This window comes from Arachis hypogaea, chromosome 15 (assembly GCF_003086295.3).
Source record: "Arachis hypogaea cultivar Tifrunner chromosome 15, arahy.Tifrunner.gnm2.J5K5, whole genome shotgun sequence".
In the NCBI taxonomy this organism is placed as follows: Eukaryota; Viridiplantae; Streptophyta; class Magnoliopsida; order Fabales; family Fabaceae; genus Arachis; species Arachis hypogaea.
Genome location: NC_092050.1, coordinates 134,338,034 through 134,401,069, shown reverse-complemented (window position 1 = coordinate 134,401,069; position 63,036 = coordinate 134,338,034). Strand labels below are relative to the sequence as shown.

At 41.2% G+C, this 63,036-nt stretch overlaps 1 long non-coding RNA gene and 1 other non-coding gene across 2 annotated transcripts in view; one reads left to right on the top strand and one right to left on the bottom strand.

Moving 5' to 3' along the window:
- Positions 1 to 22,870: 22,870 nt before the first annotated feature.
- On the top strand, positions 22,871 to 22,978 carry LOC112752343 (small nucleolar RNA R71). The gene has a single exon (XR_003176783.1). It is a non-coding gene; the product is annotated as a small nucleolar RNA R71 (small nucleolar RNA).
- A 32,757-nt stretch (positions 22,979 to 55,735) lies between these two features.
- Positions 55,736 to 63,036, bottom strand: part of LOC140178980 (uncharacterized) — a 13,930-nt gene continuing 6,629 nt past the window's right edge. The window contains exon 2 of the long non-coding RNA XR_011872297.1: positions 55,736 to 56,945. This is a non-coding gene — a long non-coding RNA (uncharacterized lncRNA). The remainder of the gene's footprint in view (positions 56,946 to 63,036) is intronic.

The following is a 63,036-nucleotide window of genomic DNA, read 5'->3' as shown; positions in this document are numbered from 1 at the left end:
TTTGCTTTGGACCACGACTTTAACTGCTCAATCTCAAAATTTTCACTTGACACCTTCACGCCACAAGCACATGGTTAGGGATAGCTTGATTTAGCCGCTTAGGCCAGGATTTTATTCCTGTGGGCCCTCCTATCCATTAATGCTCAAAGCCTTGGATCCTTTTTACCCTTGCCTTTTGGTTTAAAGGGCTATTGGCTTTTTCTACTTGCTTTTTCTTTTTTTTTTTCGCCATTTTTTTTGCAAGCTTTGTTTTTCACTGCTTTTTCTTGCTTCAAGAATCAATTTTTATGATTTTTCAGATTATCAATAATATTTCTCCTTTTTCATTATTCTTTCAAGAGCCAACAATTTTAACATTCATAAACAACAATATAAAAAATATGCACTGTTCAAGCATTCATTCAGAAGACAAAAGGTATTGCCACCACATCAAAATAATTAAACTAATTTCAAGATAGAATTCGAAACTATGTACTTCTTGTTCTTTTGCAAATAAAAACATTTTTATTTAAGAAAGGTGAAGGATTCATAGGACATTCATAACTTTAAAGCATAGGCATTAGACACTAATGATCATGTAATAAAGACACAAACATAGATAAACATAAAGCATAAAAAATCGAAAAACAGAAAAATAAGAACAAGGAAATTAAAGAACGGGTCCACCTTAGTGATGGCGGCTAGTTCTTCCTTTTGAAGATCTTATGGAATGCTTGAGCTCCTCTATGTCTCTTCCTTGCCTTTGTTGCTCCTCTCTCATGGCCTTTTGGTCCTCTCTTATTTCATGGAGGATGATGGAGTACTCTTGGTGCTCCACTCTTAGTTGCTCCATGTTAGAACTCAAATCTCCTAAAGAGGTGTTGAGTTGCTCCCAATAGTTATGTGGAGGAAAGTGCATCCCTTGAGGCATCTCAGGGATTTCATGATGAGGAATTTCCTCATGCTCTTGTTGAGGTCCATGAGTGGGCTCTCTTGTTTGCTCCATCCTTTTCTTAGTGATGGGCTTGTCCTCTTCAATGAGGATGTCTCCCTCTATGACAATTCTAGCTGAATTGAGATGAGGGAAGGCTAACCTTGCCAAAGTAGAGGGCTTGTCCGCCACCTTATAGAGTTCTAGGGATATGATCTCATGAACTTCTACTTCCTCTCCATTCATGATACTATGGATCATGATAGCCCGGTCTATTGTAACTTCAGACCGGTTGCTAGTAGGAATTATAGAGCGTTGGATAAACTCCAACTATCCCATAGCCAGGGGTTTGAGGTCAAGCCTTCTTAGTTGAACTGGCTTGCCTCTTGAGTCTCTCTTCCATTGAGCTCCTTCCACACAAATGTCCCTAAGGACTTGGTCCAACCTTTGATCAAAGTTGACCCTTCTAGTGAAAGGGTGAGGATCTTCTTGCATCATTGGCAAGTTAAATGCTAACCTCACATTTTCCATACTAAAATCCAAGTAATTCTCCCGAACCATTGTGAGCCAATTCTTTGGGTTCGGGCTCACACTTTGATCATGGTTCTTAGTGATCCATGCATTGGCATAGAACTCTTGAACCATTAAGATCTCGACTTGTTGGATTGGGTTGGTGAGAGCTTCCCAACCTCTTCTTCGAATCTCACGTCGGATCTCTAGATATTCACTCTTTTTTAGCATAAAAGGGACCTCGAGGATCACCTTTTTCTTGGCCACAACTTCATAGAAGTGGTCTTGATGGACCTTTGAGATGAATCTCTCCATCTCTCATGACTCGGAGGTGGAAGCAATTTCCTTCCCTTTCCTCTTTCTAGAGGTTTCTCCGGCCTTGGCTGCCATTAGTGGTTATGAAAAAATAAAAAGCAGAGCTTTTTCCATACCAAAATTAAAATATTTGCTCGTCCTCGAGCAAAAGAAGAAAGAAATTAGTAGAAGAAGAAGAAATGGAGGAGATAGAGGGTAGTGAAGGTTTCGGCCAAGGGGGATAGTAGTGTGTATGATGTGTGAAATTGAAGGTAGTGATGAGGGGTATTTATAGGGTAGGAGAGAGGGGGAATTCGGTCATGAAGGGGAGGGTTTAGGAGGGAAATGGTTTGAATTTGAATGGTAAGGTAGGTGGGATTTTATGAAGGATGGATGTGAGTGATGAAGAGAGAGTATGGAGAAGAGGGTAGGATTTGATAGATGAAGGGTATTTGGGGAAGAGGTATTGATGGGTGTGAAGAGGAGAGAAGAAGAGGTGGGGTAGGTGGGGATCCTATGGGGTCCACAGATCCTGAGGTGTCAAGGAATTCTGCTCCCTGCACCATTCTGGCGTTTAAACGCCCATTCTGTGCCAATTTTGGCATTTAACGCCAGCTCTGCTACCTTTCCTGGAGTTAAACGCCAGCCCTGCTACCTTTCCTGGCGTTAAACGCCAGCCTTGCTACCTTTCCCGGCGTTAAACGCCACTCTGCTTCCCATTTCTGGCGTTAAACGCCAGCCAGATGCCCATTTCTGGCGTTTAACGCCAACTAGATGCCAGACAGCCCTTTCTGGCGTTAAACGCCCAGAGTGCTGCCCATTCTGGCATTTAACGCCCAGAATGCTGCCAGGCTGGGCGTTAAACGCCCATTCTGCTATCCTTACTGGCGTTTAAACGCCAGTAAGCTTGTCCTTCAGGGTGTGCTATTTTTGATGCTGTTTTTCATTCTATTTTTGATTTTTCAGTTGTTTTTGTGACTTCACATGATCATCAACCTAAGAAAATATAAAATAATAATGGAAAATAAATAAATATAATTAGATAACATTAGGTTGCCTCCCAACAAGCACTTCTTTAATGTCAATAACTTGACGGTGAGCTCTTAGAGAGCTTCACAGAGACTCAGAGCTTAATGTTGGCCTCCCAACACCAAACTTAGAAGTTGAGTGTGGGGGCTCTGTTTGACTCTGTATTGAGAGAAGCTTTTCATGCTTCCTCTCCATGGTTACAGAAGAAGATCCTTGAGCTTTAAACACAAGGTAGTCCTCATTCAGTTGAAGGACTAACTCTCCTCTGTCCACATCAATCACATCTCTTACTGTGGCTAGAAAGGGTCTTCCAAAGATGATGGATTCATCTTCATCCTTCCTAGTGTCTAGGATTATGAAATCAGCAGGGATGTACATGCCTTCAACCTTCACTAAAACATCCTCTACAAGTCCATAAGCCTGTTTTCGTGATTTGTCTGCTAATTCTAGTGAGAATCTTGCAGCTTATACCTCAAAGATCTCTAGTTTCTCCATTACAGAGAGTGTCATGAGGTTTATACTTGACCCCAGGTCACACAGAGCCTTTTCAAAGGTCATGGTGCCTATGGTACAAGGTATTAAGAACTTTCCAGGATCCTGTTTCTTCTGAGGTAGTTTCAGTTGAAGCAGATCATCCAGTTCATTGATGAGCAATGAAGGTTCATCCTCCCAAGTCTCATTACCAAATAGCTTGGCATTTAGCTTCATGATTGCTCCTAGATACTGAGCAACTTGCTCTTCAATAATATCTTCATCCTTTTCAGAGGAAGAATACTCATCAGAGCTCATGAATGACAACAGTAAGTTCAGTGGAATCTCAATGGTCTCTGTATGAACCTCAAATTCCTTAGGTTTCTCATTAGGGAACTCCTTAGTGGCTAGTGGATGTCCATTGAGGTCTTCCTCACTGGAAATCACTGCCTCTTCCTCCTCTCCAGGTTTGGCCGTGTGGGGTATATTGATGGCCTTGCACTCTCTTTTTGGATTCTCTTCTGTATTGCTTGGGAGAGTACGTGGAGGGAGTTCAGTAACTCTTTCACTCAGCTGACCCACTTGTGCCTCCAAATTTCTAATGGAGGACCTTGTTTCAGTCATGAAACTTTGAGTGGTCTTAGATAGATCAGAGATTATGGTTGCTAAGTCAGAGAGGCTCTGCTTAGAATTCTCTGTCTGTTGCTGAGAAGATTATGGAAAAGGTTTACTATTGCCAAACCTGTTTCTCCCACCATTATTATTATTGAAGCCTTGTTGAGGCTTCTGTTGATCCTTCCATGAGAGATTAGGATGATTTATCCATAAAGGATTGTAAGTGTTTCTATAGGATTCTCCCATGTAATTCACTTCTTCCATTCCAGGATTCTCAGGGTCATAGGCTTCTTCTTCAGAGGAAGCTTCTTTAGTACTGCCGGATGCATCTTGCATTCCAGTCAGACTCTGAGAAATCATATTGACTTGCTGAGTCAATATTTTGTTCTGAGCCAATATGGCATTTAGAGTATCAATCTCAAGAACTCCTTTCTTCTGAGTTGTTCTATTATTCACAGGATTTCTTTCAAAAGTGTACATGAACTGGTTATTTGCAACCATTTCAATGAGTTCCTGGGCTTCTTCAGGCGTCTTCTTCAGATGAAGAGATCCACCAGCAGAGTTGTCCAATGACATCTTGGACAATTCAGACAGACCATCATAGAATATGCATATGATGCTCCATTCTGAAAGCATGCCAGAAGGACACCTTCTGATCAATTGCTTGTATCTTTCCTAAGCTTCATAGAGGGATTCACCTTCCTTTTGTCTGAAGGTTTGTACTTCCACTCTAAGCTTACTCAATTTTTGAGGTGGAAAGAATTTAGCCAAGAAGGCATTGACTAACTTTTCCCAAGAGTTCAGGCTTTCTTTAGGTTGTGAGTCCAACCATGTCCTAGCTCTGTCTCTTACAGCAAAGGGAAAAAGCATAAGTCTGTAGACCTCAGGATTAACCCCATTGGTCTTAACAGTTTCACAGATTTGCAAGAATTCAACTAAGAACTGATGAGGATCTTCCAATGGAAGTCCATGAGACTTGCAATTCTGCTGCATTAGAGAAACTAATTGAGGCTTAAGCTCAAAGTTGTTTGCTCCAATTGCAGGAATTGAGATGCTTCTTCCACAGAAGCCAGAAGAGGGTGCAATAAAGTCACCAAGCATCTTTCTTGCATCTCTACCATTGTTATTGGGTTCGGCCATGTCTTCTTCTTTTTCGAAAATTTCTGTTAGGTCCTCTCCAGAGTGTTGTGCTTTAGCTTCTCTTAGCTTCCTCTTTAGAGTCCTTTCAGGTTCAGGATCAGCTTCAACAAGAATGTTCTTATCCTTGTTCATGCTCATATAAAAAAGAAGAGAACAGAGAAAGAAGAAGAATCCTCTATGTCACAGTATAGAGATTCTTTTATATGAGTAGAAAAAGAGAAGAATGAAAGAATGATGTAGAGAGAAGAGATGAAGAATTCGAACACAGAGAGGGGGAGAGGGTTCAAATTTTTAGAAGAAAAGTGTTAGTAAATAAATAAAATAAATAGAAATAGATGAGAGGGAGAAGAATTTCGAATATTAGTTTAAAAGAAAAGAAAAATATTTTTATTTTTATTTTAATTATTAGTTAGAATTCGAAATTATTAAAAGAGATAAATTAAAATTAGAATTTAAAACAATTAGCTAAATAAAAAGATTTTTGAAAAAGATGTTAGTGATTTTTGAATATTAAAGAGAGAAATAGTTAGGTAGTTTTGAAAAAGATAAGAAATTTAAAATCAAACAAAAAGTTAAATAGTTAATTGGAAAAGATTTGAAAATCAATTTTGAAAAGATAAGAAGTTAGAAAATATTTTGAAATCAAATTTTGAAAAGATATGATTGAAATTTATTTTGAAAAATATTTGAAAAAGAAATTAAAACAATTGATTTTTGAAATTAAAGTTGATTACTTGACTAACAAAAAACTAAAAGATATGATTCTTAGAATTTAAAGATTGAACCTTTCTTAATAGGCAAGTAACAACTTAAAAAATTTGAATAAAAACATTAAATGTTAGTAAGATTTTCGAAAATATGAAGTAAAAATTAGAAAAAGATTTTGAAAATCAATTTTTAAACTTTTCGAAAATATTAAAAGCAAAATGAAAAAGATTTTGAAAAAATTTAAGAAAGAATTCGAAAATATGAAAAGGAAATTGAATTTTTGAATTCGAAAGATAAGGAAAGATATATTTTTTATTTTTGAATTTTTAATGATGAGAGAGAAAAAGAAAAGATATCATTTAGTTGTTTTTCTCTTTTTTTTTTCCCATTAAACAGCAAAAATGAAACAAAACATAAAAATTTAGGATCAAAACTAACAATGCATGCAAGAACACTTTGAATGTCAAGATGAACACCAAGAACACTTTGAAGATCATGATGAACATTAAGAATATATTTCTGAAAAATTTTTAAGAAAAGAAAAACATGCAAGACACCAAACTTAAAATTTTTAAACTTTAGACACTAATAATTCTAAAATGCATATGGAAAACAAGAAAAGACACAAAACAAGAAAATGCAAAGATCAAATAAGGAAAATCATCAAGAACAACTTGAAGATCATGAAGAACTCAATGCATGAATTTTTTGAAAATTTAAAGAAAAATTAAAAAGATGCAAAAGACACCAAACTTGAAATTTGACACTAGACTCAAACAAGAAACACAAAAAATTTTTTTGGTTTTTATGGTTTCATTAATTTTTTTTTGGGTTTTTCGAAAATTATTTTGAAAAAGAAAATAGGGAAATTCAAAATTTTTAATAGGAATTCCAAGAATCATGTAATGTTAGTCTAGAGCTTCGGTCCAAAAATTTAAACATGGCTTAATAGCCAGCCAAGCTTTATGTGAAAGTTTCGGTCCAAAAGATTAGACATGGCCAATGGCCAGCGAAGCTTCAGCAGAGCATTACATACAACAGGCAAATTGATGGGAATCAAAAAGCTCTTGCAATGATAAGTGAAAGCCTCGGTCCAAAAAAAAATTTAGACATGGCTTAACAGCCAGCCAGGCTTCAACAGATCATGATGAAACTCTAGAATTCATTCTTAAAAATTTTGAAGAATAAAATAAAATATATTTTTTTGAATTTTTTGAAAATAAAAATAAAATAAAATTACCTAATCTAAGCAACAAGATGAACCGTCAGTTGTCCAAACTCGAACAATTCCCGGCAACGGCGCCAAAAACTTGGTGCACGAAATTGTGATTCACAATTTTCACAACTCTGATGCAACTAACCAACAAGTGTACTGGGTCGTCCAAGTAATACCTTACGTGAGTAAGGGTCGATCCCACGGAGATTGTCGGCTTGAAGCAAGCTATGGTCATCCTTGTAAATCTTAGTCAGGCGGATTCAAATGGTTATGAAGTTTTGATAATTAAAATATAAATAAAACATAAAATAAGTTAGAGTTACTTATGTAATTCAGTGGTGAGAATTTCAGATAAGCGTCTGGAGATGCTTTGTTGCTCCCGAACCTCTGCTTTTTTATTGCCTTCTTCCAACCATGCGTTACCTCCTTCCATGGCAAGCTGTAAGATCCTCTCAGTGAAAAATACCAGGTATGATCTCTGCACGACTAATCAAATGTCGAATTTCTCGTCTCGGATGAAAAATACCACATACAGCTACCGCACGGCTAATCATCTGTCGGTTCCCACTAGCGTCGGAATAAGATCCATTGATCCTTTTGCACACTATCACTGCGCCCAACTTTCGCAGGTTTGAAGCTCTTTATAGTCATCCCTTCCCAGATCCTACTCGGAATACCACAGACAAGGTTTAGACTTTTCGGATCCCAGGAATGCTGCCCATAATTCTAGCCTATACCACGAAGATACTAATCTCACGGACTCGGTCCATGTATTAGATATCCAAGAGAATATACTTCAGCTGTCGTCCAATGACTACGTTGAACATCATGTAGACCACTTGTGGTTGTCAGGCACGCGGATCTTCGCTAAGCGAGTAACGAAGATTGGATGATTGTCACGGGTCACCCCTTCATTCTGACTTAACTGAATTAAGTACAAGAGTATATCTTGGAGAAGAAGTAGGCGTGAATTGAAAGAAAAACAATAGTACTTGCATTAATTCATGAAGAACAGCAGAGTTCCACACCTTAATCTATGGGGTGTAGAAAATACATAAGTGGAAAAGGTCTAGGCATGGCCGTGAGGCCAGCCTCCAAACGTGTACAATTGTGAAAAGACTTAAATTTGATCCAAAGATGATAAAATAAATCTCTAAAAGTAGTTTTTATACTAAACTAGTAACCTAGGGTTACAGAAAATGAGTAACTAAGTGCAGATAGTGCAAAAATCCGCTTTCGGGACCCACTTGGTGTGTGCTTGGGCTGAGCATTGAAGTTTTTTCGTGCTTAGGCTGTTCTTGGAGTTAAACGCCAGCTTTGGTGCCAGTTTGGGCGTTTAACTCCAATTCTGGTGCCAGTTTGGGCGTTTTACGCCAGAATGTTTTAGGCTGACTTTGAACGCCAGTTTGGTCCATCAAATCTCGGGCAAAGTATGGACTATTATATATTGCTGGAAAGCCCAGGATGTCTACTTTCCAACGCAATTAAGAGCGTACCAATTGAACTTCTGTAGCTCCAGAAAATCTACTTCGAGTACAGGGAGGTCAGAATCCAACAGCATCTGCAGTCCTTCTTCAGCCTTTGAATCAGATTTTTGCTCAAGTCCCTCAATTTCAGCAAGAAAATACCTGAAATCACAGAAAAATACACAAACTCATAGTAAAGTCCAGAAATGTGATTTTTGAATAAAAACTAATAAAAATATAATAAAAAGTGACTAAAACATACTAAAAACTATGTAAAAATAATGCCAAAAAGGGTATAAATTATCCGCTCATCAGCATTGCATTGCTGTTTTTTTTTTTTTTTTTCTATTTTGCAGGTTTCCTCCTTGATGACAAAAGGGGAAGAAAAATTAAAAAAGTGGCTGAATTGAAAATAGAATTGGGACTGCCAATTCTTATGCTCTGTTTTTTAGCCCTTTTGATTATTATTTCATGCCATTTTTTGATACTCTATTTTGGTGGCTGAACACCATGCTTTATTGCTTGCTATGTGTTTTCTTGCTTGCTATGATTTGTTGCTTTGTTGGCAGGAATTTTTTGATGCTTTGAATATGTTACTTTGAGCAGTATGTTAGACCTTAAGTCTTGATCATTTGTTGATATGTACTCTGAATGTACTCTGTCCTGCTCTGTTTCATATTTTGCAAAGTGCAATTTTTTATGAGCAGCATGTTATTAGAAGTACAGAACTTGAGTTTTTATCATTTATTGATAAAAGAGTTTGCTCAAGTACAAGCCTTTTTATGGCTCGGTTTCTTAAGGTTCCATATTTTGAATATATAAAATTTGTTTTGGAATTGTTTAAGCATGTTACTGGTACTACTTCCATTGGATATATGAACACATTAAAGGGGAGCAATTTGATCAATTGAAAGGGGGAGGATTCGGCCAAATCTTCAAGGGAGTTTCTCTAATCCTAATCCTTTTCAATTCATTTTTAATAATGTTTGTCATCAAGGGGGAGATTGTTGAGTTTGGAAAACTTGGATTATTATGATGATCAAACATTATTAATATTAATTAGAAAATTGTTATTTCAATATTTGATTCCAATTGTTTGTATGATGATTTTGTTAATGTGCAGGTTTTGATTATTAGGCCAAAGTCACATAAGCCCAATGCGATGAGAATAATCAGCCCTTGTGCAAAAATGTTCCAAACTATGTGGCTGAATTATTTAAGTGGATAGCAAAAGATAATTGGGCCAAGATATCTGTGAACAGCCCAAAATAATTTTCTTCCTAGACCAACAAATCCTTTGGTCCAAAATTGAAGGAAGAGAGAAAGACTCCATACAAGCCACGGTTACCCACTTTCTTATGATAGTGGAATTCAAATGTTAATTAAATTGAATGCATGCATTGGTTATTGGAACTCAAATTGCAATTTAATTAAATGCTCACATAGGTAACCAAAACTCACATTTCAATTTAATTTAATTTTACATTGAATGTCTTGTCTCTTCTCTCTCCTCTCTCTCTTGCTTTCGATTGTCACTTCACTCAGGAAAGAAGAAGAGCAAGTTATCAGAGAAAAATAGTGAAACTATGAAGAAGAAAAAGGCTAGGTTGATGATGGCCTTTGCAAAAGGAAGATCTGAAGCATGGTGTGGCTAGATCTTTGCCATTGAAGGCAAGATTTTCAAGAGGAGCTTCAAGATCTTCCATACCAAAGATAGGAAAGATCCATCTCAGTCAGAGAAGAATATCTCAGTAGGTAAAGCTCATTTTCATTTTTGTTATTGCAAAAGAGAAGGTAGCTACCGGAGCTAGGAAGAGGAAGAAGCAAAAATGGAAAGGAAGGAGCTGTCAATGACCAGAGGTTCATCAAAGGTTAGAATTCTTTCTTGGAGCCAAAGTCAAGATCAAGGGCTCAGAGTGAAGGAACTTGATGAAAAGGATTGAGAGATGTACATGCATGTTGATTTGATTTCGGTTTTGCCTCTCTCTTTTCTCTATTCGAACTGCTGCTGTTTGTTGGAGAAGATGTTGCTGGCTTGGTTGAACCGGTTTCAACCTTGGAAGCTTCCTCTTCTATAATAAAGGTGAACGGCCAAGGGTTGAGATCAAGGAGAGAAAGCACAGAGTTCTCATAGCTACCCTATGCTAACAGAGTTCTTCTCCTTCAATGAGTTTCTTTTTTTTTTCTTTTCTTTAGTTTTGTCTGTCTGAGTCTCATGGTAAAAGCCAAATAGAGTGAGGTTTGTAAGAAAAAGCCAGTGAGAGGAAAAAGGCAGAGAGAGAAAAATTAAAGAAAAAAAAATTATAGATGTCTAAGAGTTCCTTTGTACATCTGTATGTTGTGTTTCATGATCCTATGGGGATTCCCTTGCAAGTTGGGTTAGCACTTTGCGGTTGAAAGCTTGGTAGGTGTCCAAGTCAAGTTCAGATTTGGGGATAGAATCTGGATTTGTCCCAGATAGGAATGGGTAGTTCATAGGAAAGAATTGGTGTATGTAATTTGATAATTATAGTGAAATTCTGTCACAGTTGTGATGGAGACTGGATGTAGACTGCATTGCACTTAGCAGCTGAACCAGGATACTTCTGGATGTGATTCTCTCTTTCTCTTCTACTCCTATTCTATTTTTGTTGCGTAGGAGACAAAAATGAAAAATATCTCCTAACCGGTTACGAGACAAAAAGAAAATGTCTCTTGACTAATTATGAGACAAAAACAGAAATATCTCCTAAAGTTTCTTGGAAAAAGCGGCAATTAATACTCAACAAAGAGGAACTAAGATTCAATCCCCATATTCTCTTAGCCACTGATTACCATCATATACATACATATATATATTTATACATAAAAATATTTAAATCATATACATTAACTATTTTTTTGTTAATTATTTTCTTTATATATATATATATATATATATATATATATATATATATATATTATTTTTGATTCTCCAATCGTGCAATAATTTTTCCTTTCATTTGTTAACTAATTAATCGTGTATCTAAACAATATTATTATTATACTTAATATTATTAGTAAGATTATTATTATTATTCTTATTATTATTATCCACTAATTAAAGCAGAAAAAAAAGAACTATATAATGTACGAACTATTATTAGAATGAATGAGAATTAGAGTATGAATTATTGTAGATACAACTATCTTCTATTAAAATTGTGGATACAACTAATTATTATGGATACAACTATCTACTAATAAAATTATTGCACATGAATGAGTATTAAAACTATATCAATTAATATAATTAGAATGAATAAAAATAATATTGATGATTTATAATTAGTTTAATAATGCATTGAATATTGATTTGATATAATTATAATGAAGATATTTTTTAAAATAATATAATCATGCATTATTTATGAGCTAATTGTAATATAATTAAAATAAATTCATTTGGGAAGAAAAAAGAGTTCACGTATAATCTTCATAAATTATGATAGTTTTTTTATTTATGTATACATTTTTATTAATTTTGTAAATAATTCTAAATATTTTTTTATTTATACATACATATATATTAATTATACAATAATTTTTTGTTTTATTTTCTTTCACATACCTTATCTTTTTCCTTTAAATTGTGATATTTTAAGTTTTCTTTTTCTTTTTTGTTTGAAGTACACTTTTATTAATAATTACGTTACTAAATTAAAATACAAATAGAGAAAAAAAGGTGATACATATATCCAAAGAAGAAAATAAACTTAAATATCAGAAAAAAATTTTTATATTAAAACATTTAAAAATAACATATACAAAAAAAATAGTCGTAATATATAAATTGAGACAACAATTTAAATTTCTCTAAAACTAATTTAATCAAATACTAACATTAAAATTAAATTACTTAAATAATATTTAATCTATTCTAGTCCTTAGACATGTATAGATTAGAGTCATTCTCATAACGACAACCAACTGAAACAACATCGTAAGTTTGAATGCTTAGAATTCGTGCAAATTCAGACCATCCCCTTGTTAAATAAGCTTCATCATCTGCTATCCATGCAATGCGGCAAGGTATAAAATTGCCACACCGAGAAACTAAACTGACCCTTATTCCCCTCAATGGCATTGCATTCATGCAAAAGAAGGCCGATAATTTCTGAAAAAATCAAAATATGTTATAAAATTATCTTAATAACAAAAAGCTTAAAATAAAAAAAATTTAAATATATTACAAATCGTTGAAATTGTATCTCCGAGTTTATCACGAATTTACCAAAACTGAACTTAAATTGAGGAAATTCAATCTCATTATGTGCTCTACTTCGAAAATTTTCGGGTAGATGTAAAAAGCATGGAGGGGATGGAACTTGAACTTGGCCTACAAAGCTCCGTGGAAACAACTCCTCAATAAAAAATCGAGCTCCTTCCAAGAAAACTAACATTACCTACATTCCATTAGGTTGGTCATAATATGTCAATAGATCCAACCATTCTTCGGTAAAATAGAGTTTACTGCCCTTTCTTTGGACGCTTACATCCATGTAGTTAGAACCTGAATATCAGTGAATACAACTCGATAAGGTATTTTATGGATGTGATGCATTGTAAACGATTGCGAAAAAAGACAATCACACTGGAACATTAGACGAAAAAATTAACTTGGAGTAAGAACAATTAATAAATTATCAAAAGAATAATATGATAGAATGAGTATATGAAAAATACTATAAAAAATAATAAATTGTACCTTAAAAGGATCAACTTCGTCGATGAAAAATGAAAAATACATTCTTATTCTATGAAGTAGTAAAAAAATAATAAATTTAAAATTATGAGTTGATTCTCAGATCTAGGTTTATGTTCCACAAAAAAATACTATATATAATCTTTAGTAAAACAAAAATAATATGTAAATTAGTTATTATTAAGGTAATTTTTTATTATTTACGTTAGTTACACATCATATATCGATTTTGTTAAAATTATATGATTTTATCATATCATGATTAGAATCATCGTTTTCTATCATGATCAGAATAAACCTGGCCAACTTCGTATCATTATTATTATTATCATTATCATTATCATTATCATTATATATGGGTCACTATTAAGATAACAACTTGCCGTAACACCCTACCACACAGAGCTTTACACCTAGGATGTAAAACAGAGGTGGCAAGGCGCTACGACCTCTAAAATAAAATATATACGTATAATAGCAGAAAGAATATAATAAACTAGGATCCTTGAAAAATGGGTAAAACAAAATCGCAAAATAAAAAGCGCAAAACAAAATCGCAAAATAAAAAGCGCAACACTCCAGAGACGAAATAACTTGCGTGTGAAGAAACCTCAAGATCATAAATACGAGTAAGCTAAAGAGTGAATAGAGAGCCAAGAAATACAGTATAACTAGCTCCTGACTCAGCCTGCGAAGCCAAGGCTAGCCAGAGAATATATATATATATATATATATATACAAATATCCCAGAATACTTAAAATACAGAATCATCAAGTCGCTAACTCTTCTGTAGCCTCTATGGGGAATAAAATAAACAAGTTTCTTGGAGAGCAAGCTAAGTACATGAGTCATATATATACAAACAGAGAACCCAAAATGTCTCAGGGACTACTCCGCTTCAGGAATCCAGACGCCTAGCGAGGAGCCTCTCGACCTGCATCTGAAAATAACAACACAGTATGAGGTGAGAACCGGAGGTTCTCAGCATGGTAAAGGTGCCACGCGTATAATAAATAAGGTCCTGTGAATGCCAGAGGCAATCCTAGAACTCCAATCATACAGTTACAAAACTTAAACTCTAAGCAGGAGCCATAAAAGGGATAGGTGTTCTACGGAATCCTCAACTTAACTGCTTAAGCTTAACCTTATCCCTATACCAATCACCTTTCCTCCGCTCCTCCATCGCCAATCAGTTTACATGGACAAATAATCAAACAAGGCAAGCACAAGTAACTTACAAGTAATACAGATAACAAGTACAACAAATAGCATGTTATAATCACGTAGTGTTCATACCATGCGTCGAGCTAGGCAAGCCGGGTTGAATGAAGATAAAAATGACCGACCTCTTATAAAGGTTGGTCGACACCGACCTCTTCCCAAAGAGCTTAGCCAAATTGCTACAAGGGCCCAAGTAGGCCCAAAACAGAAGATCACAGCTCACCTAAAGGCGGCTGGCCAAAGATAAAGGGACTCACCCACAAAAGATAAGATAAGATAACTAACTTATCTCAAAGGGAGGTCCCTCCACACTACTATAAATACACTGGAGAATCCAGGTATAACTCATACTATGATTCTACACAAAAAACCTACCTAAAGTACGTGCTAACTTAAGCATCGGAGTCTCTTGCAGGTACCACCACCCTCCGGTGATCAAGGATCAGCAGCACCACCAGATCCAACAAGTCGGACACGATAGCTTTGGCCACAATAACAGATCTCTTCCGAGATTGACCTTCAATTTCAGGTAACACTCAGAACATTGGCACCGTTGCCGGGGACCTGGAAGTCATCCCATCATCATGGAGGACAATCTCGACAACGATCACAACTATGGCTTGGAGGACAGAACGCCACATAAGAATGCGGATGCCACACCAAAAGATACACCTCAAAATAGGGAAGATAAATAAACCCCAAACACGGAAATCTTGGAAGCTATCCGAGAATAACAACATCGCCTTAAACAGCTGGAACAAGAAGCCAACCGGCAGCGGGAGGCCGAGCGAGACCTTCGTAGAGAAACAAGACGACGTCGAGAGCTAGAGAACAAGCTCCTAAAGCTTGAAACTGATCTCTAAACTAAGACCACTCGATCCAGCCACGGGGAAAGCCCCCACAAAGACCAAGACCCGTTCACAAAGGAGATCATGAAAGCTAAAGTCTCGAAAGACTTCAAAGCCCCCAACATGACTCTGTACGACGGTACGTCTGATCCAAGCCATCATCTCAGCAATTTCAGAAGTCGGATGTATCTTACGGATGCCTCAGATGCAATCCGTTATAAATCTTTCCCAACCACTTTGACCAAGACGGCAATAAAGTGGTTCGACAGCTTGCCGCTAAGGTCAATAGCAAGCTTCGATGACCTTGCCAAAAAGTTCCTAGCTAGATTCTCCATCTTGAAAGACAAAGCCAAACATGCCCCAAGCCTGTTAGGGATTAAGCAAGGAGATCGGAAGAGCCTCCGCAACTACATGGAAAGATTCAACAAGGCATGTTTGGACATACAAAGTCTTCGAACAGAAGCAGCCATCGTGGGTCTCATCAATGGCTTGCGAGAAGGACCCTTTAGCCACTCCATATCCAAAAAGCACCCAACATCTCTAAACGAGGTACAAGAACGGGCTGAAAAGTATATTAATATGGAGGAGAACTCTCGGCTAGGAGAAACCTCAAAATCTGGATTCTCCTACCCAGCTCGGGATAAAGAGTCCCGGAAAAAAGAAGACCAGCCTACTGAAAAACCTAGAAAATACAATAACTACACCCCCTCAGGGTGTCCCTTGTAGATGTCTACAGAGAAATATGCAACACTGAGAAGATCCCGCCCCCTCATCCGATTAAGCATAAAAGAGGAGAAAGTCTGACAGAGTATTGCGAATACCACCGAGTCTACAGACACCCTACCAACGAGTGTTACGACCTGAAGAACGTTATAGAAAAGCTAGCCCAGAAAGGAAGACTAGACAGGTTCCAGGCTAATAAAATAGATGAACCAAACAAAAGAAGGGATGAAGAGATCGGACGAGATGAATGTCCCCATCACACCCCTGAGAGACATATCCACATGATCAATGGAGGATTCATAGGAGGAGGGATCTCCAAGTCGTCGCGTAAAAGACACCTTAAGGAGGTGTACCATGTGGGAGGAGGGGACAGGTCGATCGACCTCCCAACTATTACCTTTACTCAAGAGGACGCCGCGGGCATCATCCCCGGGCATGATGACCCTGTGGTTATCACCATAATACTTGCCAATGCCAATCTCCACCGAACACTAGTTGACCAAGGAAGCTCTGTGGATATACTGTTCAAATTCGCCTTCGACAAGCTCGGCTTGTGGTGCACGAAATTGTGATCTTCAACAATGGCGCCAAAGGACTTGGAGCTCTCAAACGTGAATCACACTTTGTCACAATTCCGCACAACTAACCAGCAAGTGCACTGGGTCGTCCAAGTAATAAACCTTACGTGAGTAAGGGTCGATCCCACGGAGATTGTTGGCTTGAAGCAAGCTATGGTCATCTTGTAAATCTCAGTCAGGTGGATTCAAATGGTTATGGAGTTTAAGATGATGAAAATAAACATAAAATAAAGATAGAGATACTTATGTAATTCATTGGTGGATTTCAGATAAGCGTATGAAGATGCTTTATTCCCCTTGAACCTCTGCTTTCCTATTGCCTTCTTCCAATCATTCATACTCCTTTCCATGGCAAGCTTTATGTTGGGCATCACCGTTGTCAATGGCTACATCCCGTCCTCTCAGTGAAAATGGTCCTGATGCTTTGTCACAACATCGGCTAATCAGCTGTCGGTTCTCGATCATGTCGGAATAGGATTCATTGATCCTTTTGCGTCTGTCACACGCCCCACAATCGCGAGTTTGAAGCTCGTCACAGTCATTCCTTCCCAGATCCTACTCAGAATACCACAGACAAGGTTTAAACGTTGGATCTCAGGAATGACCGCCAATGATTCTAGCCTATACCACGAAGGTTCCAATCTTAGATTAGAAACCCAAGAGATACGCATTCAAACCATTGCTAGTAGAACAGAGGTGGTTGTCAGGCACATGTTCATAGGTGAGAATGATGATGAGTGTCACGGATCATCACATTCATCAAGTTGAAGAATGAATGAATATCTTGGAGAAGAAATAGACTTGAGTTGAATAGAAAAACAATAGTACTTTGTATTAATTCATGAAGAACAGCAGAGCTCCACACCTTAATCTATGGTGTGTAGAAACTCCACCGTTGAGAATACATAAGAACAAGGGTCAGGCATGGCCGTGAGGCCAGCCTCCCAAAATGTGATCAAGTGTATGAAAGTAAGATCAAGTGTTTCCAGTGTGTGTAATACAATAGCAAAAGGTCCTATTTATAGAGAACTAGTAGCCTAGGGTTACAGAAATAGGTAATTAATGCAAAAATCTTCTTCCGGGCCCACTTGGTGTGTGCTTGGGCTGAGCATTGAAGCATTTTCATGTAGAGACTTTTCTTGGAGTTAAACGCCAGCTTTTGTGCCAGTTTGTGCGTTTAACTCCAGCTTTTGTGCCAGTTTTGGAGTTAAACGCCAAAATTCTTGAGCTGACTTGGAATGCCTGTTTGGGCCATCAAATCTCGAGCAAAGTATGGATTATTATATATTGCTGGAAAGCCCAGGATGTTTACTTTCCAACGCAATTGAGTGCGTGCCAATTGGGCTTCTGTAGCTCCAGAAATTTCACTTTGAGTGCAGGGAGGTTAGAATCCAACAACATCTGCAGTCCTTTTTCAGCCTCTGAATAAGATTTTTGCTCAGGTCCCTCAATTTCAGCCAGAAAATACCTGAAATCATAGAAAAACACACAAACTCATAGTAAAGTCCAGAAGAGTGATTTTTATTTAAAAACTAATAAAAATATAATAAAAACTAATTAAAATATACTAAAAACATACTAAAAACAATGCCAAAAAGCGTATAAATTATCCGCTCATCACAACACCAAACTTAAATTGTTGCTTGTCCCCAAGCAACTGAAAATCAAATAGGATAAAAAATAAGAGAATATACAATGAATTCCAAAAACATCTATGAAGATCAGTATTAATTAGATGAGCGGGGCTTTTAGCTTTTTGCTTCTGAACAGTTTTGGCATCTTACTTTATCCCTTGAAGTTCAGAATGATTGGCATCTATAGGAACTCAGAATCCAGATAGTGTTACTGACTCTCCTAGTTAAGTATGTTGATTCTTGAACACAGCTACTTTATGAGTCTTGGCCGTGGCCCTAAGCACTTTGTTTTTCAGTATTACCACCGGATACATAAATGCCACAGACACATAACTGGGTGAACCTTTTCAGATTGTGACTCAGCTTTGCTAGAGTCCCCAATTAGAGGTATCCAGGGTTCTTAAGCACACTCTTCTTTTTGCTTTGGACCTCGACTTTAACCGCTCAGTCTCAAGTTTTCACTTGACACCTTCACGCCACAAGCACATGGTTAAGGACAGCTTGGTTTAGCCGCTTAGGCCAGGATTTTATTCCTGTGGGCCATCCTATCCACTAATGCTCAAAGCCTTGGATCCTTTTTATCACCCTTGCCTTTTGGTTTAAAGGGGTATTGGCTTTTTCTGCTTGCTTTTCTTTTTTCTTTCTTTTTCTTTTCTCTCTTTTTTTTCTGCAAGCTTTTCACTGCTTTTTCTTGCTTCAATAATCAATTTTATGATTTTTTAGATCATCAGATAACATTTCTCCTTTTCCTTTTATTCTTTCAAGAGCCAACAATTTTAACATTCATAAACAATCAAATTCAAAAATATGCACTGTTCAAGCATTCATTTAGAAAAACAATAGTATTGCCACCACATCAAGATAATTAAACTGTTTTAAAATTTGAAATTCATGTACTTCTTTTTCTTTTTCAATTAAAAACATTTTTCATTTAAGAAAGGTGATGGATTCATTTTCATAGCTTTAAGGCATAGACACTTAGACACTAATGATCATGTAATAAAGACACAAACATAAATAAACATAAAGCACAATTTTCGAAAAACAGAAAAATAAAGAACAAGGAAATTAAAGAACGGGTCCACCTTAGTGATGGCGGCTTGTTCTTCCTCTTGAAGATCTTATGGAGTGCTTGAGCTCCTCAATGTCTCTTCCTTGCCTTTGTTGCTCCTCTCTCATGGTTCTTTGATCTTCCCTAATTTCATGGAGGAGGATGGAATGCTCTTGGTGCTCCACCCTTAGTTGTCCCATGTTGGAACTTAATTCTCCTAGGGAGGTGTTGATTTGCTCCCAATAGTTTTGTGGAGGAATATGCATCCCTTGAGGTATTTCAGGGATTTCATGATGATGAGTTTCCTCATGCTCTTGGTGAGGTTCTCTCACTTGCTCCATCCTTCTCTTAGTGATGGGCTTGTCCTCATCAATGAGGATGTCTCCCTTTATGTCAATTCCAACCGAATTGCAAAGGTGACAAATGAGATGAGGGAAGGCTAACCTTGCCAAAGGAGAGGACTTGTCCGCCACCTTGTAGAGTTCTTGGGATATAACCTCATGAACTTCCACTTCCTCTCCAATCATGATGCTATGGATCATGATAGCCCGGTCTATAGTAGCTTCGGACCGGTTGCTAGTGGGAATGATTGAGCGTTGGATGAACTCCAACCATCCCCTAGCCACGGGCTTGAGGTCATGCCTTCTTAGTTGAACCGGCTTCCCTCTTGAATCTCTCTTCCATTGAGCGCCCTCTTCACATATGTCCATGAGGACTTGGTCCAACCTTTGATCAAAGTTGACCCTTCTAGTGTATGGGTGTGCATCTCCTTGCATCATGGGTAAGTTGAATGCCAACCTTACATTTTCCGGACTAAAATCTAAGTATTTCCCGCGGACCATTGTAAGCCAATTCTTAGGGTCCGGGTTCACACTTTGATCATGGTTCTTGGTGATCCATGCATTGGCATAGAATTCTTGAACCATTTAGATTCCGACTTGTTGAATGGGGTTGGTGAGAACTTCCCAACCTCTTCTTCGGATCTCATGTCGGATCTCCGGATATTCGCCCTTTTTGAGCTTAAAAGGGACCTCGGGGATCACCTTCTTCTTGGCCACAACTTCATAGAAGTGGTCTTGATGCACCCTTGAGAGGAATCTCTCCATCTCCCATGACTCGGAGGTGGAAGCTTTTGCCTTCCCTTTCTTCTTTCTAGAGGTTTCTCCGGCCTTTGGTGCCATAAATGGTTATGGAAAAACAAAAAGCTTTAGCTTTTACCACACCAAACTTAGAAGGTTGCTCGTCCTCGAGCAAAAGAAGAAAGAAGAGAGTAGAAGAAGAAGAAATAGAGGAGATGGAGTGTGCTTTGTGTTTCGGCCAAGGGGGAGAATTGGTGTTTAGGTTGTGTGAAAATGGAGTGAAGATGGGTTTATATAGGGGTGAGAGGGGGTGTATGGTTTGGCTATAGAGGGTAGGTTTGGGAGGGAAAGTGGTTTGAATTTGAACGGTGAGGTAGGTGGGGGTTTTGTGAAGGATGGATGTGAGTGGTGAAGATAATGGTGGGATTTGATAGGTGAGGGGTTTTTGAGGAAGAGGTATTGAGGTGATTAGTGAATTGGTGAAGAAGAGAGAGAGTGGTGGGGTAGGTGGGGATCCTGTGGGGTCCACAGATCCTGAGGTGTCAAGGATATCTCATCCTTGCACCAAGTGGCGTGCAAAACGCCCCTTGCTGCCAAACCTGGCGTTAAACGCCAGGCTGCTGCCCATTTCTGGCGTTTAACGCCAGCTTCTTGCCCATTCCTGGCGTTAAACGCCAGTCTGGTGCCCATTTCTGGCGTTAAACGCCCAGAATGGTGCCAGACTGGGCGTTTAACGCCCATTCTGCTACCTTTACTGGCGTTTAAACGCCAGTAACTGTCTCCTCCAGGGTGTTCTATTTTTCATTCTATTTTTCACTTTGTTTTTGCTTTTTCAATTATTTTTGTGACTTCACATGATCATCAACCTACAGAAAACATAAAATAACAATAGAAAATATAAAATTATCATAGAATAGTAACGATTTGGTTGCCTCCCAACAAGCGCTTCTTTAATGTCAATAGCTTGACAGTGGCTCTCATGGAGCCTCACAGATGTTCAGAGCAATGTTGGAACCTCCCAACACCAAACTTAGAGTTTGAATGTGAGGGTTCAACACCAAACTTAGAGTTTGACTGTGGGGGCTCTGTTTGACTCTGTATTGAGAGAAGCTCTTCATGCTTCCTCTCCATGGTGACAGAGGGATATCCTTGAGCTTTAAAACACAAGGGAGTCTTCATTCACTTGAATGATCAATTCTCCTATGTCAACATCAATCACAGCCTTTGCTGTGGCTAGGAAGGGTCTGCCAAGGATGATGGATTCATCCATACACTTCCCAGTCTCTAGGACTATGAAATCAGCAGGGATGTAATGGTTTTCAACCTTTACCAAGAAATCCTCTACAAGTCCATAAGCTTGTTTCTTTGAATTTTCTGCCATCTCTAGTGAGATTCTTACAACTTGTACCTCAATGATCCCTAGCTTCTCCATTACAGAGAGAGGCATAAGGTTTATGCTTGACCCTAGGTCACACAGAGCCTTCTCAAAGGTCATGGTGCCTATGGTACAAGGGATTGAGAACTTTCCAGGGTCCTGTCTCTTTTGAGGTAATCTCTGCCTAGTCAAGTCATCCAGTTCTTTGATGAGCAATGGAGGTTCATTCTCCCAAGTCTCATTACCAAATAACTTGGCATTTAGCTTCATGATTGCTCTAAGGTACTTAGCAACTTGCTCTTCAGTGACATCTTCATCCTCGTCAGAGGAAGAATACTCATCAGAGCTCATGAATGGCAAAGGTAAATTGAATGGAATCTCTATGGTCTCAGTCTGAGTCTCAGATTCCCATGGTTCCTCATTAGGGAACTCCATGGAGGTCAGTGGGCGTCCATTGAGGTCTTCCTTAGTGGGAAACACTGCCTCTTCCTCCTCTCCATGTTCGGCCATGTGAGATGTGGTTATGGCCTTGCACTCTCTTTTTGGATTCTCTTCTATATTGCTTGGGAGAGTGCTAGGAGGGAGTTCAGTAATTTTCTTACTCAGCTGTCCCAATTGTGCCTCCAAATTTCTAATGGAGGACCTTGTTTCAGTCATGAAACTTTGAGTGGTTTTGATTAGATCAGAGACAATGGTTGCTAAGTCAGAGTGGCTTTGCTTAGCATTCTATGTCTGTTGCTGAGAAGATGATGGAAAAGGCTTGCCATTGCTAAACCTGTTTCTTCCACCATTGTTGTTGTTGAAACCTTGTTGAGGTCTCTGTTGATCCTTCCATGAGAGATTTGGATGATTTCTTCATGAAGGATTATAGGTGTTTCCATAGGATTCTCCCATGTAATTCACCTCTTCCATTGCTAGGTTCTCAGGATCATAAGCTTCTTCTTCAGAGGAAGCTTCCTTAGTACTGCCTGTTGCTGCTTGTATTCCAGACAGACTCTGAGAAATCATATTAACTTGTTGGGTCAATATTTTATTCTGAGCTAGTATGGCATTCAGAGTATCAATCTCAAGAACTCCTTTCTTCTGAGTTGTCCCATTATTCACAGGATTCCTTTCAGAGGTGTACATGAATTGGTTATTTGCAACTATTTCAATGAGTTCTTGAGCTTCTGCAGGCGTCTTCTTCAGATGAAGAGATCCTCCGGCAGAGCTATCCAATGACATCTTGGATAGTTCAGACAGACCATCATAGAAGATTCCTATGATACTCCATTCTGAAAGCATGTCAAAAGGGCACCTTCTGATCAATTGCTTGTATCTTTCCCAAGCTTCATAGAGGGATTCACCTTCCTTCTGTCTGAAGGTTTGGACTTCCACTCTAAGCTTGCTCAATTTTTGAGGTGGAAAGAACTTTGCCAAGAAGGCATTGACTAGCTTTTCCCAAGAGTTCAGGCTTTCCTTAGGTTGTGAATCCAACCATGTTCTAGCTCTGTCTCTTACAGCAAAAGGAAAAAGCATAAGTCTGTAGACTTCAGGGTCAACCCCATTGGTCTTGACAGTGTCACAGATTTGCAAGAATTCAGCTAAGAACTGATGAGGATCTTCCAATAGAAGTCCATAAAACTTGTAATTCTGTTGCATTAGAGAAACTAATTGAGGCTTAAGCTCAAAGTTGTTTGCTCCAATGGCAGGGATAGAGATGCTTCTCCCATAGAAATCAAGAGTAGGTGCAGTGAAGTCACCAAGCACCTTCTTTGCATTGTTGGCATTGTTGTTATTTTCGGCTGCCATGGTTTCTTCTTCCTTGAAAAGCTCTGTTAGGCTCTCTAGAGAGAATTGTGCTTTAGCTTCTCTTAGCTTTCTCTTCAAGGTCCTTTCAGGTTCAGGATCAGCTTGAACAAGTATGCCTTTATCTTTGTTCCTGCTCATATGAAAGAGAAGAGAACAAGAAAGTATGAAATCCTCTATGTTACAGTATAGAGATTCCTTGAAGTGTCAGAAGAAAAGAAGAATAGAAGGAGGAGGTGGAGAAGAGGGAATTCGAACTTATCAAGAGGGACAGAGTTCAAATTGCACCTTGATGAGGAGTCTTAGTCCTTTAAATAGAAGGATGTGAAAAGAGGGGAAGAATTTTCGAAAATAAATTAAAAGATTTAAAAAAAAATTTGAAAATTTGATTGAGATTTTCGAAAACTAAGATTGGGAAAGAAATAAAGTGATTTTTGAAAAAGATTTTGAAATTAGAAAAGATATGATTGAAAAATTGATTTTGAAAAAGATGTGATTGAAAAGATATGTTTGAAAATCAATTTAGAAAAAGAAAATTTTTAAAATTAAAGTTGATTACTTGACTATCAAGAAATTAAAAGATATGATTTTAAAATTTAAAGTTTGATCCTTTCTTAATAGGCAAGTAACAACTTGAAAATTTTGAAGTAAATTTTTAATTAAAGCAAGGATTTTTGAAAATAGTAAAAAAATAAATATAAAATGGAAAGAAATTGATTTTGAAAGAGATATGATTGAAAAGGTATGATTTGAAAAAGATTTGATTTTGAAAAATTATGAAAACTTGAAAAAAATGTGAATTAAAAACAAAATCTTCCCTCTAGTGTCATCCTGGCGTTAAACGCCCAGAATGGTGCCCATTCTGGCATTTAACGCCCAAATCTCTACCATTTTGGGTGTTAAACGCCCAGTCAGGTACACTGGCTGGCGTTTAAACGCCAGTTTTCCTTCTTCACTGGGCGTTTTGAACGCCCAGCTTTTTCTATTTGATTCCTCTGCTGAATGTTCTGAATCTTCAATTCTCTGTATTATTGACTTGAAAGGACACAATTTTAAAAATATTTTTGAATTTTTAATGATGGGAATAAATAAAAATGCAACTAATCTTAGGAAACTCAAATCAAACAATGCATGCAGGATACCAAACTTAAAAATTTTCATATAAGAGACACTAATAAATTGAGAATGCATATAAGAAACAACAAAACACAAAAAACAAGAGAATTTAAAGATCAGAGCAATGAAATCATCAAGAACAACTTGAAGATCAATGAAGAACATGCATGAAGTCGAAAAATGCAAGAAGAACAGAAACATGCAATTGACACCAAACTTAAAAATTAATACTAGACTCAAACAAGAAACATAAAATATTTTTTATTTTTATAATTTAAAAATTTTTTTTGTGATTTTCGAAACTTATATGGAAAAGAAAATAAAGAGAATCAAAACTTTTAATGAGAATTCCAGGAATCATGCAATGTTAGTCTAAAGCTTCAGTCTAAAAAGATTAGACATGTTTGGCAAGCTTCAGCAGGACATTACATTCAATAGCTAAATTGATGGGAATCAATCAGCTTTTGTGATGGTAAGAACATCACCTTGAAACTCTAGAATTCATTCTTAAAAATTCTGAAGAAAAGATACCTAATCTAAGCAACAAGATGAACCGTCAGTTGTCCAAACTCGAACAATCCCCGGCAACAGCGCCAAAAACATGGTGCACGAAATTGTGATCATCAACAATGGCGCCAAAGGACTTGGATCTCTCAAACGTGAATCACACTTTGTCACAATTCCGTACAACTAACCAGAAAGTGCACTGGGTCGTCCAAGTAATAAACCTTACGTGAGTAAGGGTCGATCCCACGGAGATTGTCGGCTTGAAGCAAGCTATGGTCATCTTGTAAATCTCAGTCAGGCGGATTCAAATGGTTATGGAGTTTAAGATGATGAAAATAAACATAAAATAAAGATAGAGATACTTATGTAATTCATTGGTGGATTTCAGATAAGCGTATGAAGATGCTTTGTTCCCTTTGAACCTCTGCTTTCCTATTGCCTTCTTCCAATCATTCATACTCCTTTCCATGGCAAGCTTTATGTTGGGCATCACCGTTGTCAATGGCTACATCCCGTCCTCTCAGTGAAAATGGTCCTGATGCTCTGTCACAACATCGGCTAATCAGCTGTCGGTTCTCGATCATGTCGGAATAGGATCCATTGATCCTTTTGCGTCTGTCACACGCCCCACAATCGCGAGTTTGAAGCTCATCACAGTCATCCCTTCCCGGATCCTACTCAGAATACCACAGACAAGGTTTAGACGTTCCGGATCTCAGGAATGACCGCCAATGATTCTAGCCTATACCACAAAGGTTCCAATCTTAGATTAGAAACCCAAGAGATACGCATTCAAGCCATTGCTAGTAGAACAGAGGTGGTTGTCAGGCACATGTTCATATGTGAGAATGATGATGAGTGTCACGGATCATCACATTCATCAAGTTGAAGAACGAATGAATATCTTGGAGAAGAAATAGACTTGAGTTGAATAGAAAAACAATAGTACTTTGTATTAATTCATGAAGAACAGCAGAGCTCCACACCTTAATCTATGGTGTGTAGAAACTCCACCGTTGAGAATACATAAGAACAAGGGTCAGGCATGGCCGTGAGGCCAGCCTCCCAAAATGTGATCAAGTGTATGAAAGTAAGATCAAGTGTTTCCAGTGTGTGTAATACAATAGCAAAATGTCCTATTTATAGAGAACTAGTAGCCTAGGGTTACAGAAATAGGTAATTAATGTAGAAATCTTCTTCCGAGCCCACTTGGTGTGTGCTTGGGTTGAGCATTGAAGCATTTTCGTGTAGAGACTTTTCTTGGAGTTAAACGCCAGCTTTTGTGCCAGTTTGGGCGTTTAACTCCAGCTTTTGTGCTAGTTTTGGAACGCCTGTTTGGGCCATCAAATCTCGGGCAAAGTATGGACTATTATATATTGCTGGAAAGCCCAGGATATCTACTTTTCAACGCAATTAAGAGCGCGTCAATTGGGCTTCTGTAGCTCCAGAAAATCCACTTTGAGTGCAGGGAGGTCAGAATCCAACAGCATCTGTAGTCCTTTTTCAGCCTCTGAATCAGATTTTTGCTCAGGTCCCTCAATTTCAGCCAGAAAATACCTGAAGTCATAGAAAAACACACAAACTCATAGTAAAGTCCAGAAGAGTGATTTTTATTTAAAAACTAATAAAAATATAATAAAACTAATTAAAATATACTAAAAATATACTAAAAACAATGCCAAAAAGCGTATAAATTATCCGCTCATCAGCTTGCAAGAAAAAAATCAGAGCATATCCAAATAGCCTATTTGGGCTAGGAGATGCCCCAATTCAGCCATTAGGGCACATCCGACTACACACAACCTTTGGAAAAGGAAAACGGTCTAGGACGCTAAGCATAGACTACATTGTAGTCGACGTGAGCTCAGCCTACAATGCGTTAATAGGTCAGACAACGTTAAACCAGCTCGCCGCCATAGTCTCCACTCCACACCTATGCATGAAGTTTCCCACTCCAAAAGGGATCGCTGCCATAAAGGGAGACAAAAACTCGCACGACGCTGTTACAATGAAAGTCTGAACCTTAAAGGTGACCCCAGAAGGCGAAACCCAAGAAGTTCAAATTGGAGACACTCAAGACAAAATAACAAGTATAGGGGCTAATCTGAGGAAAGACTTAAAGGAACTGCTAATAAAGCTCCTAAAAGATAACTCCGACCTCTTTGTATGGAAGGCCGCCGATATGCCTGGTATTGATCCCGAACTAATGTGCCACAAGTTAGCCGTATATCCAGGGTCTCGGCCAGTACAGTAAAAACGTAGGAAGCTCGGCCCAGAAAGGTCACAAGCTGTAGAGGAGCAGGTACAGGCCTTGTTGGAGGCAGGGTTCATAAGGGAGGTAAAGTACCCACTACGCACTATGGCTAGCCAATGTGGTGTTGGTCAAAAAGCCAAATAGAAAGTGGCGGATGTGCACTGATTACACCGATCTCAACAAAGCCTGCCCAAAAGATCCCTACCCACTCCTGAACATCGACACACTAGTTGACGCTTCGTCAGGCTATCAGTACCTCTCCTTCATGGACGCTTACTCGGGATACAATCAAATCCCAATGTATCAACCCGACCAAGAGAAGACATCATTCTTGACTCCAAAAGCAAACTATTGCTATATAGTTATGCCTTTCAGACTCAAGAACGTAGGGGCTACCTACCAAAGACTGATGAACAAAGTCTTCGTCGACCACATCGGAAAGCTAATGGAGGTTTATGTAGACAATATTTCGTTGTTATCCGACCTTGCTAAAGTGTTCGACACCATAAGAAAGCATGGTATGCGACTTAACCCCGCAAAGTGCACCTTCGGGGTAGAAGCCGGCAAATTCTTGGGCTTCATGCTCACCCAAAGAGGAATCGAAGCAAACCCAGATAAGTGCCAGGCCATACTTCGCATGAAATGTCCGACTTGTGTCAAAGAGGTCCAGCAGCTCAATGGAAGACTAGCGGCTCTGTCTAGATTCCTAGCTGGATCAGCCTTAAGATCTCTCCCCTACTATGCAACATTAAGGAAGGGAAAGAGGTTCGAGTGGACCCCAGAATGTGAACAAGCCTTCCAAGATTTCAAGAAATTTCTGGGGCAACCACCTGTCCTTACTTGACCTCGGGAAGGCGAAGAGCTCATACTATACCTCGCCATAGGAAGTCGGGCAATAGCATCAGCACTAGTCAGAGAAGACGAAAGTGGGCAACAACCCATCTACTTCATTAGTAGGGCTTTACAAGGGGCTGAATTAAACTATCAAAAGATAGAAAAGTTTGCCTACGCCCTCATACTCACTTCCCGACGACTCTGACCATACTTTCAAGCTCACACCATCAAAGTACGGATCAACCAACCCATAAAGGGGATCTTACAGAAAACAGACTTAGCTGGAAGAATCCTATAATGGGCAGTTGAGTTGTCCGAATTCGACATCAAGTATGAAGCTCGGACAACTATTAAATCCCAGTACCTGGCCGACTTCATCGCAAAGTATACTGACACCCCGGGCACCCCCATAAAGTGGAGCTTTTATGTAGATGGCTCCTCGAAAAAAAAATGGGAGTGGTGCAGACGTCATTTTAGAGAGCGATCAGGGAACCCAAATCGAGCTCTTCTTAAATTTCGAGTTTCCTGCCTCAAATAATCAAGCTCCATATGAAGCACTGCTGGCTAGTTTGAGGCTGGCTAGGGAAGTAAGAGCTCAAAGACTTACCATTTTTAGCAACTCCCAAGTAGTCACTTCGCAAATAGAAGGGAGCTATCAAGCTAAGGATCTGTTCCGTGGGTTACCTGAAACTGTAGGTCGATCTTGGACAAGATCTTCTGTATTGGTCAGAGATAATGTGTCCGACTGGTGGGTGGCGGCCGGAGCTGTCGTGTTCGACTTGTGGGACTGGCTGCACTGCTGATCCTTCGTCACCGGAGGGTGGGGGGTAATTGCAAGGGACTCCGATGCTTAAGTTAGCAAGGGTATTAACAGGTTTTTTGTAGAATCAGAGTATGAGTTATACCTGGGTGCTCCTGTGTATTTATAGAGGTGTGGAGTGACCTTTTTAGATAAGATAAGTTAGTTATCTTATCTTATCTTATCTTTGGGTGAGGTCAGCTTATCTTCATGGGAACTGCCCTTATCTCTATAGGCTTGGGCTGCCTTTGGATTTGGGTCGTGTTCCTCTATTCGGGCCCTTTATTTGGGCTTTCTTGGTAATTTGGCCGAGCTCTTTGAGAAGAGGTCGGATAGTCGGACCGGAAGAGGTCAGTTGCCTTGTTGCTAAACATCCCGGGTCGGATAGCATGACCCAAGGTATGAACAGTGCCCCTGCTCGAGCTCGGTCTTTCTTTTTGAGGTCGAGTCTTAGTTTTAGGACTTCGATCGTTCTTTGCTGAAGCCGAACTCGAGCATCTTGTCGACTTCATCTTTGTAGTGTTTCTCCTTTTTGAATATGGAACGTTTTTTGTTTCTTTCCATTTCTTTAAAAAATGCGCGCTTTTGCATTAGCGCTCTGGCCTTGGGAATGTGCGAGGGTTTAATACCCTCATTAATTGTTTTTAATGCCCCGTTTCCCTTGCTTCTTCACTTTGAATTTTGCATTCAGAAAAAATGGTTTCCCCTTCTCTGTAACTTCTCCTCTTCTTTCTCACTTTCAGTTTTGCTTGAGACTTGCATCTTTGCGTTTCTTTCTGCGACGTCATTTAGCGATTTGGTGTTTTTCTTGGCTCGAAAGGCGATTCTGTCTCTTCGTCTTCAAACTTTCTTCGAAGTTTCTTCCTTTGTTCAGGTTGGTTCTTCTCTTCGTTGTTCTCATCATTCTTTCTGGTAAAGCTTTGATTTTGACTGAATGCATGTTGAAAAGCTTGAACCTTTTTGTAGTCTTGTGTTTGCTCATCACTGTAATGTATTTTTTCTGGCTTGATTTTCATCTTTATGCATACTCCTGGTACTTCTGTTGAGGCTTTTTAGGGCTTTGCATATTTTGCTGCTGCTTCTGGTTGTTCTTTGATACTTGAGTTTTGTGAAACTGCACTTGTTTGCTTCTACAAAGATTGCCCCTTGATTTTTGCCCTATCGATTGCTTTCCTTGCTGCTGAACTTTGTAGGAGATAACGATACTTGTTTTGATTTTCTTTGTTTATTTGGGGGGATTTTATTTCTCTGAAAAAGGTTTCGTCTTTGATGATTTCTTCCCGGATATATTTTATTGCTTGGTAGCTTCGTTCGTTAATTAAACTAGGATGGTGAGTTTGGAAGGTGGTTATTTTGATTGCTTTACTTGGTTTGTGGCTCGTAGCTTTCTTCCCAAAGTTCGAAAAAGGATTTATTGTTTTCCTGTTAGGACGTATCGAGATGTAGGCTTGTAGGTTTTCCTGAATCCTTGTCCTGTTAACTGCCTCCAAAGGATGCCCCTGGATCTTTTTGGTGTGGATCCTGGGGTTTCCTTTTGTTGCTTGTGCTGCGCTAGATAATGTTGGCTGAGTTGTTTTGATTTCGTTCCGAGATATTTTTAGTAATCCAATCTTTTTTTCTTGTTTGTAGGACTAGTTGGCCATGTCTTCTCGCAAAAATATTGTAGAGACGTCCTCTAAGGCCCCTGAGGGAATGTCCGATTGGTTGGACTCCCTTGTTCTAATGTGTGTTTCTGTGGTAAATGCTGAATTCTATGTGGAGCTTAGGAAATATCACCGCCTCTGTAAGAGTAGAGATCAAGAAAGAAATTATGAATTGGTAGCACCTGACTCCGAGGAGAGGGTTTGCTTCCCTGCCTTGACCCAAGGGGAGCGCCCTTTCTTTTATGCTTATGACTATTTTTTCAGCCAATTGGATATCACTTTTCCCTTTACTTCCTTTGAGACCGATTTGTTGTGGTCGTGTAATGTAGCTTCGTCCCAGCTTCATCCGAACTCCTGGGGCTTTATTAAGATTTTTTAGCTTCTTTGCCAAGAGTTGGATGTTACCCCTTCTCAAACTCTTTTCCTTTATTTGTTTGTTTTAACTAAACCTGGGATTTCTTCAAAAAAGAAAGCCTCGTGGGTTTCTTTTAGATCTGCACAAGGACATAAGGTTTTTACCATGTATAACGAGTCCTTTAGGGACTTCAAGAATTATTTTTTCAAGGTTCGAGCTGTTGAGGGAGCTCGCCCCTTTTTTCTGGAAGCGAATGATGAGTCGTCCTTCCCTTTGCGTTGGCAGCAGAATGTAGTAGTATATATCCCAATATACGTGGAAAATGCTCGACAAGATTGAGCAAGCTTTTGTAACCGTTTTGGAGGACCTTTGGGGGGAGTCTCCTCATCTGGATACTAAAAAAATCCTTGGGGGACCCCTCCCTTGTCCGAACTGCATTGGGTATTACTTGCTATATATTGCTTCTTGTTTTTACTTTGCTTTCTTCTTCTTTCCTGGTTTGTAAAACTGCTGGTTTTTATTTTTCAGAGATGGCCAAGACTAATGATGCCATGAAAGCTTTCAAGAAGGCGAGGAAGGCTACTGCAGCTCGGAACATCTCGACCAAGACGGATAGGGAAGGGTCTTCTCAGATAACGTCGAAACCGTCCGTGCCGAGCTCTCCTAGCCCGAGGAGAATGATTCCTACTCTTCGAGTCCGTGTAGTGGATCCTCCGCAATCTTCTACTGCTGCTGCATCTTCTCCTCCGGCCATTCCTCCTTCCAAAAGACCTCAGACTGTTGAACCCTTCAATCTGGATGCCCCTGATTTTGATCCTATTGGCTTTGTCGACCAGCAGATTGGTCCTTATGGTGCCCTCTCTATGGATGATGTTTTCCTCCTTCGTCATTTAGATTTTATAACTCGGAGTAGCATCAAGATGGCGCATATGGGAGCCGCCTTGTACCAAACTGCCCAAGACCTTCCTCTGCATGCTACCAAAGCCTTTATGGAGGAGGCTAAGCGGGAGTTCGACCGGATGAAGGGTTTGAAGGAGGAGCTTGAAGTAAAAGTGACCAAACTGGAGAAGGAGCTAGAGGGCAAGAAGGCTAGCTCCGTTGCCTTGGCGGCTTCTGTGAAGTTGGCTGAAGACACGGCATTGAGGCACAAAGAAAGCTACGTCACGACCTACCGGGAAGTGATGCGTCTCAGGGAGGAGTTAGAGTCGGCCCGGGTTGATTATGCCGAGCTCCAGGGTCACCTTGTAGGCAGCGTAAATGCTGCTTATGAGAACCTGAAGGAGCAGGTTCGGGTTCTTGCCCCTGAGGTCGACCTTGCTCTATTTAGTCTGGATAATGTTATGAAGGATGACAAGATTGTCCTTGACGACCCTGATGATGATGATGTTGAGCCTCCCTCTGTGCCTGCCGCCAAAGCTTCTGTTGTGCCGACTTCTTCAGCTCCTTCCTCTGAGGTCGTTCGTCCTGAATCCGATCCTGATTGCCAAATCTTGAACAGGGATGACGGGACAGTGGATGCCGTGCCTCTTCAGACTCGCCCTCCTTCACCCCGTGCTGATGCTGCCGAGAAGCCTTCGGATCTTATCTGAATTTTCTAATTGGTTGTGTAGATAGCCCGGCTTGTGGGCCTTTAATTTTTTTTTTTTTTGTAAATGATGTTTCTAACTTTTGCTACACTTCTGGTTGCTTGTTTAGCAACTTTATTTTGAAAAACAAAGTAATTTCCAAGCTCTTGGAGCTGGTTTTGGTAGCCTCTTGAGTTTGCTATTATTATAACTTGTGTTTTTTGTAATATGTCTGTCTGCACTCGTCTTGGTACCTTTCTAGGTTTTGGGAGTGTTGGGGCTTTCGTTTGTCTGACCTCTTCGGATTGGCTTGATTCCTTTGAGCCTTTGCCTGATGTTATTTCCAGTAATTCCTTTTATTTGGACCTTGTTCAGGTCTTTATTAGGAATTACTTTGCATAATGCTAAGGTTTTCGGGAGGCCGATCTCGTCATGTCGGTTCTGTCCAAGTTGTTGTTAATAACCCTCTTTTTTGGACCTTGCTTAGATCTTTTTCAGGGGCTACTTTTATAACTTTTATGTTTTGGGGGCCGACTTCATCATGTCGGGCCCTTCCAAGTTATTTTTATAATCCTCTTTCTTGGACCTTGTTCAGATCTCTTTCAGGGATTATTTTTATAACTTTTATGTTTTGGGCCGACTTCATCATGTCGGGCCCTTCTAAGTTATTTTTGTAATCCTCTTTCTTGGACCTTGTTCAGATCTCTTTCAGGGATTATTTTTATAACTTTTATGTTTTGGACCGACTTCATCATGTCGGGCCCTTCTAAGTTATTTTGTAATCCTCTTTCTTGGACCTTGTTCAAGTCTCTTTCAGGGATTACTTTTATAACTTTTGTGTTTTGGGCCGACTTCATTATGTCGGGCCCTTCTAAGTTATTTTTGTAATCCTCTTTGTTGGACCTTGTTCAGGTCTCTTTCAGGGATTACTTTTATAAATTTTATGTTTTGGGCCGACTTCATTATGTCGAGCCCTTCTAAGTTATAGTAATCCTCTTTTATAGGGCTGGCCAGACCTCTTTCCAGGAATTTACTTATAACTTTGGTTTTTGCGACTGGTCTGACATCTTTACGTCATCCAGTCTTTAAGTTATTTTTTAGCAATCCATTTTATTAATACCTCGTCAGGTCCTTTCTATAGATCACTTTCGATAACTTCTTACATTATTCTATTTTCATCTTTGCCGATTTTGTAGGAATTGGGTTTAATCCTCGTTTGGTCGACCTTTTAATGAATTTGGTTTTCATCTCTGTTGGTCTTTATCGTGATCGTGTAGTGAATTTGATTATTCACTTTCTGCCGATATGTAGCTTTATAATCGGACGATGAATGTTTCAGATTAATGCAGCTTGAGAATTTGTAGAAGATCTAAACATATTTTATTCAAAAGAAAATGCAAATATATACATGCGGGAGTTTTATCCCTCTAAGTCGGGCGATTTGTAGGTCTTGGCTTGGCGTCTCATTAAAAAACCTTTTCAGGAAAAAGAGTGCGCCTTATCCTAAGATCCTTTATCATCCCTAACTATAGTACCTTCTTAGGTTGCAGGCGTGCCATGACCTAGGAAGCTCTCACCCATCGAGTTCGGACAGTCTTTAATAGCCCTTTCTGTTCATACCATGGGTCGAGCTATCCGACCCGGGATATTTTAACGACATGGCGACCGACCTCTTCAGGTCCGCCTACCCGATCTCTTCTTAAAGAGATCGGCCAAATCAATAGGAAAGCCTAGTAAAGGGCCCAAATAGAGGAACACGATCCACATCCAAAGGCAATCCAAGTCTATAGAGATAAAGGCGGTTCCCTCAAAGATAAGCTGACTTCACTCAAGATAAAGATAAGATAAGATAAGATAACTAACTTATCTTATCAGCAAGGTCAGCCTACACTACTATAAATACACTGGAGCACCCAGGTATAACTCATACTCTGATTCTACATAACACCTGTTTAATGCCCATGCTAACTTAAGCATCGGAGTCTCTTGCAGGTACCCCCTACCCTCCGGTGACGGAGGATCAGCAGTCCAACCAGTCCAACGAGTCGGACACGACAGCTCCGGTCGTCTCCTATCAGCCGGACACGTCGGTACCGATCCGTACAGAGGATCTTAACCGAGATCGACCTCCAGTTTCAGGTAACCCTCGGAACATTGGCGCCGTTGCCGGGGACCTGGAAGTCATCCCAAACACCATGGCGGACGACATTGACAATGACCACGATTCAGATCTAGAAAACAGAACACCGCACAAAAACGCGGACACCACACCGAAAGATACCTCGGAATCCAACGGAGATAAAAATTCAGCAAACCCGGGAGCAATAGAAGCACTTCAAGATCGCTTGAAGCAACTTGAAAAAGAAACCCAACAACAACGAGAAATCGAAAAGGATCTACAAAGAGAGGTACGGTGACGTCGAGAATTGGAAAAAAAATTACAACAATTAGAAGCCGATCTCAAATCGAAGGCCCCTCGGATCACTCCTGAGGAAAGCTCACACAAAGAACAGGATCCATTACCAGGGAGATCATGAAAACCAAAATCCCAAAGGACTTCAAACTCCCAGATATGACTTTATATGACGGTACCACAGATCCCAACCACCATCTCAGCAATTTCAGAAGCAGAATGTACCTTACCGACACCTCAGACGCCGTTCGCTGCAAAGCTTTCCCAACAACTCTCATGAAGACAGCAATCCGATGGTTCGATAACTTACCTCTAAAGTCCATCTCAAACTTCGATGACCTGGCCAAAAAGTTTCTGGCCAAATTCTCCATCCAGAAAGATAAGGCCAAGCACGCCCCCAGTCTACTAGGGATCAAGCAAGGAGATCGGGAGAGCCTCCGCAACTACATGGAAAGATTCAACAAAACATGCATGGACATACAAAGCTTACCAACAGAGGCCGCCATCATGGGACTCATCAATGGCCTACAAGAAGGACCATTTAGCCAATCTATATCAAAGAAGTACCCTACCTCATTAGACGAAGTACAGGAGCGAGCAGAAAAATACATCAACATGGAAGAAAACGCTCGGTTGGGAGAAACCTCAAAATCTGGGAACCCCTACCGGAATAAAGACAAGGAATCCAAAAAGAAAGAAGATCGACAGGGGGAGAAAATCAAAAAGTACCATAATTACACTCCTCTCAGGGCATCCTTGGTCGACGTGTACAAAGAAGTCTACCATATAGAGAAAATCCCCCAGCGCGACCACTCAAAGGCAAAAGGGGAGGGGGAAACCAGAAGGAATATTGTGAATACCATCGAGTTCGAGGGCACTCCACCAACGAGTGCTTCGACTTAAAGAATATTATAGAAAAATTGGTGAGAGAAGGAAGATTAGATCGATTTCTGGCTACCCGAGATGATGACCAAAGAAAAGACAAAGGGACGAGGACGACGGACGAACTGAACGATCACCTCGGACACCAGAAAGACACGTCCACATGATACACGGCGGATTCACAGGAGGAGGGATCTCCAAATCATCTCGAAAAAGATATCTCAAAGAAGTATATCATGTCGAGGGAAAGGAGGAAGCACCCAACATCCCTGCGATAACATTCACTAAAGAGGACGCATCTGGCATCATCTCGGGACACGATGATCCCATGGTCATCACTGTCATACTGGCAAACGCCAATCTACATCGCACATTAGTGGACCAAGGGAGTTCTGCCGACATCTTATTCAAAACAGCCTTCGACAAACTCGGCTTAGACAAAAAAGGAGCTTAGAGCATACCTGAACAGTCTGTTCGGATTAGGGGATACCCCAGTACAACCATTGGGATACGTATCCCTACACACAACCTTCGGAAAAAGGAACCAATCTCGGACCCTCAAAATAGACTACATTGTGGTCGACGTAAGTTCAGCCTACAATGCTCTAATAGGTCGGACAACACTTAATCAACTCGGCGCAATAGTCTCAACTCCACATCTATGCATGAAATTCCCAACCACAGAGGGGATAGCCACGATAAAAGCAGATCAAAAGATGGCACGCCGCTGTTATAACGAAAGTCTAAACCTTAGAGGCAGGGGAGAAGAGTTTCATACAATTGAACTGGGCAGAGTCCAGTGATGAGAAGAACTCCGTCCACAGCCAGAAGGCGAGATAGAGACGATTCAAATCGGAGACACCTCGGACAAAATGACCAATATTGGCACGACCCTAAGAGGAGACTCAAAAGAATTACTGATACAATTCTTACGAGATAATATCGATCTCTTCGCATGGAAAGCCGCAGACATGCCAGGCATAGATCCTAAGCTAATGTGCCACAAGTTGGCAGTCTACCCAGGATCTCGGCCGGTGTAGCAGAGACGAAGGAAACTCGGGCCAGAACGATCCAAAGCTGTGGAAGAAAAAGTACAAGCACTACTGGAGGCAGGATTTATAAGAGAAGTCAAGTACCCACTATGGCTAGCCAACGTCGTCTTGGTGAAAAAATCAAATGGGAAGTGGAGAATGTGCACCGATTACACCGATCTCTCAACAAAGCCTGCCCAAAAGATCCATACCTACTCCCAAGCATCGACGCTCTGGTAGATGCTTCCTCCGGATACAGATACCTCTCGTTTATGGACGCATACTCGGGATACAACCAAATCCCCATGTATCCACCAGATCAGGAAAAGACCTCGTTCTTAACACCAAAGGAAAACTACTGCTACATCGTGATGCCTTTCAGTCTCAAGAACGCAGGAGCTACTTATCAAAGGCTAATGAATAAAGTCTTCTCAGATCACATCGGAAAAATTATGGAAGTTTATGTGGAAGACATGTTGATAAAGACACGAACCGAAGATACATTATTATCCGACCTGGCTCAAGTGTTTGACACCATAAGGAAACACAACATGCGACTCAATCCCGCAAAATGTACCTTCGCAGTAGAAGCAGGCAACTTCTTAGGTTTCATGCTCACACAAAGGGGAATTGAAGCAAATCCAGACAAATGTCAAGCCATACTCAACATGAAGACCCCAACCTGTGTCAAAGAAGTACAACAACTCAACGGGAGATTGGCCGCCCTATCCCGATTCTTAGTAGGAGATGCGATAAGATCTCTCCCCTTCTATGCTACTTTAAGAAAGGGAAAACAGTTTGAATGGACGACAGAATGTGAGCAAGCCTTCCAAGACTTTAAGGAGTTCTTAGGACGGCCACCTATCCTATCTCGACCACGAGAAGGAGAACCGCTCATATTATATCTCGCAGTAGGGAGCCGGGCAATAGCCTCAGCACTAGTCAGAGAAGACAAAAATGGGCAACAACCCGTCTACTTCATTAGCAAGGCACTACAAGGATCCGAGCTGAACTACCAGAAAATAGAAAAATTTGCCTATACTCTTATCCTAACATCTCGACGACTCCGGCCGTACTTCCCGGCTCACACCATTAAGGTTCGAACTAACCAGCCCATAAAAAGAATATTACAGAAAACAGATCTAGCAGGCAGAATTCTACAATGGGCAGTCGAGTTGTCAGAGTTTGACCTCCAATATGAAGCTCGGACGGCCATCAAATCACAGTATCTGGCCGACTTTATCGCAGAATTCACAGACGCCCTAGAAACCCCCACAGAATGGAATCTTTACATGGACGGTTCTTCAAATAAAACTGGAAGCGATGCGGGCGTGATAATAGAAAGCAACCAAGGAACCCAAGTTGAGCTCTCCCTCAAGTTCGGGTTCCCGGCCACAAACAACCAGGCGGAATATGAAGCATTATTAGCTGGTTTGAAGCTGGCTAAAGAGGTCGGAGCATAAAAACTCAACATTTACAGCGATTCACAAGTGGTCACATCACAAATAACAGGGAGCTACCAAGCCAAAGATCCCACCATGAAAAAGTATTTGGATAAAACCAAGGAATAGCTCGGACAAATTGGGGAGTATAAGATCTGACACATACCCCGCGAACAAAATGCCCGAGCTGATGCACTCTCAAAACTAGCCAGCACCAAACCAGGGGGCAACAATAGAAGCCTCATCCAGGAAATGTTACAGAACCCGTCAATCTCGGAAGAGGAAAAAGTCCTGACTATAACAAATCAGGACCAAGGATGGATGACCCCCATAATCAACTACCTCAAAACAGGAACGCTCCCTACAGAAGAAAAGGAGGCAAAGAGGTTAAAAAGGGAGGCACAGTACTACACCATCATAAACAACATCCTATACAAAAGAGGAACCTCAATACCTTTACTAAAATGCGTGCCGACCTCCAACACAAGGGAAGTGCTAGAAGAAATACACGGCGGCATTTGTGGCAATTATCTCGGAGCACGAGCTCTCACCAAAAAGATACTCCGAGCAGGATTTTATTGGCCAACTCTACAGAAAGAAGCCACAGAATTTGTAAAGACATGTCCACCATGTCAGAAACATGCCAACTTTCACATCGCCCCTCCAGAAGAACTCATCAGTGTGACCTCGCCTTGGCCGTTTGCAAAATGGGGACTCGATCTCCTCGGCCCCTTCCCACAGGGATCAGGACAAGTTAAATTCCTCATAGTAGGGGTAGATTACTTTACAAAGTGGATTGAGGCAGAGCCCCTAGCCAATGCCACCGCTCAAAGAAGACGGAAATTCTTATATAGAAACATTGTCATGAGGTTCGGGGTTCCATATTCAATAACCACAGACAATGGCACTCAATTCACAGACGCAGGCTTCAGAAAACTAGTAGCTGACTTGAATATAAAGCACCAGTACACCTCCATTGAACATCCACAAGCCAATGAACAGGCCGAAGCTGCTAACAAAGTCATATTGGCCGGATTAAAACGGAGATTACAAGATGCAAAAGGAGCCTGGGCAGAAGAGCTTCCACAGGTCCTATGGGCATATCGAACAACGCCACATTCCACCACGAAGGAATCTCCCTTCCGATTAACATACGGAATAGAGGCGATGATCCCAGTAGAGATCGAGGAAGGGTCACCTAGAGTAGTTCACTACAATGAGGAAGCAAACTCCCAACTTCAGAGAGAAGAACTCGACTTGTTACCCGAGATCCAGGAAAGAGCTCGGATCAGGGAAGAAGCTCTAAAGCGCCGAATGGCTTCCAGATATAATCAAAAAGTAGTTCCAAGAAGTTTTGTAGAAAATGATCTCATCCTAATCCGAAATGATATCGGAACAACTCGACCAGGAGAAGGAAAGCTGGCAGCAAACTGGAAAGGACCCTACCGAGTTGTAGAAGTACTTGGAAAGGGCTACTACAGACTGTCTGAACTCGATGGACGAGAACTTCCCAGGTCATGGCACGCTTGCAACCTAAGAAGGTACTACAGTTAAAAAGAGATAAAAGATCTCATCATTGGATGCACTCTTTTTCCTGAAAAGATTTTTTAATGAGGCATCAAGTTGAGACTCAGACAATCCCATATGTATCTATTTGCACTTTTCCTTTAAATAAAATACATTTTAGATATTCTACAAAGATTTCAAGACGCATTAATCTTAAGCATTCATCGTCCAATTATAAAGCAACAGATCGGCAGAAAGTGAAAAAGAATTTCACTGCACGATCACGATAAAGACAACCGTCCAATAAAGGTGAAAATGCGATTCACCCAAAGGACGATCTAGAGATGACAACCACTTTCTACAAATCAGCAAAGATGAACACAGAATAATGTAAGAAGTTATCGAAAGTGATCTAAAAAAGAACCTGACGAAGTCTTACGGATCGCTAAAATAATAACTTAAAGACTGGTTGAACATTAAGAAGTCGAACCAAGTCAAACCAAGTTATAAGTAAACCCTGGAAAGAGGTCTGGCCAACCCTATTAAAGAGGATTACTTTAACTTAGAAGGGCCCGACATAACCAAGTCGGCCCAAAACGAAAAGTTATCAAAGTAGTCCCTAAAAGAGATCTGACAAAGATCCAAGAAAGAGGACTACAAAAAATAACTTAAAGGAGACCGACATAACCAAGTCGGACTCCTACTACTAAAAAGTTATCAAAGTAGTCCCTGAAAGAGATCTGACAAAGATCCAAGAAAGAGGACTACAAAAAATAGCTTAAAGGAGACCGACATAACCAAGTCGGACTCCTACTACTAAAAAGTTATCAAAGTAGTCCCTGAAAGAGATCTGACAAAGATCCAAGAAAGAGGACTACAAAAAATAACTTAAAGGAGACCGACATAACCAAGTCGGACTCCTACTACTAAAAAGTTATCAAAGTAGTCCCTAAAAGAGATCTGACAAAGATCCAAGAAAGAGGACTACAAAAAATAACTTAAGGGAGACCGACATAACCAAGTCGGACTCCTACTACTGAAAAATTATCAAAGTAATCCCTGAAAAAGACCCGACAAAGGTCCAGAAAAGAGGATTACAATAACAAAGGGGACCAACGCAAAGGAATCGGTCACAAATACAGAAAACCGAGAAATAAGTTGGACCCCACAATCACAACCTCAAAGGATTCAAGCTACAAACAACAAAATAACCCAAGGAGGTCGAGCTGCAAGATATCGCACATCAGCAGAAAACAGAAAAAATGTCAAAACAAAAGGCATTATATAAAATCTACAAAAGTTATAAAAGCCTCGAAGGCCAGCAAAATCTAAGGATGGCGAGCTACCTTTTTTTTGTTTTTCAAAATAAAAGTTGCTAGAAAAGCAACTAGGAAAGCGTCAGTAAATAAATAAAAAAGTTTTAAAAGCCCACAAGCCGGGCCAACTACAGGAAAGAGATCAGCAAGCATCAGGAGCCTTCTTGGCAGCATCAGGACAAGGAGAAGGAGGACGAGTCTGGATCGGCACAGCGTCCACAGTTCCATCCTCCCGGTTTAGAATTTGGCAATCTGAGTCAGGCGCAGCAGGAGGAACCGAAGAAGTCGACACTTTGGCAGAGGACGCAGGGGGAGGAACAACCTCATCATCATCATCATCATCGGGAACAATCTTGCCATCTCTGACAACGTTGTCCAGGCTAAAAGAGGTGAGATCGGCCTCGGGAGCAATGACCCAAACTTGCTCCCTCAAGTTCTCATAAGCAGCAGTCACGCTGCCAACGAGATGACTTTGGAGCTCAAAGTAATCTTCCCGAACACTGTCGAGCTCCCCCCTCAGGCGCAGCACCTCCCGATAAGATGTAACGTAACTCTCCTTATGCATCAGGACTGCGTCCTCAACCAACCTCAAAGAAGCCGCTAGTGATTGAGAACTCGCCTCCTCGTTCTTCAAGTCCTTCTCCAGCTTGGCTACCTTCATCTCAAGTTCCTCCTTCAACTCCTTCATCCGATCAAACTCTTGTTTCGCCTCCTCCATAAACGCTTTAGTGGCGTGGAGAGGGAGATTCTGAGCAGTCCGATATATGGCAGCCGCCATATATGCCATCTTCACGTGATTACAGGCCATAAATTCCAAGTGACGGAGGATGGACACATCGTCCATAGAGAGAGCGCCGTAGGGACCGATTTGCTGATCCACAAATTCAATGGCATTAAAATCAGGAGCATCGAGGTCAAAGGGCTCAGCAGTCTTTTGTTTTTTATTAGGAGGAGCAACAGAGGGAGCAGCAGAAATGGGGTGAGGATCCACCAAACGGACTCGGGGTGTAGGGATCACCTTCTTCACCCCGGGAGAACTCGGCACTGATGGCTTCTCGCGCACTTGGGAGGACCCCTCCCCAGCCGCTTTGGCTGCAACATTTTTGGCAGCAGTCGCCCTCTGTGCCCTCTTAAAAGCTTTCATGGATTCACTGTTCTTCATTGCCTCTGTAAATAAAACAGAAAATTCAGCTACAAGTCGGACAAGTCGGAAAGACAGCTACAAGCAACATAAACAAGATAATAAAAGAAACACAAAGATACCCAGTTCAGTTTGAAGAAGAGAAGGATTGGTTAGAAATTTCTTTGTGTCAAGATGGGGAGGTTGACCCCAGCGTTCTTCCAAGATAGTCACAAAGGCTCGCTCAGCCTCATCCAACATTTCCCATGAATACCTGGAGACCCTCACGTCTTTTTGCCATTCCAAGGGAAAAGCAGGTTCGTCATTCTCATCCAGAAAAAAGGGCCAAGCTCCTTCAACAGCTCGGACCTTGAAAAAGTAGTTTTTAAAATCACGGAACGACTCGTCAAACATGGAAAAAACTTTCTTTCCTTGGGTAGAACGAAAGGAGACCCAAGCTGACTTCTTTTTTATCACACCGGGCTTAGTCAAGACGAACAGATAGAAAAAGAGAGATTGGGAAGCAGGAATACCAAAATCATTGCACAACAATTGGAAAATTTTAATAAAACCCCAGGAATTGGGGTGAAGTTGAGAAGGGGCAACATTAAGAGACCATAACAGGTCGGTTTCAAATTGGGTAAAAGGAAGGGTGATACCCAGTTGACCAAAGAAAAAATCATAAGCATAAAAGAAAGGGCGACCATTAACAACCCGAGTTGAAAAGCAGACTCTCTCGTCAGAAGAAGGAGGGACAAGTTCATAGTTCTTCTCATCACCAGAATTACTACAGACACTATGAAATTGCCTAAGCTGAGCACAAAATTTAGAATCAACCAGCGAGACACACATGAGAACCATGGAGTCCACCCAATCGGCCATACCCGCGGGAACCTGGGAAGGCATCTCTACAACGTTATTTCGGGAAGACATGAGGTCAACTAAACCCTACAAAAAGAAAAGAAGAACGGATTAATTAAAAATATCCCGGACAGGGAGCAAAACATCTCGACGGGCGGATAAACAAAAAAGGGAAAACCCCAAGACTCAAGACAAAAAGTCTTGGGGCATCCCTTGGAGGCAGTAAACAAGCAAGGTCTTTAAGTTATTTCTACAGCCTACATCCCGGCACTCATCAAAATAAAATCCAGAAAGAAAACAAAGGAAGAAAAAATGCAAAAAGGTCCACCCTCCTATAGTTTATCAGCAGAAAGCACTTTTTCTACAGTCTATCAGAAATTCCAAAAAGGGCCAAGCAGAAAAATAGCAAAGACGCAAACTTTTTCGAAATCAAGCAAAAAATCATCAGCGGAGAACAAGCATCAACATCGAACACTCCAAAAATCGTCAAAGATGCAACCTTTTCCAGAATCAAACAAAGTCATCATTCCAAAGCTTCAAATACAAAAGCATTCACAAAATATGCAAAGTTCTTAAAGTATCAAGCAACAGAGGGAGAAACTACAAGACACACAGTGATCAGCAAAAAGACAGAAAGATCCAAACTTTCTCAAAATAGACACAAAAATGGCGTAGAGAAAGGAAGGAAGAAAAATTGAACCTGGAGAAATAGAAGAAAGACCGTAAAAGAAAGCCGAAGAGCAGAAGCAAAACCACCCCCTCAAAGCAGAAATTGCGAAAGAAACAGAAAATGAGATAGTAAAGGGAGAAGTTACGAAGAGGAGCGAAGAAGAGAAACCGTTTTTTGATTGAGAAATTCAAAATAAAAGCCAAAGAGAAAACGAGGGCAATTAATAACCAATTAATGAAGGCATTAAACCCTCTCACGTTCCCAAGAACAAAGCGCTGATATAAAAGCGCGCGCTTTTAGAAGAAAACGTTCTACATTCAAAAGCTCTACGAAGAAAGGAATCGACAAAAGTGCTCGAGTCCGACTTCGCTGTAAAAAGTTCGAAGTCAAAAAACTCAACTTCAAAGCAGAAGACTGAGCTCAAGCAGGGACACTGTTCATACCATGGGTCGAGCTATCCGACTTGGGATGTTTTAACGACATGGTGACCGACCTCTTCAGGTCCGCCTACCCGACCCCTTCTTAAAGAGATCGGCCAAATCAACAGAAAAGCCCAGTAAAGGGCCCAAATAGAGGAACACGATCCACATCCAAAGGCAATCCAAGCCTATAGAGATAAAGGCGGTTCCCTCAAAGATAAGCTGACTTCACTCAAGATAAAGGTAAGATAAGATAAGATAAGATAACTAACTTATCTTATCAGCAAGGTCAGCCCACACTACTATAAATACACTGGAGCACCCAGGTATAACTCATACTCTGATTCTACATAACACCTGTTTAATGCCTATGCTAACTTAAGCATCGGAGTCTCTTGCAGGTACCCCCCACCCTCCACTGACGGAGGATCAGTAGTCCAACCAGTCCAACGAGTCGGACACGACAGCTCTGGTCGTCTCCTATCAGCCGGACACGTCGGTACCGATCCATACAGAGGATCTCAACCGAGATCGACCTCCAGTTTCAGGTAACCCTCGGAACACTTTCCAAGTACTTCTATGACTCGGTAGGGTCCTTTCCAGTTTGTTGTCAGCTTTCCTTCTCCAGGGCGAGTTGCTCCGAGATCATTTCGGATTAGGATGAGGTCGTTCTCAGTAAAAACTTGCTGTACTACCTTTTGATTGTATCTCGAAGCCATTCAACGTTTTAATACTTCTTTCCTGATCCGAGCTCTTTCTTGGACTTCCAGAAGTAGGTCGAGTTCTTCCCTTTGAAGTTGGGAGTTGACTTCTTCATTATAGTGGATCACTCTAGGCGACCCTTCTTCAATCTCTACTGGGATCATTGCCTCCATTCCGTACGCTAATCGAAAGGGTGATTACTTTGTGGTGGAATGTGGCGTTGTTCGATATGCCCATAGGACCTGTGGGAGCTCCTCAGCCCAGGCTCCCTTTGCGTCCTGTAATCTCTGTTTTAGCCCAGCCAATATGACTTTGTTGGCAGCTTCAGCTTGTCCATTGGCTTGGGGATGTTCTACAGAAATGAATTGTTGTTTTATGTTCAAGTCGGCCACTAACTTTCTGAAGCCTGCATCTGTGAATTGGGTGCCATTGTCTATGGTGATGGAGTACAGAACCCAGAACCTTGTGACAATGTTTCTATATAGGAATTTTTGACTTCTTTGAGCAGTGGCATTAGCTAGGGGCTCTGCCTCGATCCACTTTGTGAAGTAGTCTACCCCTACTCTGAGGAATTTAACTTGTCCCGATCCTGAGGGAAGGGTCCGAGAAGGTCGAGTCCCCATTTTGCGAATGGCCAAGGTGAGGTCACGCTGATGAGTTCCTCTGGCAGGGCAATATGAAAGTTGGCATGTTTCTGACATGGTAGACATGTCTTTACGAACTCTGTGGCTTTCTTTTGTAGAGTTGGCCAATAAAATCTTGTCCGGAGTACTTTTTTGATAAGTGCTTGCGCTCCGAGATGATTGCCACAGATGCCGCTGTGTACTTCTTCTAGAACTTCCTTTGTGTTGGAAGTCGACACATATTTTAACAATGGTATTGAAATCCCTCTTTTTTATAGAGTATTATTTATGATAGTCTAGTACTGTGCCACCCTTTTAAACCTCTTTGCCTCTTTTTTATCTGTGGGGAGTGTCTCTGTTTTGAGGTAGTTAATTATGGGAGTCATCCATCCTTGATCCTGACCTGTTATGGTTAGAACTTTTCTGCTTCCGAGATTGACGGGTTTTGCAGCATCTCTTAGATGAGGCTTCTATTGTTGCCCCCTGGTTTGGTGCTGGCTAGTTTTGAGAGTGCATCAGCTCGGGCATTCTGTTCTCGGGGTATGTGGCGGACCTCATATTCTTCGAGTTGTCCGAGCTGTTCCTTGGTTTTGTCTAGGTACTTTTTCATGGTAGAATCTTTGGCTTGGTAGCTCCCTGTGATTTGCGAAGTGACCACTTATGAGTCACTGAAGATGGTAAGCTTTTGAGCTCCAACCTCTCTAGCCAGCTTCAAACCAGCTAGTAGTGCTTCATATTCCGCTTGGTTGTTTGAGGCAGGGAACCCGAATTTGAGGGAGAGTTCGATTTGGGTTCCTTGGTCGCTTTCAATTATCACACTCGCACCGCTTCCAGTTTTATTTTAGGAACCATCCATGTAGAGATTCCATTATGTGGGATCTTCGGGGTGTTTGTAAATTCTGCAATGAAGTCGGCCAGGTATTGTGATTTGATGGCTGTCCGAGCTTCGTATTGAAGGTCGAATTCGGATAACTCGACTGCCCATTGCAAGATTCTGCCTGCTAGGTCTGTTTTCTGCAAAATCCCTTTTATGGGCTGATTGGTCTGAACCCTAATAGTGTGAGCTTGGAAGTATGGACGAAGTCGTCGAGATGTTAGTATGAGAGCGTAGGCAAATTTTTCTATTTTTTGGTAGTTCAGCTCGGATCCTTGTAATGCTTTACTGATGAAGTATACGGGTTGTTGTCCACTGTCATCTTCTCAAACTAGTGCTGAGGCTACTGCCCGACTTCCTACCGCGAGGTACAATATGAGTGGTTCTCCTTCCCGTGACCGAGTTAGGATAGGTGGTTGTCCCAGGAATCTTTTGAAATCTTGGAAGGCTTGCTCACACTCTATTGTCCACTCAAACTTCTTTCCCTTCCTTAGAGTGGCGTGAAGGGGAGAGATCTTATTGCCGATCCGGCTAGAAATCTGGACAAGGCTGCCAACCTCCCGTTGAGTTGTTGTACCTCTTTGACACAAGTCGGGCTCTTCATGTCGAGTATGACCCGGTATTTATCCGGATTTGCCTCGATTCCTCTTTGTGTGAGCATAAAACCCAAGAATTTTCCAGCTTCTACTGCGAAGGTGCATTTTGCAGGATTGAGTTGCATGCCATGCCTTCTTATAGTGTCGAATACTTGGGTCAGTTCGGACAATAGCGTCTCTGCACTTTGTGTTTTTATTAACATGTCGTCCACATAGACTTCCATGATTTTTCCGATGTGATCCGTAAAGACCTTATTCATTAATCTCTGATAAGTAGCTCTCGTGTTTTTAAGACCAAAAGGCATGACGATGTAGTAGTAGTTTGCTTTTGGGGTTAAGAATGAAGTTTTTCCTTGGTCGGGTGGATACATTGGGATTTGATTGTATCCCAAATATGCATCCATAAACGAGAGGTATTTATATCTAGAGGAGGCATCTACCAGAGCATCGATACTTGGGAGTGAATAAGGATCTTTTGGGCAGGCTTTGTTGAGATCAGTGTAGTCAGTGCACATTCGCCACTTCCCATTTGATTTTTTCACCAAGACGACGTTAGCTAGCCATAGTGGGTACTTGACTTCTCTTATGAATCTTGCCTTCAGTAGAGCTTGTACCTGCTATTCCAAAGCTTGGGATCGTTCTGGCCCGAGCTTTTTTTGTCTCTGTTGTACTGGCCGAGATCCTGGGTAGACCGCCAACTTGTGGCACATTAATTTGGGGTCTATGCCTGGCATGTCTGCAGCCTTCCATGCAAAGAGGTCGACGTTATCTCGTAAGAACTGTACGAGTGATTCTTTTATGTCTCCTTTTAGGATCATACCAATATTGGTTATTTTGTCCGGGATGTCTCCGATCTGGACTTTATCTACTTCCCCTTCGGGTTGTGGGTGGAGTTTTTCCCGTCTCTGAACTCCACCGAGATCGATTGTGTGGAATTCTTCTCTTCTGCTTCTGAGGTTTAGACTTTCGTTGTAACAGCGGCGCGCCGTCTTCTGGTCTGCTTTTATTGTAGCTATCCCTTCTACAGTTGGGAATTTCATGCATAGATGTGGAGTTGAGACTATTGCGCCGAGATGATTTAATGTTGTCCGACCTATTAAGGCATTGTGGGCTGAACTCACGTCGACCACGATGTAGTCTATCTTGAGTGTTCTTGACTGGTTTCCTTTTCCGAAGGTTGTGTGTAGTGAGATGTATCCAAGTGGTTGAACTGGGGTATCTCCCAGTCTGAACAGGCTGTTCGGATATGCTCTAAGTTCTTTTTCTTCCAGGCCGAGCTTGTCGAAGGCAGTTTTGAACAAGATGTCGGCGGAGCTCCCTTGGTCTATCAGTGTGCGGTGGAGATTTGCATTTGCCAGTATAATAGTAATGACCATGGGATCGTCGTGTCCTGAGATGATACCGGATGCGTCTTCTTTGGTGAAAGTAATTACGGGGATGTCGGGTGCTTCCTCCTTCCCCTCAACATAATGTACTTCTTTAAGATATCTTTTGCGAGATGATTTGGAGATTACACCTCCCACAAATCCGTCGTGTATCATGTGGATGTGTCTTTCTGGTGTACGCAGTGATCGCTCGGCTCGTCCGACATCTTCGTCCCTTTTTTCTTTTTCTTTGCTCATCGTCCCGGGTGGCCAGGTATCGATCTAATTTCCCTTCTCTTACTAGTTTTTCTATGACATTCTTTAAGTCAAAACATTCGTTGGTGAATGCCCGCGGATTCGATGGTATTCACAATATTCGGTCTGATTTCCTCCTCCTTTTTTGCCTTTGAATGGTCGAGCTGGGGGTATTTTTTCAGTGTAGCAAACTTCTCTGTAGACATCCACAAGGGACACCCGAAGAGGGGTGTAATTGTGGTATTTTTTTATTTTATCCCCATGTCGATCTTCCTTCTTTTTGGACTCTTTATCCTTATCCCGGGAGGGATAGGTGAATCCGGATTTTGAGGTCTCTCCTAGTCGAGAGTTTTCCTCCATGTTGATGTACTTCTCTGCTCGTTCTTGCACTTTGTTCAGAGATGTGGGGTATTTTTTCGATATAAATTGGCTAAAAGGTCCCTCTTGCAAGCCATTGATGAGGCCCATAATGGCAGCCTTTGTTGGTAAGCTTTGTATGTCCAGACATGTTTTGTTGAATCTTTCCATGTAATTGCGAAGACTTTCCCGATCTCCTTGCTTGATTCCTAATAGACTTGGGGCGTGCTTAGCCTTATCTTTTTGGATGGAGAATTTGGCCAGAAACTTCTTGGCTAAGTCGTCGAAGCTTGAGATGGACCTAGGAGGTAGATTGTCGAACCATCTAATTGCTTTCTTTGTTAAAGTAGTTGGAAAGGCTTTGCAGCGAACTGCATCTGAGGCGTCGGTGAGGTACATTCTACTTCTGAAATTGCTGAGATGATGGCCGGGATCTGTAGTGCCATCGTACAAAGTCATATCCAGAAGTTTAAAGTCTTTTGGGATTTTGGTCTTCATGATCTCCTTGGTAAATGGATCTTGATCCTTGCGGGAGCTATCCTCATGAGAGGATCGATTATCTTTGGCCTTGAGATCGGCTTCGAGTTTTAGGAGTTTGTCCTCCAATTCCCGGCGTCGCCTTATTTCCCTTTGTAGGTCTTTCTCAGCCTCCCGTTGATGTAGGGCTTCTTTTTCAAGTTGTTTTAAACGGTCTTGAAGCGCCTCCATGGCTCCCACGTTTGGAGAATTCTTTTCGTTGTTAAGTTGAGGAGTATCCTTTGGTGTAGTGTCCGCATTTTTGTGCGGCATTCTATCCTCTAGATTTGAATCGTGGTCATTGTCATGGTCATCCGCCATGGTGATGGGATGACTTGTTCGATCCCCGGCAACGACGCCAATGTTCCGTGGGTTACCTGAAACTGTAGGTCGATCTCGAACGAGATCTTCTGTATTGGTCGGAGATAACGTGTCCGGCTGGTGGGTGGCGGCCGGAGCTGTCGTGTCCGACTTGTGGGACTGGCTGCACTGCTGATCCTTCATCACCGGAGGGTGGGGGGTACCTGCAAGGGACTCTGATGCTTAAGTTAGCAAGGGTATTAACAGGTTTTTTGTAGAATCAGAGTAGAGTTATACATGGGTGCTCCAGTGTATTTATAGAGGTGTGGAGTGACCTTTTTAGATAAGATAAGTTAGTTATCTTATATTATCTTATCTTTGAGTGAGGTCAGCTTATCTTCATGGGAACCGCCCTTATCTCTATAGGCTTGGGCTGCCTTTGAATTTGGGTCGTGTTCCTCTATTCGGGCCCTTTGTTTGGGCTTTCTTGGTAATTTTGCCGAGCTCTTTGAGAAGAGGTCGGATAGTCGGACCGGAAGAGGTCGGTTGCCTTGTCGCTAAACATCCCGGGTCGGATAGCACAACCCAGGGTATGAACAAGATCCTACCATGAAAAATACCTTGACAAAACCAAAGAACAGCTCGTACAATTTAAGGGATATGAGGTCCGACACATACCTAGGGAGCAGAATGCCCGAGCTGATGCACTTTCAAAATAAGCCAGCACCAAACCAGGGGGCAACAATAGAAGTCTCATCCAAGAAACACTCCGAAGCCCATCGAGCTTGGAAGAAGAAAAGATCCTAGCTATATCAGAACAGGATCAAGGATGGATGACTCCCATAATCAAATACCTCAAGTCAGAAACACTTTCCGCAGACAAAAATGAGGCAAAAAGGCTAGTACGAGAAGCACAGTACAACACCATAATACAAGACGTTCTATATAAAAGAGGAATCTCTACACCCCTACTAAAATGTGTCCCGACCTCCGCTACAAGGGAAGTTCTCGAAGAAGTACACAGTGGCATGTGCGGCAACCACCTCGGGGCACGAGCTCTTTCGAAAAAGGTAGTCCGAGCTGGATTCTACTGGCTGACCTTACAAAAGGAAGCAACAGAGTTTGTCAAAACATGCCACCCATGTCAGAAGCATGCGAACTTTCACATCGCGCCTCCTGAAGAACTCATTTGTGTCACCTCACCCTGGCCATTCGCCAAATGGGGACTCGACCTCTTCGGACCCTTCCCCCTGGGATTAGGGCAAGTCAAGTTCCTCATTGTCGGAATAGACTATTTTACAAAATGGATTGAGGCAGAACTCTTGGCCACTGCTACCGCCCAAAGAAGTCAGAAGTTCTTATACAGAAATATTGTCGCAAGGTTTGGGTGCCACACTCTATTACCACAGACAATAGCACTCAATTCACCGATACGGGCTTTAGAAATCTGGTAGCTGATTTGAAAATCAAGCACCAATTCACCTCCGTAGAGCACCCACAAGCCAATGGACAGGCAGAAGCTACCAACAAAGTCATACTGGCCGGGTTAAAACGGAGACTACAGGACGCCAAAGGAGCTTGGGCCGAAGAGCTCCCGCAAGTCCTATGGGGATACTGGACAACACCACATTCAACCACTGGAGAATCACCATTCCGACTTACTTACGGAATGGAGGCAATGATTCCCGTGGAGTTAGAAGAAGGATCTCCCAGGATGATCCTCTACAATGAAGATACTAACTCCCAAGCTCAAAGGGAGGAGCTCGATCTACTTCTAGAAGTCCGAGAAAGAGTTTGGACTAGAGAGGAAGCCCTAAAGTGTCGAATAGCTCTGAGGTATAATCGGAAGGTAATCCAGCAAAGCTTCACCACCAATGATCTCATCTTAATCCGAAATGATATCAGAGCAGGTCAGTTAGGAGAAGGGAAGCTAGCAGCTAACTGGAAAGGACCATACCGAGTGGAAGAAGTACTTGGGAAAGGTTACTACAAGGTGTCTGACCTCGAAGGGTGAGAACTACCAAGGTCATGGCATGCCTGTAACCTAAGAAGGTACTATAGCTAGAAAATAGTAAAGATATTCGGTCAAGGCGCACTCTTTTTCCTGAAAAAGTTTTTTAATGAGGCGTCAGGCCGAGATCTAAAAAACTGCCCGGCCTAGAAGTGTAAGCACTCGTATGTACATAGTTTTATTTATTTATGTTTTTATCTCATTATTATTTAAAAGTTATCAATTCCCTAAAAAGTTTCCTACCAAGACACATTAATCTAAGCTCATAAAACGCAAAAACTCATCGCCCGATTACAAAGAAGTCGGCAAGGTGAAATTCAAATTCATCGCGCGATTACAAAGAGGTTGGCAAGGTGAAAACCAAATTCATTGCCCGATTACAAAGAGGTCGGCAAGGTGAAAGCGATAGAAGCAGATTAATGCAAGAAGTTATAAAAAGTAACCCATAGAAAGCGACCTGACGAGGTCTGGATAAAAATGGATTTCTAAAAATAACTTAACAAGGCCCGACAGAGAAGTCGGACCAACAAAAGGATCACTGAAAAGGGATGAAAACATCTCGCTAAGGCCAAAGAAAGGCTAAAAAGTCGAGACAAAAGTGCCTAGCTATAAAAGTACAAGTCTTACAAAAAAAGACACTACTTAAAAAGCAAAAGCACAAACAAGAGCTAAAAAGTCGTCCAAACAAACTATAAAAAAAAGGTTCCCCTTGGAACACTACCTAAAAATTTGTTGGAATATGACTAAAAAGCTCAGGAAAGGAGGTCGCACGGGTCGACGTCAGAGGAGCACAGGAACGACCTTAAGAAAAGAAAAAGCCAGAAAGGTTGAGAAACAACTTGAGGCTCAAAAAGTGCTTAAAAGGGATGCAACTCCACTCAAAAGAAATCATGACCTCAGAACAGGGCTATAGAAAAGTCATCCGAAACTAAAAAGGTTCTATCTAAGGAACACCAAAAAGTTGTTGGATGAATCACTAAAAAGCCTAACCACCAAGCCACAAAGATTGCCCGACTTGATACAAGGTTGACCAGTGCCAACAGAAAGCAGGGCATGACCCCCAAAGGCAAGGGTAGAAAACTCACTCAAAAGAGGTCAGACTGGGAAATACTTAAATAAAGATTCGAAGGGTTGCAAAAAAGTAAAACCCCAAACATTTGGCAAAATGCAGCTATCATAATAAAACATTAAAGACTCAAACGGCCACCCAAAAGGCAGCTTTAGAGTTTAAAGTGTTTTGTTTTTGCAACATAAAGTTGCTAGGAAGTAACCAAATGTCAAAGAAGTCAACCACGGAAAGATTTACAAAAAACAAGTTCAAAAGTCCATAAGTCGGACTATAATGCTGTTCATACATCGGTTCGAGCTATAAAGGACCGGGTTGGCCAACCTCTTAGAAGGTTGGCCCATGTCCGACCTCTTCTCAAAGAGGTCGGCCAAATCGCCAGAGGAGGCCCAACCAGGCCCAAACGAAGGGACGCAGCCCAATCTAAAGGCAGCCAAAGCCTAGAAAGATAAGGGTGGTTCCCTTAAAGATAAAATGACTTCACTCAAAGATAAGATAAGATAAGATAACTATCTTATCTCTAGAAAGGTCACTCCACACTATTATAAATACACTGGAGCACCCAGGTATAACTCAGACTCTGATTATACTAAAAACCTGCTTAATACCCTTGCTAATTTAAGCATGGAGTCCCTTGCAGGTACCACCACCCTCTGGTGACGGAGGATCAGCACCACTACCAAGTCCAACAAGTCGGACGTGGCGGCTCTAGCCACCATCAACAAGTCGGACACAACAGCTCTGACCAATACAGAAGATCTCATCCGAGATCGACCTACAGTTTCAGGTAACCCTCGGAACATTGGTGCCGTTGCCGGGGACCCTGGAAGTCATCCCATCATCATGACGGACAACCTTGACAACGACCACGATTCTGATCTAGAAGACAGAACGCCGCACAAAAATGCGGACACTACACCAAAAGATACTCCTCAACCTAATAAAGACAAGAAATTGCTAAACGCGGAAGATATGGAGGCACTTGAAGATCGCCTAAAACAACTCGAAAAAGAGGTGGAGCATCAACGAGAAGCTGAGAGAGACCTACGAAGGGAAGTTAGGCGACGTCGCGAGTTAGAGGACAAACTTCTAAAACTCGAAGCAGACCTCAAGACAAAAACTACTCGATCCAGTCACGAAGATAGCTCCCGTAAGGATCAAGACCCATTCACCAAAGAGATCATGAGGACCGAAATTCCAAAGGACTTTAAACTTCCCGACATGACTTTATACGATGGCACATCAGATCCCAGCCATCATCTCAACAATTTCAAAAGTAGAATGTACCTCACCGACGCCTCAGATACAGTCCGCTGCAAAGCCTTCCCGACTACTTTAACAAAGACAGCAATTAAATGGTTCGACAATCTGCCCCCTAGGTCCATCTCAAGCTTTGACGACTTAGCCAAGAAGTTTCTGGCTAGATTCTCCATCCAAAAAGACAAAACTAAGCACGCCCTAAGTTTATTAGGAATTAAGCAAGGAGATCGGGAAAGCCTCTGCAGCTACATGGAAAGATTCAACAAAGCATGTCTGGACATACAAAGTCTACCAACAGAGGCCGCCATTATGGGTCTCATCAATGGCTTGCGAGAGGGACCTTTTAGCCACTCTATATCGAAAAAACATCCCACATCTCTGAACGAAGTGCAAGAACGAGCAGAGAAGTACATCAACATGGAGGAAAACTCTTGACTAGGAGAGACCTCAAAATCTGGATTCTCCTACTCCTCTCGAGATAAGGATAAAGAGTCCAAGAAAAAAGAAGATCAGCATGGAGAAAAGATCAAGAAATACCATAATTACACCCCTCTTCAGGTATCTCTTGTAGATGTCTACCGAGAAGTATGCCATACTGAAAAGATACCCCCAGTTCGACCACTCAAAAGCAAAAAAAGAGGAAGAAATCGGGCTGAATATTGTGAATACCATCGAATCTATGGACATTCCACCAATGAATGTTTCGACTTAAAAAATTTCATAGAAAAACTGGTAAGAGAGGGAAAGTTAGATCGGTACTTAGCCAGTCGAGCAGACGAACCAAGAAAAAGAAGAAGGGACGAAGATGTCAGACGGACTGAACGACCACCTCATACACCTGAGAGACATGCCCATATGATACACGGAGGATTTGCGGGAGGAGGGTGATGTGTGGAAAACGAAATTCCAACACCTAAACTCACCGGCAAGTGTACCGGGTCGCATCAATTAGTAATAACTCACTTAGAGTGAGGTCGATCCCACAGGGATTGATGGATCAAGCAACTTTAGTGGGTGATTAGTTTAGTCAAGCTAACATTGAAGTGAAAATTGGATGAAATGTAGCCAACAGAAAGTAAATTGACAAGAATTGTAAATGACAGAATGTAAATAGGCAGAAAACTTAAAGAGCAAGAAATGTAAATTGACAAAATCTTAAATGACAAGAAATATAAATTGCATCAAATGTAAAGGGGGGCTGGGTGCTGGAAATTAAATGAAAGCAGTAAAGCAAGCAATTGAAGAGATCTTGAGAACAAGTGACAGGAAATTTAAAGCACATGAAGATTAGATTCAGATCATAGTAGCTCAAATGTAAAGTGCAGAAGAACAAAAATACAGAAATTGAGATTTGCAGCAAGCTCAATGTAAACTCAATTGAAAATGAACACAGCAAATGAAATTAGATCCAATTCCTTAATTCTCATAATTATGTAATAGAAGAACAAGGATGAATTTCAGATTAAGAATTGAAACAGAATTTCTTCAATCTCAATCCAAAATTCAAACAGAAAGTAGAAGTTGCTTGAAGCAAGAAAACGAAAACAGAAAACTAAACTCAAATCCAATTCTTAGAATAATTGAGAAGAGAGGTAAAAGGTGATTCTCAAACTTAGAATCAATGAAGCTCTTCAATCTCAATTCAAATTCCAAGAACAAGTTGCAGCAGAAAATAAAATGAAAACCAGAAGGCAAAACTCAGATTTGATCTTTTAATTTTCAAATTCAAAGACAAAAACTAAAAGAGAGAGTTCTCTACTCCTACTGCTCCCTGGTGGAGCCAGCCTTCTCTACAAAAATGAAAATGATTCCTTTATATAGACTCTAGGAGATGAAAATAAAATTAAAATTGAAAACAAATTACAATTAAATGAAATTCCTAATCTAACTATTTCTTGTGCCTTTGAGTGCTGTCAATGAGTCTTGCTTGCTTTGAGGCTTCAATGGGCTTGAATTAATTAAGTCAGATTGCACTTGTGGTGGGATCTTTTGGTTTGTGAAGAAATGGATCTAAAATGGCACTTGATTGAATTTTTAGACCCAAGGTGTTGCTCCCAGTAGAGTGTCGGTTAACTAAGGCAACCGAGCACCAACGCTTGTTTCCTTGGCTCCTTTTTGGTGCGTGACAAGCTCCCTTGGGCCAGGCCTTCATAGCGCTCGGTTAACACAAAGAGCACAGCATCCCTTGTTATTTGGAGGGAGCCCCCACTTCGAACCATGGTGGAAGCAATTTGGTTCCAATTTCTTTTGAAGAGTAGCGCTCAGTGAGGCAAAGTAACTGAGCACCCCTTGCTTCGTTCCTCTTGTTCCCTACTTCGAGTCCCAGCAAAGCCAATTTGGCTTATTTACTTTGGAGTAGCGCTTTGATTTTCTTCTTGGGATGGAGCCCGATAATGCTCGGTTAGTGCAAAGAGCGTAGCGCTACATGCTTTCCTTGGATGATGAGTAGCGCTCGGTTGGTGCAATTCACGCAGCACTCCCTTGGTTCCTTCATTGGCCTTTCTTTCTTTCGTTCATTGGCATTTAAATGCATGCTTTGAATAATGCTTTGCCTAATGCATGCATGCTTTACCGTGAAGCTCTCTTTTATTTATCAATTCATGCATGCATGTATAATGCTATTAATGCCTTGCCATTAATTTAAATCATGCATTCATTTCTAATTAGCACTAATGATTAAATGCTTTATACATGCATGGCCGTGGCATTCATTCATTAAATGAATAAGCCAATGATACTAGTATGACTAAGCCAATGATACATGCACGGCTTTTATGTCATGGGCTACGTTTTTAAAAGCGTGGCCTAAGACTCCAAAGCGTCCTCAACTTCAAAGTGTGCCCAAAATTCTTCTTTTCTTCTTTTTAGCTTATTTTGTGCTCTTTTTGCTTCTTTTTCTACTTATTTCCTACAAAATTTATAAAATCAAAAGATCAAGAAAATATACCATTTAAGCACAAAAGAATGCAATATTCAAGCACTAATTATCAATTTCTTGTATGAAAAAGCATAGAAAAACATGACATGGTGACATGTCATCAGAGGGATCTCCAAATCATCTCGCAAAAGACATCTTAAAGATATATATCATGTTGAGGGAAAAGAGGAAACACCCGACATCCCCACAATCACTTTTACAAAAGAGGACGCAGCTGGCATCATCTCGGGACATGACGATCCCATGGTCATCACTATCATATTGGCCAACGCAAATCTCCACCGCACACTAGTAGAACAAAGAAGCTCGGCCGACATCTTGTTCAAAACTGCCTTCGACAAACTTGGCCTGGAAGAAAAGAACTCAGAGCATATCCGAACAGCCTGTTCGGACTGGGAGACACTCCAATCCAACCACTTGGGTACATCTCATTACACACGACCTTTGGAAAAGAAAACCGGTCAAGGACACTCAATATAGACTACATCGTGGTTGACGTGAGTTCAGCCTACAATGCCCTAATAGGTCAGACAACGTTAAATCAGCTCGGCGCAGTAGTCTCGACTCCACACCTGTGCATGAAATTCCCAACCACAGAAGGAATAGCTACAATAAAAGCAGATCAGAAGACGGCGCGCCGCTGTTATAACGAAAGTCTAAACCCCAGAGGCAGAGGAGAAGAATTCCACACCGTCGAACTTGGTGGAGTTCGAGGGCAGGAAGAACTCCGTCCACAACCCGAAGGTGAAGTAGAAAAAGTCCAGATCGGAGATGTCTCAGACAAAACAACCAATATTGGAACAATCCTAAAAGGAGACATAAAAGAGTCACTCATACAGTTCCTAAGAGACAATGTCGACCTCTTTGCATAGAAAGCCGTAGACATGCCGGGCATAGACCCTAAGCTAATATGCCATAAGCTGGCAGTTTACCCAGGATCTCGGCCAGTACAGCAGAAGCGTAGGAAGCTCGGACCAGAACGATCCCAAGCTGTGGAAGAGCAAGTACAAGCTCTATTGGAGGCAGGATTCATAAGAGAAGTCAACTACCCACTATGACTAGCTAACGTCGTCTTGGTGAAAAAATCAAATGGGAAGTGGCGGATGTGCACCGACTACACTGATCTCAACAAAGCCTGCCCAAAGGATCCATATCCACTCCCAAGTATCGACGCTTTGGTGGATGCCTCCTCCGGATACAAATACCTCTCGTTTATGGACGCCTACTCGGGATACAATCAAATCCCGATGTACCCACCTGATCAAGAAAAAACTTCATTCTTAACCCCAAAAGCAAACTACTGCTACGTCGTCATGCCTTTCGGACTCAAAAACGCAGGAGCTACTTATCAAAGATTAATGAATAAGGTCTTTGCAAACCACAGTAGGAAAATCATGGAAGTCTACGTGGACGACATGTTAATAAAGACACAAAGTGAAGAGACGTTACTGTCAGACCTCACCCAAGTATTCGACACTATAAGAAGACATGGCATGCGGCTTAACCCTGCAAAATGCACCTTCGCAGTAGAAGCTGGCAAATTCTTGGGCTTTATGCTCACACAAAGAGGAATCGAGGCAAATCCGGATAAATGTCGGGCCATACTCGACATGAAGAGCCCGACTTGCGTTAAAGAGGTACAACAACTCAATGGAAGATTGGCAGCCTTGTCCAGATTTCTAGCTAGATCAGCAATAAGATCTCTCCCCTTCTATGCCACTCTAAGGAAGGGAAAGAGGTTCGAATGGACAATGGAGTGCGAGCAGGCCTTCCAAGATTTCAAAAGGTTCTTGGGACAACCACCTATCCTAACTCGGCCACGGGTTGGAGAACCACTTATATTATACCTCGTAGTAGGAAGTTGGGCAGTAGCCTCAACACTGGTCCGAGAAGATGACAGTGGGAAACAACCTGTATACTTCATCAGCAAGGCACTACAATGATCCGAGCTGAACTACCAAAAAATAGAAAAATTCGCCTATGCTCTCATATTAACATCTCGGCGACTTCGTCCATATTTCCAAGCCCACATTATCAAAGTTCAGACCAACCAGCCAATAAAAAGCATTCTGCAGAAAACAGATTTAGCAGGAAGAATCTTACAATGGGCAGTCGAGTTGTCTGAATTCTACCTTCAATATGAAGCTCGGACAGCCATCAAATTACAATATTTGGCCGAATTCATTGCAGAATTTACAGACACCCCGGAAATTCCTACAGAATAGAATCTCTATGTAGACGGTTCCTCAAACAAAACTGGAAGCGGCGCGGGTGTGATAAATGAAAGCGACCTGGGAACCCAAATCGAACTTTTCCTCAAATTCGGGTTCCCTGCCTCAAACAACCAAGCTGAGTATGAGGCACTACTAGCTGGTTTAAAGCTGGCTAAGGAGGTTGGAGCTCAAAAGCTCATCATCTTCAGTGACTCACAGGTGGTCACTTCACAAATAACAGGGAGTTACCAAGCTAAGGATCCCACCATGAAAAAGTACTTGGACAAAACCAAGGAACAGCTCGGACAACTCGGGGAATATGAGGTACACCACATACCCCGAGAACAGAATGCCCGAGCTGATGCACTCTCAAAACTAGCTAGCACCAAACCAGGGGGCAACAATAGAAGCCTCATCCAAGAGATGCTGCAGAACCCGTCAATCTCGGAAGAAGAAAAGGTCCTAGCCATAACAGGTCTGTATCAAGGATGGATGACTCCCATAATTAATTACCTCAAAACAGAAACACTCTCTACAGATAAGAAAGAGGCAAAGAGGTTAAAACGGGAAGCACAATACTACACCATTATAAATAATACTCTATACAATAGAGGAATTTCAATACCACTATTAAAATGCGTGCCGACTTCCAATACAAAAGAAGTTTTGGAAGAAGTACACAGTGGCATCTGTGGCAACCATCTCAGGGCACAAGCACTCACCAAAAAAGTACTCCGAGCTGGATTTTATTGGCTGACCTTACAAAAAGAAGCAACAGAATTCGTGAAGACATGTCCACCATGTCAGAAACATGCCAACTTTCACATCGCCTCGCCAGAGGAGCTCATCAGCGTAACCTCACCCTGGCCATTCACAAAATGGGGACTCGATCTTCTCGGACCCTTCCCTCAAGGATCAGGACAAGTCAAATTCCTCATAGTAGGGGTAGATTATTTCACAAAATGGATCGAGGCAGAACCCCTAGCTAATGCCACGGCTCAAAGAAGTCAAAAATTCCTATATAGAAACATTGTCACAAGGTTTGGGGTTCCCTACTCTATAACCACAGACAATGGCACTCAATTTACAGACGCATGCTTCAGAAAGTTGGTGGCAGATCTGAACATCAAACACCAATTTACATCCGTGGAACACCCCCAGGCCAATGGACAAGCAGAAGCTGCTAACAAAGTCATATTAGCCGGGTTAAAACGGAGATTACAAGATACAAAAGGAGCCTGGGCTGAAGAGCTCCCACAAGTCCTATGGGCATATCGGACAACTCCACATTCCACCACAAAGGAATCACCTTTCCGATTAGCTTACGGAATGGAGACAATGATCCCAGTGGAGGTCGAAGAAGGATCTCCCAGAGTGATCCACTACAGTGAAGAGGCCAACTCCCAACTTCAAAAGGAAGAACTCGACCTACTTTCAGAAATCCGAGAAAGAGCTCGGATCAAGGAAGAGGCGTTAAAACATCGAATGGCCTCAAGATACAATCGAAAGGTAGTACAGCGAGGTTTTCCTGAGAACAACCTCGTTCTAATCCGAAATGATATCGGAACAAGTCAACCTGGAGAAGGAAAGCTGGCAGCAAACTGGAAAGGACCATACCGAGTCGTAGAAGTACTCGAAAAGGGCTACTACAGGCTGACCGAACTCGAAGGGCGAGAGCTTCCAAGGTCATGACACGCCTGCAACTTAAGAAGATTTTCTATAAATCCTCTTATCAAGATGCATTAATCTGAAACGCAAAAAATTTATCGCCCGATTATAAAGCTACAGATCGACAGAAAGTGAAAATCAAATTCACTACTCGATCACGATAAAAACCAACGAAGATGAAAACCAAATTCATTAAAAGGTCGACCAAACGAGGATCAAACTCAATTTTTACAAAATCGGCAAAGATGAAAAGTGGCAAAAATAGAATAATGCAAGAAGTTATCGAAAGTGATGCATAGGAAAGGACCTGACGAGGTCTTAATAAAAATGGGTTGCTAAAAATAACTTAAAGACGGACCAACGTAAAGAAGTCGGACCAGTCGACCAAAGTTATAAAAAGTAAATCCCTGGAAAGAGGCCTGGCCAGCCCTAAAAAAGAGGATTACTAGAAATAACTTAGAAGGGACCGACATGATGAAGTCGGCCCAACAAAATCACAAAGTTATAAAAGTAATCTATAAAAGAGACCTGACAAAGGTCCAAATGAAATGGATTACTAGAAATAATTTAGAAGGGACCGACATGATGAAGTCGGCCCAACAAAATCACAAAGTTATAAAAGTAATCCATAAAAGAGACCTGACAAAGGTCCAAATGAAATGGATTACTAGAAATAACTTAGAAGAGACCGACATGATAAAGTCGGCCCAACAAAATCACAAAGTTATAAAAGTAATCCATAAAAGAGACCTGACAAAGGTCCAACTAAAAATGGATTATTAGAAATAACTTAGAAGAGACTAACATGATGAAGTCGGCCCAACAAAATCACAAAGTTATAAAAATAATCCATAAAAGAGACCTGACAAAGGTCCAAATGAAATGGATTACTAGAAATAATTTAGAAGGGATCGACATAATGCAATCGGCAACAAAATCACAAAGTTATAAAAGTAATCCGTAAAAGAGACCTGACAAAGGTCCAACTAAAAATGGATTACTAGAAATAACTTAGAAGGGACCGACAAGACGAAGTCGGCCCGACAAGCTACAAAAGGTTATAAAAAGTAATCCATAAAAAGAGACCTGGCAAGGTCCAACTAAAAATGGATTACTAGAAATAACTTAGAAGAGGCCGACATGAAGAAGTCAGCCCGAGCCAATTAAAGCTACAGCTTGGACCGACAAGAAGAAGTCGGACCAACAAAAGCTACAGTTTGGACCGACAAGAAGAAGTCGGACCAACGAAAGCTACAGCTTGGACCGACAAGAGAAGTCGGACCAATGAAAAGCGTGCGCTAAAAGGGACACAGCTCTGCCCAAAAAGCCACAGCTCCACGACAAGGCTATCAAAATTGTTCAGACCAACTAAAAAGGTTCTACCAAGAACACTAAAAAGTTGTCGGACAAGTTAGCCCCAAAGGTCATCCCGCCTAAACAGAAGACGGACTAAAAAAGATCTAATCAAAAAGAGGTTGGACAGCAAAGTACCAACACTCTATAAATATCTCACAAAGGCCAAGGAAAGGTCAAAAGACCAAAGCCAGAAGTGCTCCGCTGAAAAGTACGAAGTCTTGAAAAAAAGACACTACTTAAAAAGCCAAAAGCACGGCCTCAAAAACGAAGCTAAAAACTCATCCAAACAAAAAGGTTCCCCATTATAACACTACCTAAAAAGTTGTTGGATTATGACTAAAAAGCCCGAGCAGTAAAGACAAACAAGTCGGAAGAAGGCTGAAAAGACCTCTCAACAAACTAAAAAGGGCAATACCAGACTCGCACAAGGAGAAACTACTCAAGATCGACCAAAGTTAGGATGCTTGAGCACGACTTCCCCAAAGAAGATCGAAGCTCTGAAAGCACGATCTCACAGAAAGGTCCGAACTCAAGCAGGGGCAAAGTCGTACAGGTCGACGTTAGCTAAAGAAGAGGCGCAAGTACGATCTCAAAAAAGAACAAGCCAAAAGGTTGGGAAAGAACTTAAGGTTCAAATGTGCTTAGCTAAAAAGGATACAACTCCGCTCAAAGAAGGCACAATCTCAAACAGGGCTACGAACGTCATCCGAGACTAAAAAAGGTTCTATATAAAGAACACTAAAAGTCATCAGACAAGTCACTAAAATCCCAGATATCAAGCCGCAAGGATAACTTCGCCAAGGCAGAGGGTTGTCAACACAAAC